At 36.5% G+C, this 72,089-nt stretch overlaps 1 long non-coding RNA gene and 1 other non-coding gene across 2 annotated transcripts; one reads left to right on the forward strand and one right to left on the reverse strand.

Moving 5' to 3' along the window:
• Positions 1–34,661: 34,661 nt before the first annotated feature.
• On the forward strand, positions 34,662–56,499 carry LOC131383041 (uncharacterized). The gene is made up of 3 exons (XR_009212747.1): positions 34,662–34,724; positions 56,143–56,238; positions 56,448–56,499. It is a non-coding gene; the product is annotated as an uncharacterized LOC131383041 (long non-coding RNA).
• Positions 38,356–38,457, reverse strand: LOC116809838 (U6 spliceosomal RNA). The gene has a single exon (XR_004370017.1). It is a non-coding gene; the product is annotated as a U6 spliceosomal RNA (small nuclear RNA).
• Positions 56,500–72,089: the final 15,590 nt, after the last annotated feature.

The raw sequence follows: 72,089 nt of genomic DNA on the forward strand, positions 1-72,089 counted from the left end.
CTTGTCTGATATTGATGTTCTGTGAAACCCTTTGTATTCAACAGGAGAACTAAGTCTTGGCCAATGGTACTAGGCCAGCTCATAGCAACACATCAGGGCCCAGATGTTAATATCAGGCCATCAGTTCCTGATGTCAGAGGCTGCCTTCTCCTTTCTGTTCTATGCCTTTTTATCTTGACTCTACTGCTGATCATAGCAGGTAACTGCCCAGAAGAAAAAGTGAGAAAAATCTTATTTCTTTGTTTCTACTACTCTTTCTAGGACAACTTATCACATCTATGGACACCTCTTACTTGTGTAATGGAAATTTCAAAATCTATAATATAGTTTTGATTCCTATCTTCAAATCTAGACCTTTATTTGTGGGGGTGGGGAGGTGGGGGTGCTGCCTAATTCTTATTACTCACTTAAACATACATTGTCTAAAATGAATCTCCACGTTACCTTCTTAGATCTGCTCCTCCACAGAGCCATCCTGGACATCCATCTCTCTTCTTTGTCCCATCACCAGGACTTATTGATTCTTCTCCTAAAACTCTGAAATCTATACTTAAGAACTAGCTCAAAAGTTATTGTCTTTCATTCTCTAAAACTAATTGCTACTTTCTCTACAGTCTGTATTCCTTTGCAAGGGTGATTATTACATTACTTATGTTTCTAGATGTGTTTGGTCTTCTTGCCTATGTCTTATTCATTTTTTCCTCTTCAGCCTCTTACACAAGAGGAAATATAGCACAGAAGTTAAGACCATAGGCTTCAGAGTCATGCTGCCTACGTTCTTATCTTGGCTCGGTCAGTTCCTAGCTGTGACATCATAGCCACATCATTTAGCCTTTGTGGGCTTCAATCGCATCATCTGTAAAATGGGGTTGTTAATAATGGATCTATCTTAGAGTTGTTCAGAAAATTAAATGAGACATACATGTTCTTGAAACAATGCCCCAAACACAATAAGCCCTCAGTAAGTTTATTATCTATTATTACCACTTGCCTGCCTCATAGACAAGGCTCAAAAAATCTTTGTTGAATTGGATCAACATTGAATTCCCAATCATTATATAGGAAAGGGGCAGTCAGTTAGGATATGAGGACAATATTTCATCTTCACATCAGTTGAGTTATGCTAGTGAGTTTCCAGGTGGGCTGAAGTCTGACCCTGGTACTCCACTGAAAAGCAAGAAGTCAGCAGATGAAGAGGTTTTGTAACCACAAAGGGCTGGGTTTGTATCTGGGCTCAGCTTTGAGTACACTCCTTCACTTTGCTGAACTTCCTCTGTAAAGTAAAAATATTACCTAATTCACAGGTTATTTTGAAAATTAAATGGGCTAATAATGCATGTGAACTAATGCGCTAAGTAACAACCAGTTTATTTCATATATATATTTGTTAATTATTAATATTTTATCTTAACTTATCCTCCCACTGTGCAAGGACATACCCACCCACATACAGCTTTCCAAATAGTATGGTAAGGAGCCAGCTAGATAGGGCTACAGTGCAATTCTCTGATGAATGTCTTTGGAATTTCCCATGAGACATGTCACTTGTTTAAGTGAGGCCTTGATCAGTAATGAAATCCATCAAGCTAGAAGTAATATGGCTTTCGATGGAAACACAGCATGTAAATTGAGGTTGGATTACCTAGTCAGAATAATTAAGAGATAATGAAGTCTGCATCAGGCACTAGTTAAGAGAACTGCGCAGGATCCAGGCCCAGGTGGAGGGAAGGTTTTTTTTTTTTTTTTTTTTTTCAGGGTACTTGTATGGTTTTATTTATTTATTTATTTTTATTATACTTTAGGTTTTAGGGTACATGTGCACAATGTGCAGGTTTGTTACATATGTATCCATGTGCCATGTTGATTTCCTGCACCCATTAACTCGTCATTTAGCATTAGGTATATCTCCCAATGCTGTCTCTCCCCCCTCCCCCAACCCCGCAACAGTCCCCGGAGTGTGATGTTCCCCTTCCTGTATCCATGAGTTCTCATTGTTCAATTCCCACCTATGAGTGAGAACATGCGGTGTTTGGTTTTTTGTCCTTGCGATAGTTTACTGAGAATGATGTTTTCCAGTTTCATCCATGTCCCTACAAAGGACATGAACTCATCATTTTTTATGGCTGCATAGTATTCCATGGTGTATATGTGCCACATTTTCTTAATCCAGTCTATCGTTGTTGGACATTTGGGTTGGTTCCAACTCTTTGCTATTGTGAATAGTGCCGCAATAAACATACGTGTGCATGTGTCTTTATAGCAGCATGATTTATAGTCCTTTGGGTGTATACCCAGTAATGGGATGGCTGGGTCAAATGGTATTTCTAGTTCGAGATCCCTGAGGAATCGCCACACTGACTTCCACAATGGTTGAACTAGTTTACAGTCCCACCAACAGTGTAAAAGTGTTCCTATTTCTCCACATCCTCTCCAGCACCTGTTGTTTCCTGATTTTTTAATGATGGCCATTCTAACTGGTGTGAGATGGTATCTCACTGTAGTTTTGATTTGCATTTCTCTGATGGCCAGTGATGGTGAGCATTTCTTCATGTGTTTTTTGGCTGCATAAATGTCTTCTTTTGAGAAGTGTCTGTTCATGTCCTTTGCCCACTTTTTGATGGGGTTGTTTGTTTTTTTCTTGTAAATTTGTTTGAGTTCATTGTAGATCCTGGATATTAGCCCTTTGTCAGATGAGTAGGTTGCAAAAATTTTCTCCCATTCTGTAGGTTGCCTGTTCACTCTGATGGTAGTTTCTTTTGCTGTGAAGAAGCTCTTTAGTTTAATGAGATCCCATTTGTCAATTTTGGCTTTTGTTGCCATTGCTTTTGGTGTTTTAGACATGAAGTCCTTGCCCATGCCTCTGTCCTGAATGGTATTGCCTAGGTGTTCTTGTAGGATTTTAATGGTTTTAGGTCTAACATTTAAGTCTTTAATCCATCTTGAATTAACTTTTGTATAAGGTGTAAGGAAGGGATCCAGTTTCAGCTTTCTACATATGGCTAGCCAGTTTTCCCAGCACCATTTATTAAATAGGGAATCCTTTCCCCATTTCTTGTTTTTGTCAGGTTTGTCAAAGATCAGATAGTTGTAGATATGCGGCATCATTTCTCAGGGCTCTGTTCTGTTCCATTGATCTATGTCTCTGTTGTGGTACCAGTACCATGCTGTTTTGGTTACTGTAGCCTTGTAGTATAGTTTGAAGTCAGGTAGCGTGATGCCTCCAGCTTTGTTCTTTTGGCTTAGGATTGACTTGGCAATGCGGGCTCTTTTTTGGTTCCATATGAACTTTAAAGTAGTTTTTTCCAATTCTGTGAAGAAAGTCATTGGTAGCTTGATGGGGATGGCATTGAATCTATAAATTACCTTGGGCAGTATGGCCATTTTCACGATATTGATTCTTCCAACCCATGAGCATGGAATGTTCTTCCATTTGTTTGTATCCTCTTTTATTTCATTGAGCAGTGGTTTGTAGTTCTCCTTGAAGAGGTCCTTCACATCCCTTGTAAGTTGGATTCCTAGATATTTTATTCTCTTTGAAGCAATTGTGAATGGGAGTTCACTCATGATTTGGCTCTCTGTTTGTCTGTGATTGGTGTACAAGAATGCTTGTGATTTTTGTACATTGATTTTGTATCCTGAGACTGCTGAAGTTGCTAATCAGCTTAAGGAGATTTTGGGCTGAGACAACGAGGTTTTCTAGACATACAATCATGTCATCTGCAAACAGGGACAATTTGACTTCCTCTTTTCCTAATTGAATACCCTTTATTTCCTTCTCCTGCCTGATTGCTCTGGCCAGAACTTCCAGCACTATGTTGAATAGGAGTGGTGAGAGAGGGCATCCCTGTCTTGTGCCAGTTTTCAAAGGGAATGCTTCCAGTTTTTGCCCATTCAGTATGATATTGGCTGTGGGTTTGTCATAGATAGCTCTTATTATTTTGAGATACATCCCATCAGTACCTAATTTATTGAGAGTTTTTAGCATGAAGGGTTGTTGAATTTTGTCAAAGGCCTTTTCTGCATCTGTTGAGATAATCATGTGGTTTTTGTCTTTGGTTCTGTTTATATGCTGGATTACATTTATTGATTTGCGTATGTTGAACCAGCCTTGCATCCCAGGGATGAAGCTCACTTGATCATGGTGGATAAGCTGTTTGATGTGCTGCAGGATTCAGTTTGCCAGTATTTTATTGAGGATTTTTGCATCAATGTTCATCAAGGATATTGGTCTGAAATTCTCTTTTTTGGTTATGTCTCTGCCAGGCTTTGGTATCAGGACGATGCTGGCTTCATAAAATGTGTTAGGGAGGATTCCCTCTTTTTCTATCGATTGCAATAGTTTCAGAAGGAATGGTACCAGTTCCTCCTTGTACCTCTGGTAGAATTCAGCTGTGAATCCATCAGGTCCTGGACTCTTTTTGGTTGGTAAGCTATTGATTATTGCCACAATTTCAGAACCTGTTATTGGTCTATTCAGAGATTCCACTTCTTCCTGATTTAGTCTTGGGAGGGTGTATTTGTCGAGGAATTTATCCATTTCTTCTAGATTTTCTAGTTTCTTTGCATAGAGGTGTTTGTAGTATTCTCTGATGATAGATTGTATTTCTGTGGGATCGGTGGTGGTATCCCCTTTTTCATTTTTTATTGCATCTATTTGATTCTTCTCTCTTTTCTTCTTTATTAGTCTTGCTAGCGGTCTATCAATTTTGTTGATCTTTTCAAAAAACCAGCTCCTGGATTCATTAATTTTTTGAAGGGTTTTTTGTGTCTCTATTTCCTTCAGTTCTGCTCTGATTTTAGTTATTTCTAGCCTTCTGCTAGCTTTTGAATGTGTTTGCTCTTGTTTTTCTAGTTCTTTTAATTGTGATGTTAGGGTGTCAATTTTGGATCTTTCCTGCTTTCTCTTGTGGGCATTTAGTGCTATATTTCCCTCTACACACGGCTTTGAACGTGTCCCAGAGATTCTGGTATGTTGTGTCTTTGTTCTCGTTGGTTTCAAAGAACATCTTTATTTCTGCCTTCATTTCATTGTGTACCCAATAGTCATTCAGGAGCAGGTTGTTCAGTTTCCATGTAGTTGAGCGGTTTTGAGTGAGTTTCTTAATCCTGAGTTCTAGTTTGATTGCACTGTGGTCTGAAAGACAGTTTGTTATAATTTCTGTTCTTTTCCATTTGCTGAGGAGAGCTTTACTTCCAACTATGTGGTCAATTTTGGAATAGGTGTGGTGTGGTGCTGAAGAAAATGTATATTCTGTTGATTTGGGGTGGAGAGTTCTGTAGATGTCTATTAGGTCCACTTTGTGTAGAGCTGAGTTCAATTCCTGGATATCCTTGTTAACTTTCTGTCTCGTTGATCTGTCTAATGTTGACAGTGGGGTGTTAAAATCTCCCATTATTATTGTGTGGGAGTTTAAGTCCCTTTGTAGGTCACTCAGGACTTGCTTTATGAATCTGGGTGCTCCTGTGTTGGGTGCATGTATATTTAGGATAGTTAGCTCTTCTTGTTGAATTGATCCCTTTACCATTATGTAATGGCCTTCTTTGTCTCTTTTGATCTTTGTTGGTTTAAAGTCTATTTTATCAGAGACTAGGATTGCAACCCCTGCCTTTTTTTGTTTTCCATTTGCTTGATAGATCTTCCTCCCTCCCTTTATTTTGAGTCTATGTGTGTCTCTGCACGTGAGATGGGTTTCCTGAATACAGCACACTGATGGGTCCTGACTCCTTATCCAGTTTGCCAGTCTGTGTCTTTTAATTGGAGCATTTAGCCCATTTACATTTAAGGTTAATATTGTTATGTGTGAATCTGATCCCGTCATTATGATGTTGGTTGGTTATTTTGCTTGTTAGTTGATGCAGTTTCTTCCTAGCCTCGATGGTCTTTACAATTTGGCATGTTTTTGCAGTGGCTGGTACCGGTTGTTCCTTTCCATGTTTAGTGCTTCCTTCAGGAGCTCTTTTAGGGCAGGCCTGGTGGTGACAAAATCACTCAGCGTTTGCTTGTCTGTAAAGTATTTTATTTCTCCTTCACTTATGAAGCTTAATTTGGCTGGATATGAAATTCTGGGTTGAAAATTCTTTTCTTTAAGAATGTTGAATATCGGCCACCACTCTCTTCTGGCTTGTAGAGTTTCTGCCCAGAGATCAGCTGTTAGTCTGATGGGCTTCCCTTTGTGGGTAACCCGACCTTTCTCTCTGGCTGCCCTTAACATTTTTTCCTTCATTTCAACTTTGGTGAATCTGACATTTATGTGTCTTGGAGTTGCTCTTCTTGTGGAGTATCTTTGTGGCGTTCTCTGTGTTTCCTGAATCTGAATGTTGGCCTGCCTTGCTAGATTGGGGAAGTTCTCCTGGATAATATCTTGCAGAGTGTTTTCCAACTTGGTTCCATTCTCCCCGTCATTTTCAGGTACACCAATCAGATGTAGGTTTGGTCTTTTCACATAGTCCCAAATTTCTTGGAGGCTTTGTTCATTTCTTTTTATTCTTTTTTCTCTAAACTTCACTTCTTGCTTCATTTCATTCATTTCATCTTCCATCAGTGATACCCTTTCTTCCAGTTGATCGCATCTGCTACCGAGGCTTCTGCAATCTTCGCGTAGTTCTCGAAACTTGGCTTTCAGCTCCATCACCTCCTTTAAGCCCTTCTCTCCATTGGTTATTCTGGTTATCCATTCTTCTAATTTTTTTTCAAAGTTTTTAACTTCTTTGCTATTGTTTTGAATTTCCTCCCGTAGCTCAGAGTAGTTTGATCGTCTGAAGCCTTCTTCTCTAAACTTGTCAAAGTCATCCTCCATCCAGCTTTGTTCCGTTGCTGGTGAGGAACTGCATTCCTTTGGAGGAGGAGAGGTGCTCTGCTTTTTAGAGTTTCCAGTTTTTCTGCTCTGTTTTTTCCCCATCTTCATGGTTTTATCTACTTTTGGTCTTTGATGATGGTGATGTATAGATGGGTTTTTGGTGTGGATGTCCTTTCTGTTTGTTAGTTTTCCTTCTACCAGACAGGACCCTCAGCTGCAGGTCTGTTGGAATTTACTAGAGGTCCACTCCAGACCCTGTTTGGCTGGGTGTCAGCAGCAGTGGCTGCAGAACAGCGGATTTTCGTGAGACCACAAATTCAGCTGTCTGATAGTTCCTCTGGAAGTTTTGTCTCAGAGGAGTACCCGGCCAAGTGAGGTGTCAGTCTGTCCCTACTGGGGGGGTGCCTCCCAGTTAGGCTGCTCAGGGGTGAGGGACCCACTTTAGGAGGCAGTCTGTCCATTCTCAGATCTCCAGCTGTGTGCTGGGAGAACCACTACTCTCTTCAAATCTGTCAGTCAGACAGGGACATTTAAGTCTGTGGAGGTTCCTGCTGACTTTTTGTTTGTCTGTGCCCTGCCCCCAGAGGTGGAGCCTACAGAGGCAGGCAGGCCTCCTTGAGCTGTGGTGGGCTCCACCCAGTTCGAGCTTCCTGGCTGCTTTGTTTACCTAAGCAAGCCTGGGCAATGGCAGGCGCCCCTCCCCCAGCCTCGCTGCCACCTTGCAGCTTGATCTTAGACTGCTGTGCTAGCAATCAGCAAGACTCCGTGGGCATAGGACCCTCCGAGCCAGGTGCGAGACACAACCCCCTAGTGTGCTGTTTTCCAGGCCCATTGGAAAAGCGCAGTATTAGGGTGGGACTGACCCGATATTCCAGGTGCCGTCTGTTACCCCTTTCTTTGACTAGGAAAGGGAACTCCCTGACCCCTTGCGCTTCCCAAGTGAGGCAATGCCTCGCCCTGCTTCGGCTCGTGCACAGTGCCCTTCACCGACTGTCCTGCACCCACTGTTTGGCACTCCCTAGTGAGATGAAACCGGTACCTCAAACAGAAATGCAGAAATCACCCGTCTTCTGTGTCGCTCCCAGCTCCCAACCCCTGAGGGCTGGGAGCTGGAGACCGGAGCTGTTCCTATTCGGCCATCTTCGGAGGGAAGGTTTTAAGGCAAACAGGTCAGCGTAAGTTACAGCATTTAACCAGGGCTGGCACCACCCAGTGGTAGACCCTATGGGATTTGTAAGGTTAAGAGAGCAAGAGAAGGTCAAGCAGTCTGTCTTTGTCAGGAAAACATAACAATGAAAATTTCAAGTAGACAATTGTTTAAACTGGTCTTGGAGGGCAGGAAAGGTAGCAGGAAGATACAAAAGTTAACGCAGAGATAGTAACAGGAGGGGGCACATACTTCCCTAGGGATTAGGGGTAGCGGGCAGAGGGAAGAGCTGGGGGCACCAACAGCACTCCAGGTGGGTTGATGTACTGCCAGCCCTCAGATCTATACTCTCAGGTTCCCAGTGCTGATTAGCTCGAAACCTACTCTTCTATATTGTGCTTTGTGATATTGGGACTAAGACCATGCAAATTTCACCTCTCATTTCCAAGCTGTTTCTCTGCTAAGTTCTGCTAATAGGGGACGCTAACGTGATACTATAAAACTGGGGGGCGGAGAAGGAACTTGCTCTGACATGTTTTACATGACTTCCTATGACCAGCACCCTAGCAATGACCCTTCACCTTGAGTATTGGAAACTGGCTAGAGTTTCTAGCTTTACCCCTGTATTCCTAGAACCAGCATTGTTACTTTCACTTAGAATCATCAGCACTACGTGGAGAGCACTTCTTTCTCAGAGGGGACCCAGCTTTATACAATTCACCCTCCAAACTTCTAAATCTGGTTCCCTCAACTTCTTCTCTGTTTCCCCATCCATAGGGAGTTAGCTTCTCCCTGAAGTTACTATGTCTGTGTTACCTCCATGTATTTTTGCTAAAAGTCCAGTTCTCCAGTGCCCAGGTAACCAATTCCCTATCAAAATGCTGTTTCTGTTTTTCTGACCTGACTCTGACTGACATATACTCCCATGCCCTTAGGACATCTTTGAATTTCCACACAAAAATTAGATGGTGCGAGCTCTCTTTCATGGAAACCAGACATCTAGAGAGTGAGAGAATGTAAGAGAGAGTTTGGGAGTGTTATGTTTATAGTAGTATCTCAGATGAAAAGCTTCCTGAGCTTCTCATTCCTAACACCCACCATTACTCTTGTTCCTTGTGCACTGCCAATCTTTTTTTGTATGCTGTACACTCCGGGAGATATAGTTCCCATGGCAGCATCTAGACTGGCACTTATTAAATGTCCACTGATAAATCAAGTAATTAAATAGGGCATGAAAATGTCTTTGTATATTTATGTGAAAATGATGACAATTACCTATATCTAATATCCAATAATATAATCATTAATAGAACTCTGTGCCTGCAATGCAGTACTCTTCCATGACTCATTAAAAAAGTCACACAATAGTTTTATTTTTTGACTAGAAAGATATTTAAATGACAAATATGACATGATACATATCTTGTGGCATTTCCTAGGTATTAAGGAAAATAAATGGACCTTGCGAACTTTCTATAGCCAGATTAACAATGACAAATTTGGAAGCAAGTATATAACCCATTCCTTATATTTTCTGTTAACTTCAAATGTATTCAATAGAAAATTCACATATAGATGGAAAATCATTACCTATTTTACAAAGAATGCAATCCACATCAAGCACATTTTGAAAAATTTAGAATAATATTATTTAAAAACAATCATTTAGGAAGTGAGTTTTACTGGCAACTTTTTAAGTTTGCAGTTCATGACTAGAGGAATTTGTTAAAATTTTAGCAGCATATTTTGAAGATAAGTATGTCATTATAATAGAGGCAAGAGACAGCCAAATGCCTAGGCAAATAGGGAAGGGTCGTCAGGGAACCTCTGACCTGCCCAGGTCATTGTGCACAGAGGGCTTGCCTAAACATGCCCACAGTGAACAATTCCATCCCTTAACACATGCACAGTAAGCTGAAATAAATCAATGTGGGGTGGCTCAGACTAAGGGCTGCATGTGCACTGGGAGAATGTCATGGAGCCACCAGGAATTTGTGCCTTATGGAGAGGAGGAGCCTGGCCCCTTCAGCTCGTGTGTGGTGGCCTGGTATTCAATTTGTGAGGGGGAAACCTGCATGCAGGACCCCTCTTTTAGTTGAGAGCTTTCCTTTTGCTTTCAGTGTGTCCACATGCCTAATTTTTCCTGGTTGTGAGACAAAAACTGGATTTAGCTGAGCTATGGAGCAAAAAATCCTGCCTCAACTATGTGGATATATGAATTATATTTTGCATATAATGAATGCAAAAGACTTATTCTCTAGTAACTAAAGGAATTAGTGTGTTTTCAAATAGACCTAAAAATATCTACTAAGAAATTATGGAAAAGTGACTTAGCACTTAAACATTTATGGATAATGAGGGTCAGGTAGTTTTGAGTGTTATATACTTATATAGTTCTTTGTAGTTTTCAAAGGATTTTCACACATGTATTTCATTGAATTTAATTACAGCATTTTGAAGTAAATAAATGTACATAGAGGAAACTTCTGGGAATCCCTCTTGTACATGGCTTTCCCTGACTTAATGCACCATATAACAAAACTCCCTTTAAATAGCCACTAGATTAATTACTATCTTAAGCTTATGGGCTTAAAATTGTTATGATCATAGAACCATTGACTTGGATACGGACTGTATGTTTGGTTAGGATGGAGCAGAGAGGTGGCATAGACTGTGGACATTTCTGATGAAGACTGATAAGACCCATTCAGTCAGTCTTTTAAAGGAGAAATAAAGCACAATGTCTGATGTGGCAGCCTGACATAACACAACTTGGTTCTGGCATGCTGATATTATTGTTTGTGCTAGGAACTGTTGCTGGAAGTTCTCTTTCTTCCCTGACCGAAAATAGATGACTTGTTATTATGGAAGACTCACTGGCTCCTGAGCTTCTATTTCTCATTCATCTTTATTTTGTTATATCAATGAGCTTGGGCCCTCCCTAAGTGTCTAGAAGAGTGCCTAGGGTATATTTGCAGGAATAAAATAATTGGACAAATCCAAGAGGAAAAAAATGTACTAGATTTTTAAGCAAGTGTTTAATGCAAGCTATGGCTCCTGGCTCACATCCATTAGTCATGGATGAAGAGGCTGAATGTCAGAGAGGATAAATGACTGGTCCCATTTATGTCCTCTAACTCTTAGTTCCAGGTTCTTTTGCAATGGTGTGCACCCATTGGAGAAGAAAATTGGTAGGAATCCACCCTTACTAGCACTTACACAGATAATGGGAGAGCTTAAGTAGGTGTGTATATGCACACACATACACACATATTGTATGTTTTTAAATCTTATTATGTCATTAAATAATGTGACAAGATGATAAAGGTTGTCCAAGACTTGAGGAGAAAATACTCTGAGGCTGAATTTTAAGACATGATTCTCGAATGAGGGACATTGTGGAAGATCGATAAACTAGGGAGATGTAATCCCTCTCAAATAGGTAATTAGGATATTTATAGGGCTTGAATAAAAAATATAAAAGAAGAAAGGCATCATTGGTTTGGTTGAGATGACCTAATAATTTCTTCCAGTCATGCTGTAGATTTTTGGATGGAGAGAAACATACACAGTTAAGGCATACACACAACATTGAACTTGTTTTCCTGGTTAACCCCTGGGTAGAGTGTGTGGACTATGGAATGCTTTAACATTAGAACCTGGTTATAGAAAACAGGAAATGGTTGAAGGACTAAAGATGCTGCCAGATTAAGTCGTTCTCCCTACCAGATAGATTAAAAAGATAATTTTACATTGAAAAATTTATGAATATTAAATAAATAGTAATCATTCATGAGACTATTATAAATGATAGTTATTTCACCTTCAAAATAAGTGTGTTTGTATAGTAATGTGGTAGATTATTATAAAATTCTATATTTGCAGTACATGAATTGAGAACACTTACTCGGTTCTATAATTTGTGGAGGCAAATGAAGCCTTTTCAGATTTCTAGAGCAAAGAATTATTGAGATTTTCTACATGATGTGGGAAATATATATAAACCTTTTTCCCTTGCTAATATGTGTGGGTAGATGCACTCTGTGAATGCCTCCTGAATTTCTAGCGTCCACCACTGTAATGGCCACTTGTGTTAGCTTAGTCTGCTATAACAGAATACCTACCATAGATTGGGTGGCTTAAACAACAAACATATACTTCTGGAAGCTGAGTGTTTGAGATCAGGGTGCTAGCATAGTTCGGTTCTTGGTGAAGGCCCTCTTCCTGGTTTATAGATGGCTGTCTTCTTGTATCCTCACATTGCAGAGAGAAAGATAATCTCTTTTGCATCTCTTCTCAGAAAGGCACTAATCCCATTCATGAGGGCACCACCTTCATGCTAATTACTTTTCAAAGGCCCCACCTTCTAACCATCACACCGGGAGAAATAATTTCAGCATATGAATTTTGGGGGTACACAAGCATTCAGTCCATTAACACCACTAAACCATTTTGAAGAAACAAAATAACCTGTTTTGGCACTGTCTTAATCGTCTCTAAGGAAAACATGTACTACCAGTTGTGGCTTGGTCATTTTCTGTAGGGATAGATTATTATAAGCTATACCCTTAGAACCATAGACTGTCAAAGTTGGAAGGGGTATTTAAAGTATTCGATCTAACCAAAATCCCAATGTCTTCCACCTTGCTTTAAGCTGATCATTCAGTTTATTTTTAGATATCTGCAGTGACAGAACTTTATCTTTGGAGGTAGTTTAGACAGAAACCATGATTTTTTGTGACCAGTTTGACCTCAGGAGGCTAGAATGAAGCTAATTCTATCTATATGAAGAGAGTGTTATACCACTTTGGAGTAAGTATTTCCATGAAAAGTATCCATTTTTTTTATCAATTGTTTCTCCTTTGACAGTTTCAAGTTCGTTTTGCATTTTGGCCAATTGTTTTAGAGGAAGAGATAGCCTTTCCAATTACCTACTCCTCTACCTGCCTCCCATATCTAAATACGCACTCAGCAGTCCCATTGCAGTTACTTAGTTCGGTGTTTCCTAAATTAGGTTCTGGGGAACATTATTCTCATAAGCATATTCTGTGAAAAAAGTTTCAAAGGACAAATGCATTCTGGAAGTTTTGCAAATCTATATGCTTTTCGTGGGGATTCACAGTGAATATTATCATACTAAAAACTCTAAGAAGCCCTTGAGAAAAGAAACCTGTTTAACTTTCTATAGTTTAGTATTTCCCAAACTTATCTGATCTCAGAACTCTTTTTCAAGTAACATCTGCTAGCATTTCTTTGAACCAACTGTTCTTTAGAAATGCATGTTGAGAAATGCTGGCCATAAATTTACTGAGATGTCAGATCACAGGAGGAGGGTGGAACAAATATTTGGTCGAGTAAGCTTTTACTAATGGGAGGTATCATGTAATGAGAAGAAAAGGCAACATAATCACTATAATACAGGTTTTTGCCTTTGCTCTTCCCTGTTTTGACCAAGCTCCACTCTGTGCCCTACTGTTTTGCTTCTGTTTGTTTTGACCAATGCATGAGCACCATAGCCTCATATAGAACTGTAAGTCAGTGAACATTTGTAAGAGCTCTATGGAGCCTTAAAACATCATAAATAAGATCACAACTGTTCTTTTTTAAAGAAGGGCAATGGATTAGGAAGAATTAGCCACAGGGAGTATTACAAGCATTCATCTTCTTTCATTATACTTTAGAGACACATGGTTATATGGCATGCAATTCCTTGCCAGACAAAAATAAAATGGCTAAAACCCTCTATGAATATTTAATAATTAAAGATTATTTATTATCAAGCAGAATCGACCAAAGTGGTTTCCAGAAACAGTCCCTTTCATTTGGATAGCAAGTTATAGGAGAAATGTAAAATCTTAATAAGCCAAACCAAGAAAAAAATAAAAAAGAGGCCTATTATTTAAACCATATTTTACAGGTAAATGCTAGGAATTGTGGCTTTCAGATGATATTTCCTTGTTATGATTTGGTAATATTTGCGACAAGGGTTTAATACTTTTGACCTGTATTTTATTACTTACCAGTAATTTTATAGCTAACAACCAAACTGAAGCAAAATCAGAGAATGGACACAATTACAGTAGAATTTACAGAGCACACAGTTCATCTACCTCTGACAAGCCAATATAAAATTTCTCCATTAACATAAAGGGTCACCCTCAAATCAGGGTTCTCTAGATTGTTTGATTAGATAATATTTTAAAAATTAAGAGAAAATATTGTTATAATAATAGGGTAGTTTTATTGACTAGAAAATAAGGATTCCTTTTTAAAATCTCCTTTTTGTAGAACATTAACCAATACTCTTCATCACGATAATTATTGTATTTCTAAATTGAGGAAACTGTTAGAAAATAAAGCCTTTTTTGTTGACAGTCAATAAATGTTAAAAAAATAAAATAAAAAATGAAAACTGCAACAACCCTGAAAACAGAAGCAGGATCCCGGTAGAACTGAGAAAATGAGATTGACCGAGATGTTAACCAACAATAATAATTGATAAAGTGTGATGTTGTTTCATATCTGTTACACATACACACACACACACACACACACACACACCAGCTCCAAGAATGTATATGAAAATATGATAGAAGAAAAAAAGGAATAGGGGCCTCCTTTATTTTGTGGTTTTAAAAATAGGAATTTATAAGAAAGGAGTTCACATAAAATATTAAGAAAAGCAGAAGAGAATATCTCCACCTTTATTTCAATGCTTTGACAATGACACTAGCAAGTATTGATTAAGAGTTATTATCATACTGATAGATAGTCAATATATCCTGTGGACTGAGTTAGTATTTTTAGATCATCGAATACTTACACAAATTTTTTCTAAACGTAATACAATTTCATTAGGGATACTACTTTCCCCCCACAGCTTTTGAGAAGCGGATACCCTCAGTGATTAAACTGTGTGGGATTTTGAATCCTAGTTCTAACACTTGTTGGCTGTATGATGGAAAGTAAGCTCTTTACATCTTTGAGCCTCAATTACTGGTTATTTGTATGTAAAATGTGTACCAATGCCATCCTCACTGCGTTATGGTCACAATTTATACAAGACACCATTGTGTCTTTCCTTTACTAAGTGTGCAGTAAACCTTATATCTCTTTCGTTGCTCTCTTTCTCTTTCTCCTTTTCATCTTTCCTGTCTTCTTTCTACTTTTAATTTCCCTCCTCTGTATTCCTATTATTACTACTACATTCCCTGCTTCTGACATCTCATTTAGAATCACTGTGTGATTTCTGGTCCCTTTTGAATCAAAATTCACTAGATTAAAGACAAATGTGGCACCACAGCAGTAGCTAAAAATAGTCACCTTAATGGATTAATGAAAAAGAAATGTAGGGAAGAGAATAATGGTATCTCAGTTTCTCAGACTTTCTCCTTCCATTGACTCCACCTTTAAAATAGGCCCAGTGATGCAGTGAAATGACTCTGAAGGAGCCTGTCAGAGGACCTGGCTTGAGGATTGCACTGGGTGGTGTGTGTCAGTCTGAACAGCCTTGCTACCAGCAGAACTATATACATGGTACCTCTTCTAACTTCTTTTCTGCCCCAGTATACTCACAGGCTGGGGGCAGCGTGGGGGTGGGGTGAGGAGTTAAGAATTGAGTGGCAAAAGTTGAAGAAATTATGAGGATTCTGACATTTAAGAATTTCTTTTTGCTGTGCCTTATAATTTTTAAATGTCAGAGACAATTGGAATGGCTATTAAGTCTGAAGATCTTAGCACAGAGTTAGGTCAGTTTTATTTTACTAAAATTGGCTTGTTTATTTCTAGCAAGTAAGCATTGTACTCCAATACGACCATTTCTTTTCTTCCTATGTAAGTGTTCCATCATTGGTTGTAAGACAAAGGGCCACAATTTCAAAGACAAGGCAATAAAAACAAAAGCAGATTTGTTTTACTGAGTATAGAGACTTTTGTCTATTGAGGCAATAAAACAGGAAAGAAGCTAAAATGTTTGATGTGTCTCACGTTCAAATAGTTTTATTATTGAGAGTCTTATCAATAAGGCATAAGTGCACCTATTCAGAGACCCTGGGGTCAACTTTAAAGTAATATTGATATTTAGATTTTCTATACTAATCAATTAGGCTGTAAAATAGTGTTCTTTGAAAAGTGAGCCCAAAGAGAAAACCCAGTAAACTACATTTTCACTAGATTTACTAAAAATAAAAGACAAATTTCTGAAGCCTGTAATAAATATCAACTTACTTAGGCTTTGATTTGCCAGTAGGAGGGAGAAATTCTGGGTGTAAGAACTTCTGCTCTTGATTTTTTTTTGTTATCTTGTACACAAAGAATTTTGATATGATTTGTTCTCCATCCTTAAGACTTGGTTCAAAGGCCATATTCTTGATGAAACCTTCCATGTGTGAGCTCCCCCATATGGGAGCATTTTATCCCTACTCTGAATGTCCAAAACACTTCACACTTCTTGTTCACTACTCATACATATTATTTTCTACCTTGTGTTGTTGTTATTTCTATACGATTTGTGTATTACCTATTAAATGTTAGTCTAGGGAAGCAAGAGGTTCGTCTTACTTTTATATTCACCACCGTGACTTACACAAAATAAACCATCAAATTACTAAATATATGAATGAATGAATGACTCCCCACTTGAGGTCCATCACTTTGAGGCTAAATGTCAAGGGGAGATACAACACACACACGCATACACACACATACACACCACATGAAACAGTCTGAAATATGTGACATAAACAGAGATTGAGATTTTAGAGTCTCGAGAAAACCCAGAGATCTTCTCTTTAACTATTGGCCCGCATTTTACTCAATAAGATGCTGAAGCTCAGGGAAATTAAATACAAATAGTAAGATGAGCAGTATGCCTGAGAACATAAAACAACATAATATAATATATAATAATATAATATTTATGTGTAAGTTGATATTATTATATTATTCACTTATATTGTTCACTTATTCAAGTGTTCTTGAACTGTAAGAAAAGTTGAGATTATGTTGTTTTATGCTTTTATTATTTTCTGAACCATTTATATGTGAATATATGTATATATGTAACTATGTGTCTATGTGCATATGTGTGTATTTACTATTTTTAGTGAAAGAGGTCCTAAGAGGCAAGTGAATAGTAAAGGCCATATCAGGAATTCCTGGCAGAGCCCACACTAGAATCCTGTCTCCTAGCCATGGGTGTTTTACATCCTGGAAATATTACTGGTTCTCTATTGCCTGGACCCAATAGTTACTCCTCTATTTGGCTCAACTAAACCACCCAGCTCACAGATGTTATATGGGAACTGGAGTTGAATGAGGATTCCCATTATAGATAAGTGTAGGAGACAGGTAGGATAACACAGATTTCCAAGACTGCAAAAACAATTTAAACCTCATGGGCTACCATTTATCTTTATATTAGTATATCACTTTACTCTTCTTAGAAAAGATCTTTCTAGATGTTGTTGCAGCTATAAGGAAGATATGAATTCTCACAAATCTCCTCTCACATGTGATGAGGAAAGAGACACAGAGATGTTTTTAGGGTTATATACTGAATTGCAGATAGAACCAGGATTTGAAACTAAATATTTAAAGTCATGGCCTTGTGTCCTTTCATCTTCTCTTGATGCCTCCAAATATGTCTGAATAAGGAGCATATGAAATGAAGAATGATTACATTTATTTAGAAATGTAAGCAATTGTCCTAATAGAGTACCTTTCTATTGAGGAAATCAAAACATTTTATGAACATGCAGCATGAAGATGCCAGCAGCTATATTTTATAGGTCATGAAAGTTAGAAAAGGCACTTTCATGTTGTATTCTTTATCCAAAGAGAGATTCAAGCATAAACATTCAACTTGTATTTATTAACAGATTCCATTGGCTTTTGTTTACCAAGTATTGGAAATATCTTAATGGATTTTTTCTGTAAACAACAAAAACAACAATAAAATCAAACAAATAAATTTAGTAGGTGTTATTTTTCTGAATTAGTCCATTCTTGCTTTGCCATAAAGAAATATCTGAGATCGGATAATATATTTAAAAAGAAGCTTAATTGGCTCACAGTACTGCAGGCTGAACAGAAAGCATGATGCTGGCATTTGCTGGGTTTCGGGGGAGGCCTCAGGTAACTTAGAATCATGGTGAAAGCTGAAGGGGAAGCAGTCACATCACATGACCAGAATGGGAGCAAGGGAGAGAGCAATAGGGGTGGGTGGACTATACACTTTAAAACAACCAGATTTCACAAGAACTCACTCACTATCATGAGGACAGTACCAAGAGGGATGGTGCTAAACCATTCATGAGAAATCTGCCTCCATAATCCAGTCACCTTTCACCAGGCTCCACCTCCAACACTGAGATTACATTTCAATGGGTGGGGACACAGATACAAACTATATCATTCTGTCGTGGCCCCTACTGAATCTCATGTCCTTCTCAAATTTCAAAATACAATCATGCCTTCCCAATAATCCCCAAAGTTTTAACTCATTCCAGCACTAACTCAAAAGTCCAAAGTCCAAAGTCTCATTTGAAATAAGGTTAGTCCCTTTTGCCTATGAGCTTGCAAAATCAAAAAAGAGATACTTCAAGAAGCAATGGGGGTATACACATTGTGTAAATACTATCATTGCAAAAGGGAGGAATTGGCCAAAAAATGAAGGGCTATAGACCCCACTCAGGTTCAAAACCCAGCAGGGAAGTCATTAAATCTTAAACCTCCAAGATAATCTCCTTTGACTCCATGTCCCAAATCCAGGGCACACTGTTGTAAGAGGTGGGCTCTCAAGGCTTTTGGCAGTTCTATCCCTGTGGCTTTGCGGGGTTCAGCCCCTGGAGCTGCTCTCATAGGCTGGCATTTAGAGCCTGTGGCTTTTCTAGGTGCACAGTGCAAGCTGTTGGTGAATCTACCATTCTGGGGTCTGGAGGATGGTGGCCTACTTCTCACAGCTCCACTAGGCAGTGCCCCAGTGGGGATGCTGTGTAGGGGCTCCAGCCCCACATTTCCCCTCCACACTGTCCTAGTAGCAGTTTTCTGTGAGAGCTCTCCCCCTGCAGCAAGCTTCTGCCTGGATACCCAGCCCTTTCCATACCGCCGTTGAAATCTAGGTGGAGGCTCTCAAGGCTCAACTCTTGCACTCAGTGCACCTGCAGGCTTAACACCACATGGAAGCCACCAAGGTTTACTGCTTGCACTGTCTAAAGGAGTGGCCTGAGCTGTACCCCTCTGAGCCATGACTGGGGAAGCCAGGATGCAGGGAGCAGTGACCCAAGGTTGTGTAAGGTAGCAGGGCCTGGCCCTGGCCCATGCAACCATTCTTCCCTCCTAGGCCTCTGGGCCTGTGATGGGAGGGGACCCTGTGAAGGTCTCTGAAATGCCTTTGAGGCCTTTTTCCCATTGTTTCAGATATTAGCACTTAGGTTCCTATTAATTATGCAGATTTCTCTAGCAAGTAGTAGCTCCACAGCCTGCTTGAATTTCTCTCCAGAAAAAGGTTTTTATTTATTTATTTATTTATTTATTTATTTATTTATTTATTTTTATTTTTTATTTTTTGGTTGTTTGTTCATTTGTTTTCTGTGCCACAAGGCCAGAATGCAAACTTTTCAAAGTTATATGCTTCATTTCCCTTTTAAATATAAGTTCCAACTTCATGTAATTTCTTTGCTACTGCATATGAGCATAGGTTGTTAGAAGCATCTAGATCACATCTTGAATGCTTTGATGCTTAGAAATTTCTTCTGCCAGATGCCCTAGGTCATTACTCTCAATTTCAAACTATCACAGAGCCCTAACGCAGGGGCACAATGCAGCCACGTTCTTTGCTAAAGCATAACAAAGGTGATCTTTGCTCCATTTCCCAATAAGTTAGTCCTTTCCATCTGAGACTTCAGCAGCCTGGACTTAATTGTCCATATTACTATCAGCACTTTGGTCACAGCCATTTAACCGGTCTCTAAGAAGTTCTGAATCTTCCCTCATCTTCCTGTCTTCTTCTGAGCCCTTCATAATCTTCCAGCCTTTACCTGGTAACAAATTCCAAAGCTGCTTCCACATTTTCAGGTATCTTTATAGCAATGGCTCACTTCTGATACCAATTTTCTGTATTAGGCCATTCTTGAATTGCTATAAAGAAATAACTGAGACTGGGTAATTTATAAAGAAAAGAGGTTTAATTAGCTCACAGTTCTGCAGGCTGTGCAGGAAGTATGGCAGCATCTGCTTCTGGGGAGGCCTTAGGGAGCTTTTATTCATGGTGGAAGGCAAAGCAGGAGCGGGCACATCACGTGGTGAAAGCAGGACCAAGAGAGAAAGGAGGGAGGTGCCACATACTTTAAACAACCAGATCTCACAAGAACTCACTATCTGGAAGACAGCATGTGGTAGTCTGTTCTCACCCTGCTAATAAAGACATACTCAAGACTGGGTAACTTATAAAGGAAAGAGGTTTAATGGACTCACAGTTCCACATGGGTGGAAAGGCCTCACAATCATGGTGGAAGATGAAGGAAGAGCAAAGGGACGTCTTACATGGTGGCAGGCAAGAGAGAATGAGAACGAAGTGAAAGGGGGAAACCCCTTATAAAACCATCAGATCTCATGAGACTTATTCACTACCATGAGAATAGTATAGGGGAAAACGTCCTCATAGTTCAATCAATGATCTCCCACCAGTTCCCTCCCACAACACATGGGAATTATGGGAGGTACAGTTCAAGGTGAGATTTAGGTGAGGACACAGCCAAACCATATTACAGCACCAAAGGCATGGTGCTGAATTATTCATGAGAAATCTGCCCCCATGATCCAATCACCTCTCACGAGGCCCCGCCTCTGTCATTGGGGATTACATCTCAACATCAGATTTGGGTGTGGGCACATATACAAACTGTATGAGTAGGTGAATACTTGGATAAACACTGTTGAGCGTTTTAAGTATCCTTCCAAACCTTTTTATGAATATATAAACATAAATCTAAACATAGGATATTTAAAATTTTAGTCAAATGTATACTATTCTATAACTGGCTTATTAACTTCATGATTTGATGTCTATAATGTATTTAATCACTCTCCTATTGCCGGATATTTAGCTTGTATTTTTTTTCTTTTATATACTAATTTGTGGAGGCACATTCTGCCTCTTACACCTTTATACACTTAGCACTTATTTCCTTATGATAAAGTCTTAGATATAGAATAGCTGGTTATTTCAGATTGGGTTTCCCAATAGCATACTTGGAGGTGAAGATGATTTAGGAGTTGTATTTAGAAGTGCTGGTAAAGTCAACACCTGTGGGATATAAGGGAAGGGAGGAAGCAGGATTAGTGACGTATTGATTGCCTTACAGTCTCTCAAGGAAAGCGGAAATCTCTGCTTTTCCCCCAGGGAAATTTTAAGCTGGAATGGCCTCTTAGAGTCACCTCAAGTTGGAATGAGTAGATTGGCCCTGAATTGATTTGTCACTGGCTGCAGTCTGCCCAAGGAAGGGCTGTTCTGCCTTTGAGCAGGTGGCTCCCTCCATCCAGAGAGATTCCTGAACACAATTGACAGCTGAGGGCTATCTGGTAGAAGCACTCCCAGGAGCTGGGGGAATGAGTTCCACATTGTTGAAGGGGGCCGGGCTGGGCAGTGCATCACTGCACTGGGTCTAAGGCAATACATGTGACATAATTGATAAATTGTGCCAGATTACCATCCAAAAAGTTGCTAAATTATACTCATTTCTTTAGCAATGTGTGAGAGTTTTTGTTGTCCCATACTCTTAACATTGCTGAGAAATATCAATCTTTACATTAGCCAACATGGTAGACAAAAATCTTGATTGCTGTTTTAATTTGCATTCATTTATTAATGAGATTAATATCTTTTCACATATTGAAAGGCCATGCATATTTCTTCTTTAGTGACTTGACTATTTATGCCTTTTTTGCCATTTTCAATTATTGTGCTAATCTTTGTGCAGTAAGGATATTAACCATTTACTTGTTATATATGTTACAAGTATTTTTTTCAAGTTTATAATTTGTTTTTTAATATTCTTTATCCATCACTGTAGTCTTTTATATAATCAAATCTATCTTTTTCTGATTTCTACCCTTTATGGTAAGAAGATACTTTTTTTACTCAAGATTATAAAAAAGTCTTCATATATACACTTTCAATACTTCATGGTATGTTGAATGCATTTTGAATTTACTTTCATGAATATATATAATGTGATACTAAAATTTAAGTTGGTGTTCAGACACCAAGATATAAAAAATCTCATTTCTGAAGTATCTAGAGGGCCAGACATATGTAGCCATACAGTTTTATATTGTGATGGTTGCAGGACTTTGACCTCTCAACCACATCAGGAATACATGAGGGTCAGGAGCCGCTGACTAAAGGAGAGTCTGGTCTTTGGATAAAGCTCTTACTGTACTAGTGAGACTAAAGCTCTTACTGTACTGGTGAGACTACGAGTCTCACTATCATTCTGGGAGAGGAATGGTATAGATGGATCTCCCTTTGCTTTAAGGAGACCACTTAGCAAGTACAATGAGTGCCCTCTGAAATTTCAGGATGTGGTGGATCAGTGTCTGATGCATGATGGAGAACGTAACTTCAAGAGCATGTTTAGCTCACTAACTTCTTTGATATTAGAATGAGGATGGGTTGCTGCTGAATTGTTGATTTGCATTCTCGGAATTTCTCAAAACAGAGGTCCCTTAGTGTTTCTCATGCATTAGATGCAGATACTTGCTCCTCCATTATACCCCACAACACAAAAGCACACAACATGGGACCATTTGGGTCTTGTCTCGAAGGGCCTCCAACAAGGGTAAACAGATATTATCAGACATCAGAGTATATTTAAAGGAGAAAAGATAAAGTTTATAATTTAAAGGAGAAAAGATAAAGGTTTATAATTGCAACCTACGAGTTCTGCTTCTTCAAAAGAATAGTTACAGTGGTATGAGACAAGGCTGTAACTGTTTTTTCCCCTCCAAAGTAGCCAATTCTTTCAATATTATTTATATAGGGATATACCATTTCACCAATGGATTTGAAATGCCACCATATTTATATATTAAATTTAAATATCTATGTACTTGTTCCTGTATTCTATACTGTTCCAAGCATATAATCATTATTCTGCATTATAAATCCCATTAATATAATTAGTTTATAAAATATTTTAATTACTGGTCATAGAAATTCATTATTATTTTTCTCCAAATATTTTTGTCTATTTTTTTTGCAAATCTTTTATCCAAATGAAAAACATAAACTTTAATCAATCCTCCAAAATCATAGATTTTTTTTTGGAATTACATTAAACTTACAAAATTATTTTTGGGGAGATTTGACTTTTTTATAAAATTTAGAATTGCAGTCAAATACCTGGTATGTCCTTCTGTCCTTCAGTAACTTTTTATGACTTTCTTCATATATATTTGCACAATTTTCATTATATTTATTCCTAGATATCTTATATTTTAATTACTATAGCTAGATTATCCATTTTCATATTTACAAACTTTATAGGAAATTTTATATATATTTATATGTAACAGAGATATGCACACAGTGGCATACTGATAAATGCTTAACTGCTGACTTTCTGGAGGAAATTTTTTTTAAAAACTCTGATTTTTAGAGTTTGCTGATTTTTCACTGTGTAAATATTTTTTCAATGGCTAATTTCAAGATGTCAGCATTGATGCTACTGAGTGTGGAATTAGGAAAGTATGCCTAATTTATCATTAATATTAAATAACAATTTATTAATCATTTAAATGTAATATTTATTAATAATAATTTATTAATAAGTTTATTCTTGTGAGCTATGATAAACCAATTTCAGTATATCACTGTCACACATTTTCTAGTTAAATAATCCTTAAAATAATTACAATTGACTACTTGCAAAGTTCAAAATGAGCTTTAGAAATGAGAGTTTAGAACCTAAGACTTAGAATCTAAAAATTAAAATTAGAAAGCATTAAGATACATTGTCCTTAAATATTTTTTTCTTTACTACTCACTACTATTTTGATGTAAATTAATTAAAAGAACATTTATGGTCATTGTTTATCATGGACTCCCTCTTAAGAGCTCTGATTCTGTGGTTTTTCCTTTTCCTGTTCGTGCTTAGTCTACAGTTGGACGTGTAGATGAATAGAGTGTGTCGCATCAGATGCTGAATTCTACTGTACTCAACACACTCAGTCTCCACTCCACTATGCAATCTCCCTGTACCAAGAAAACATTGAGAGAAATCACTTAAGGCATAGGGTTCTCACACAATTCTCAAAGCTTTTCAATCTGCTGGGCATGCTCCCCAAAGTTTCCTCCAGCATCTGCTGGTTGGATTTTAGTGGTGTCTGTATCAAGTCAGAGAGGAAACTTGTAGCCAGACAACCACGAATGCTATGGAAATTCAGGGAGTTCTGAATCTTTTTTGTTGTTTGTTTTAACTCATTTTTGTTGTGGTAACCCAAAGCCACCTATTAAGGTCCTGGGATCATGTTCTTTTATCCTTGACTCTCATATTAGGAGCCATCATATTTACATTAAATGAAATCTGAGGACAAATGCTGCATTCATTTGCTTGGGGCTCAGGTAAATCTGACTCCATCACCTTTTCCTGCTACCTTTTAGCTCCTTCCAAGTTAGGGTTATAGGGCATCTTCCCAGCCACTATTATGCTTCAGAGTTTTTAGAGCTTTGTTGGGGAAACACTTCCACTTAGTTTGGAGGTAGGTCAATCCTTTGACAGGTGAATTAGTTTTCTAGGGCTGCCATAATAAATTACCACAGATGGGATATATTACACAACAGGAATTTATTTCTTCAGAGTCTGGAGGCTAGGAGTCCAAGATCAAGGTTTCAGATTGGTTTCTCCTGAGGTTCTCTCTTTGGCGTGTAGCTGTCTTCTCCTGCGTCTTCTCCTGGTCTTTCCTCTGTATGTGTCTGTGTCTAATTTCTCCTTCTTATAAAGACACCAGTCATACTGGATTAGGGCTCACACTAATGAGCTAATTACCTCTGTTGAGACCTTATCTCCAAATATAGTCACATTCTGAGATGCTGAGTTTTAGGACTTCAATACATGAATTTTCACAATTCAACCCATAACATCAGGGTTAAAATTCAGATTATTGTCCATTAATTGACAATTTACTTAATCAGCTTCAATGATGATATCTAATCTGGTTTGCTATCTTTAATTCTTTCTCATTTATATATTTCCCTAGAATTTCAATAGGATTTAGAGTGAAGGAAAAGATAAACACATGGACTCAAAGTACTACCATCAGAAATCTTCTGATATTTTCTAATGCCTGTGGGAAAAACAAAGGGAAGAGAGAGCACACCATCAGTGATCACAAAAGTGTACTACTCTGCCCTAACCACAAAGGAGATGAGCTGTGTGCATGTACATGAATCTTCAGAGAAGAATAAAGCTGAAATTCTATCACATTTAGTGCTCATTGTTTGAATTGCTCCAAAATATTTATAACCCACATTTTAATGTTGTTGATTAATATATAATTAAGTATTAACACAATCTTTAAAGTTAAAGAATGAAATACAATGGAATATTTGTGAATTTTCTGGGATCATGGCCAGAATGTCACAGTAACATTTATTTTCTTGGAGTAATTACTGTACATACACAGTAATTTACAGCATTTCTTTCTGTCTACTTGTGTCCAATTTGCAATTTTACTTTTTAGTCATATCCAGACATGAGTCTTTATAAACTACACATGCACTGTTAACAAGGATGGTTAAAAATGGCTCTTAAACTTTCATATTGTAAGAACATTTTCTGTGAATGTATTCTATTCTTTCCTCTTTGATGCCTCAGCTCACACAAGTAATACAACTGCTCCCTTTAATTAAAATGGGAAAATATATTACTTATAAAGCTTAGTCTTAAGCAGAGCCAGGTGCAAAATCTATAGTTCCCATAATAGGAGACGTACCATAAAATGGAATAAAATGATAAATTGATAAATACAGCATATAATTATTCGTTTTCTGTTGTTATCCTTTTTTTATTAGTGGCAAGAACGTACAAAAGAATTACAAAGTCTCTGTTTAATATAATAAAAAACTATGAATTATATAACTTAGGGGATCTACAGTTAACAAAAAAAGGCTTTGAACTTAAAATTCTCTCTATAGCTTTTCACCCTTGATCTGTGTTTTCTCTTCTCTTTGTAAGAATTAATACAATCCTTTTAGATAATTTCTCCTATTATTTATCTCATAAGAGGCAATTTATTTAAGGGAAATGTAGTTTCAACGACATGTACTTTATTTTGTATCTGCAATAGATGCTTTGGCCATACATTGGAAAAAGGAGAACAAATGCAGTAATATTATGAAATAAACTTTAAACACCAAGTAAGTATTCCCTGGAGGAGAAGAAACAGAAATATAAGCTGCTTATTCTGGGAGTTGTTCAAATTCTCTAATCTGTTTGAGATTATTTTGATGCTGTGATTTAAGGTGAGAGTTGGTTGTTGCCTGCATGCCTCACTCTGCATTCCACACCCTTGCTGTTTTTCAGTGGTTAGGATTCTGGAGTCAGGATTTCCCTTCATTCTGCTATTGGGTGTTTCTGTACAGTTGGATGTTTCTACTATTACATTTTGACTCTAATGAAATTTTCACATTTCTGCCCATAAAATACATATTTCCTGAGAGGAAAGAGAAAGAAATGTGGAGAGTGGGGGAAACAACCCAAATAGGCTATTATGGTCACATATCTCTGATCATACAGATTGATGAAAATATACTTCTATAGCTTTTTCTACTGTAAGTTTCATTACAATGAAAAGAAACAGTAATGCAGAGGTATATTTAGAAATATACTCAGATAATTTTGAAGATGTTTCTACCACAATATAAAAATAAAATAATTGCACCATTGTTTTATTTTGTTTATCCATAGGCTAGTGGGTAGGGATAGAAAACTTAAAGGCTGCTTCTTAGGGAAATAGGGTACATAATATATAATTCATTTTCACTCTGTTTAAAATAAAATGTCAAGATGCTACACAGCTGTGGAGGACTCTTGACTTAAGCCCCACTTTGTAAGGCAGTTGCTGAAACTCCACAGTCTCCAGCGGCTCCTGGAGAATAATACAGAGACTAGGTTGAATCTATCATTACCCTCCAGTAATGAGAAACAGAATAATCAAAATAGCATTTACTGAATTCCTACAAAATCTCAGACACATTTTCCCATTTTTTATAACCCTCAATTACTCTGTTAAAGTAGGTTATTTTAGCTACTTTCAGAGAGGAAAAAAATGGACACAGAGCATAATGGTGGTATGAAGATTTGAACATAGGACTGTTTTATTCAAGGGCTACAATGATTCCAACTCAAGTAGTTGTCTCTGAAATGCTACTCAAGAGCCTGTACTGATTCTATGGCTTGAAGTTACCACAAAACCTATGGAATCACAAGAATAGGGGTGAAGCATAGCTGAGGTGTGTCACAATTCCAGAGTTTCTACCCAAAAGTTTCAGCCTAGCAGTCATAATGAAATAAATGAGTGAAAACATCTCTATATAAATGCTATTACTTATTGCTCAGTGAGTTCTCATCATCCACAGCAGACCTTCCCAACTACAGTGCCTGGCAATTCCTCAGATGAAACAGATCTGGTGAGATGAACAGGATTTTAATATCTGACTTCTTGAGATGGTGTGGCTGGTCCCCGGCCCAAGCTGCTTGTCTGCCCTCCTCTCAAACACCACAACATGGTTGTAAGCATAGGAATCCTTTACATATCACGAACATTTTTCACATAACTTGTTCACTCCTGTCTTCTGCCATTCTTGGCACAATATTAAGCTACTGGCATTTCTAGAACCTACTGTGTTCTTTTAAATCTGTGTCCCTGATCAAGCTGTGATGTTAACACCACACCCACCTTCTTACAAACACAGCTTGCTATGTCAGGTCTCAGATCAAAGACAATTGTCTCTGATTTCTTCAATAAACCCCTAGATAAACCAGAACAATCCTTGTAGGGTCCCATATACTTTGTTTATGTCATTATAAAAGTAATAATTACTCAAATTAAAATTATTCAATTTTATATTTCATTAGCATCTTCATATCATACTCAACTCATTCTGGACAGAAACAATATCTTCCCTACCTAAACTGGTGACTAGATCAGACTAGAAACTCAATAAAATTTGTTTAATTAGTTACTTAATAACTGATATAAAAATAAGGCCACAGGTTCTCTTTCTTTTCAGATTTTTTTTGGCAACGAAACCCCATTATATATGCCATCTACCTAATAAGTAATCATACCTTAATAAGAATGATAACATACCTTCCCAGGAATATGCACTGCTATGTAAACAAAGTGTTCACCGTAGTTTCAAGATCCCATTTGATAAGAAAATTAAAGAAACAAACTTATTAAGGAATCAAACATTCTTTTAAAAATGTTTGAAATGAGAAAAAATCGTATACTCTTTAAAAAATTATATTGATTATTCTTCTTTTCATGATATTTTGTTTCAGTGTTTTATAATTTAAACACTTAGAGTTAAGTGACAACATGAATATAAGGTAAAAGAACAGAAGTTTTTCTACTTTATGTTTAACAGTAGAACCTTCCAAAAGGAAATACCAAGCACTAAACCATTTTCAATTAATTGCCTCAAAGAGGCTTTTGTATGCTCCTTTCAGTTAGGGTTTTCAAATTCATATTCAGGAAATTCTTATACTGCTTTATTTTAAAGCAACTTAAACTTGAATTATTTTGAAAAACATACTCACAAGGAAACATTAAGAATATGCCTAAAATTATTGCCATTCAGGGAATATCTTAGATACTTGTATATCTAACGTAAATATTTTCTTAAAATATCTTGGAAAATAGCACTTTAGAAATTATTTTTCTATGGCTAATTGTACAGCACTTATTTACATTGCATGTAAACTTTTTCTTCTATCACTTCTCAAAGATACCCAAGAGTCTAGCAATATAAAATGAATCCCATAAAATTCAGAGAGGAACTTTTATACTGAAGGCTTATAAAAATCTAGACATGTTGTTTAGTGAAAATGATTTGTGTGGAATTAGAGAATAAGCACTGGGAGCCACGCAGGGGTCACCAGAAAAACTTGATCAAAGTTACCTCATTTTGCTTTGCCTTGAACAGTGATAGGATAAATATCCTTGTAATAATATTCGTTTCTTGCTCATAATTACTTTCTTTTGAAAAATATTTAGAATTTTGGGTGAAAACACATACACAATTCAAAGGTTTTGATCTATGTTCCCAAATTATTCTTCAGAAACTTTTCATGTATTTTGTATATCCTCAATGCTATATGGCCATTTGTTTTATGAATTCTCATAAAAAGTATGTGTTATTTTTAAAGAATATTTACCTCTTGATCACTGAAAAATAGATCTTATTTAATTCACATTTTTGATTTGTGAAGCTTATTATGTTCACCAGCTATTTGTAGCTATGCAAGGGTACATAAGTGATTATCTGAAAATTTTCTCAATCTGGAAAAACTGAATGTTTACCTCTCTCGTGAATTTCAAAGGCTTTGTATATAGTGCATGTGTTAACTTTTGCCTTTAATATATTTTTCAAATTCATTTTTTCACCTTGTTACTTGATTTTCAATCTTATTTATATTGATTTTTGACATGCAAAATTTAAAAATTTTAATGTAATCAAAAATCAACATTATCTTCTTACATAGTTTCTGGGTTTCATTTCCTGCTTAGAAAGATTTTTCACACAGTGAGATAATGTTATTGTTCACCTATATTTTCCTAGAGGGTGTTTGGCTCATTCTGATGTGGATAATGGTGTGTGTGATTATATTCTTATATAGATGCATGCCTTAGTATTGAGCATAAACAAGCCTATGCTACTGCTTTCCAATTACATGAGGTTTTTTTTTTTTTTTTTTTTTGAGACAGAGTCTCGCTTTGTTGCCCAGGCTGGAGTGCAGTGGCGCAATCTCGGCTCACTGCAAGCTCCGCCTCCCGGGTTCACGCCATTCTTCTGCCTCAGCCTCCCGAATAGCTGGGACTACAGGCGCCCGCCACCATGTCTGGCTAATTTTTTTTTGTATTTTTAGTAGACATGGGGTTTCACTGTGTTAGCCAGGATGGTCTCGATCTCCTGACCTCGTGATCCACCTGCCTCAGCCTCCCAAAGTGCTGGGATTACAGGCGTGAGCCACCGTGCCCGGCCTACATGACGTTTTATGCCTATGGATGTTTAAAGTTACTTTCAGTCGAGACATGCATGGTCTTAATGTTTGTATCACCTCCAAATTCATATGTTGAAATCCTAACCCCCTATGTGATGCCATTAGGATATGGGGCCTTTTGGAGGTGATCAGGTCGTTAGGGTAGAGCCCTCATAAATGGGATTAGTTATAAAAAGAGGCCCCAGAGAGATCCCTCATCCCTTCTGCCATGTGAGGACACAACTAGAAGATAGCTATCTTCAAACCAGGGAGTGAGCTCTCACCAGACACTGAGTCTGCCAGTGATTGATCTTCAACTTCCCAGTCTCCAAAGTAGTGAGAAATAAATTTCTGTTGTTTATATGACCCAGTCTATGGTATTTTGTTATAGCAGACTGAACAGACTAAGACAAAACATTTTCTAATTTTATGATTCTGCATAGTAACATTATTGCTATCAGCATAAACCTTCATAAATTACTAAGGGCGTTGGATGTTAGTTCTGACCAGATTTGGGGTTTTGTAGAAGTTCCTTTCTCTGGCTATCTCTTCCACGATGAGGGTGTAATAACTTAAAGGCATACAGTGCTTCTGTTACAGATTAGGAAAAATAAAATAAAATCATGGGAATTTTGACAGAAAGGCAAGTGAGTTTCTTGCCATTGCTCCTGTAGACGAAAGCAGCCAAAACTGCCACCAGAATGCTGCTTAGAAAGCTTTTAGTCTCAGAAATAATTGTTTTCTTCTGTGCTACCACGTCAGTTCTGGTAGTCCTATCTTACTTTGTCTCATGTTTTTTCCCCTTTGATGCTCACCTTACCTCTATTTGCTCTCATGATTATTTTACTTGAATCATGGACACAGGGACTATGGGGAAAATGACAGGTCATTGTATTCAGACCTCTGTACTTAGTGCATGTTATTGCCAGACACTTATATTATTCCCTTTAGAATTATATTTAATCTCTTTCTGAATGTCTTATTGATGTTTTCTCAATGACCTCTTCGGGTGGCTATTCCATTGTTAAATTACTCTTGCCTTTAGGACACTTTCTCTTATAAGTAATTTAAACATGCCCTTCTTATTTCTTGTAAAACATTCTAAGTCAACCACAAATAATTCTTCACTTTACTGTATATTATTTCTTTCTTCTACAGTAAAATACCACATGTCATGGGAGGCAAGCTCTACATTCAACATGTAGGCCATTCAGAAGAAACCTAACAGATTTATGCCATTTCCACATCTATAAAAGGAACATTTAAATGCCCTTTAAAATTCCTCTCAGCACTAATATTTTGTGATCATATGATTTCTACGTTTGGTTGTAAAATGATTTCTAAATCTGTCTGTGTTCCAATTTGTTATGCCTGTGAAACTTTTAAGTATTGTGTACTTAAATCTATTATTTTTAACTTCCAATAATCAAAAACTGTAAATTATATCATGTAGAATTATAAGTGCCTAATTTTATTGAGTACTTATTATGTACTAGTTTGTTATTGGATATTCATATATTTTAGATTTATCCTCTAATGATATTTTATAGTATTTTGTTAGAGTTAAATATACATACACACATGTGTGTATATACATGTTATATATACATATTTATGTATTTTAATTTATTCTATTGGAAACATTACATTCAGTACATTCTTGTTGTATCTTTTATTCTCTTAAGCCATCATATCTTTTTTGTTTCCTTTTTATGGAGAATTTATTTATTTTTTATTATACTTTAGGTTTTAGGGTACTTGTGCACAATGTGCAGGTTTGTTACATATGTATCCATGTGCCACGTTGATTTCCTGCACCCATTAACTCGTCATTTAGCATTAGGTATATCTCCTAATGCTGTCCCTCCCCCCTCCCCCAACCCCACAACAGTCCCCGGAGTGTGATGTTCCCCTTCCTGTGTCCATGAGTTCTCATTGTTCAATTCCCACCTATGAGTGAGAACATGTGGTGTTTGGTTTTTTGTCCTTGCGATAGTTTACTGAGAATGATGTTTTCCAGTTTCATCCATGTCCCTACAAAGGATATGAACTCATCCTTTTTTATGGCTGCATAGTATTCCATGGTGTATATGTGCCACATTTTCTTAATCCAGTCTATCGTTGTTGGACATTTGGGTTGGTTCCAACTCTTTGCTATTGTGAATAGTGCCGCAATAAACATACGTGTGCATGTGTCTTTATAGCAGCATGATTTATAGTCCTTTGGGTATATACCCAGTAATGGGATGGCTGGGTCAAATGGTATTTCTAGTTCTAGATCCCTGAGGAATCGCCACACTGACTTCCACAATGGTTGAACTAGTTTACAGTCCCACCAACAGTGTAAAAGTGTTCCTATTTCTCCACATCCTCTCCAGCACCTGTTGTTTCCTGATTTTTTAATGATGGCCATTCTAACTGGTGTGAGATGGTATCTCACTGTGGTTTTGATTTGCATTTCTCTGATGGCCAGTGATGATGAGCATTTCTTCATGTGTTTTTTGGCTGCATAAATGTCTTCTTTTGAGAAGTGTCTGTTCATGTCCTTTGCCCACTTTTTGATGGGGTTGTTTGTTTTTTTCTTGTAAATTTGTTTGAGTTCATTGTAGATCCTGGATATTAGCCCTTTGTCAGATGAGTAGGTTGCAAAAATTTTCTCCCATTCTGTAGGTTGCCTGTTCACTCTGATGGTAGTTTCTTTTGCTGTGAAGAAGCTCTTTAGTTTAATTAGATCCCATTTGTCAATTTTGGCTTTTGTTGCCATTGCTTTTGGTGTTTTAGACATGAAGTCCTTGCCCACGCCTAAGTCCTGAATGGTATTGCCTAGGTGTTCTTGTAGGATTTTAATGGTTTTAGGTCTAACATTTAAGTCTTTAATCCATCTTGAATTAATTTTTGTATAAGGTGTAAGGAAGGGATCCAGTTTCAGCTTTCTACGTATGGCTAGCCAGTTTTCCCAGCACCATTTATTAAATAGGGAATCTTTCCCCATTTCTTGTTTTTGTCAGGTTTGTCAAAGATCAGATAGTGGTAGATATGCGGCATCATTTCTGAGGGCTCTGTTCTGTTCCATTGATCTATGTCTCTGTTGTTGTACCAGTTAAGGAGAATTTCTGAGGACAGTTGTCCCATGAAGACACTTTACAGAACTCTTATTCTATTTCCTACTACACTATTTTCCAATACTTTTCCCTTTATTTATGGCTACTAAGAATATTTGTTGACACAGGTTGATGGAAGAGAATAGAGAAATCAGAAATAAAGCCATGTATCTAGAGCCAACTGATCTATGACAAAGTTGACAAAGACATACACTAGGGAAAGAACACCTAAAAATGTGCTCTCCCTTTTTTTATCATAGTCAGCTCACCGACTGGCGACATCAGCTATGCCAGTCTTCTTCAGAGTGGGATGCACAGCCCACAGGGGAGCATCTAAAGTGGAGGGAGAAAATATTAAAACATCAAGAATGAAATCAAGCTTTTCAGATAGTTAAAACTTGGATTGACACTGGCTTCTGCACTGAGCCATGAGAGAATGAGACAGCCTCTAAGAAGAACAGGAATCCACAGCAAGTCGTTGATCATGACGCCTTCACTCTTGCATTTGCTTTCAACATTTTGTGACACACTGCAGCTTTCCTGTGCCTGATTAAGCTGGTCTGGCTTATACACCAAATGGACAATTTGTCAAAAAAGGTTTCTTCAACTACACCATAGTATAAGACATAATTTAACTCTGTAACTTCAAAAGCTTACCTACAACATCCATTGTATCTCTAAGTTCAGCAAACTCCAATGTCTTCACTCAGTCTTTCTGCCCACACTTTAGTTGAAACTCTCCTTATTTGTAATCTGGATGGTTAGTAGATACTGTCCTAAATGATCTTCCACCTTCAGTTTTACTCCTTTTGCAATCTACTAGCTACCCTAAGCACACTCTTCATTTAATACACATCATGTGACACACATGCCACTCTCTTGTTTGACATCATTTGTCTTAGTAGGTGCAAGTTACTGTAACAAAATACTACGGACTAGATGGCTTAAACAACGGAAATTGATTTTCTTACAGTTCTTGTATCTGGAAGTCTGAGGTTAGGGCGTCAGCATGGTTGGGTTCTGGTGAGGACTCTCTTCCTGGCTTTCAGATCCAACTTCTCACTGTGTCCTCACAGGGCCTTTGCTTGGCACATGCACTTGGAGAGAGAGAGAGATCTCTCTCATCCCCTTCTTATAAAGCCACCAATCCTATCAGATTAGAACTCCACCATTATGACCTCATTTAATCTTAATTACCTTCTAAAAGCCCTGTCTCTAAATAGTGACACTGGATGTGAGGACTCACCCCATGGGACTGGGGGAGCAGGTATAATTCAGCCCACAGCATCATTCATTAGTTCTCTATCTTCCCTCTTGTTAGATGCTGGGATCCTGGTCATGGTGTCTAAGGCTCTCCAGGATCCCATGCCAGCCTGTCTCTCTTGACTCAGCTGAAATTGTGCCTGATCCGGTATGTTGTGTTCAAGCCCTACTTAGCAGTTCCCCAGGGTATACCATGTTTTCTCTGGATTCTCTGCCTTGTTTGTCATCTTATGCCCATTTTGAATATTTTCTATTCATCCTTGTGAACAGGAAGTAGGCACATTTTCCTCCAAGAATCCTGCACTGGTAATAATTTCCTTTTACTCTATTCCTTATCCCTCTACCTTAAGTCTGTGTTAGAGGCCCTTCTTCTCTGCTCTCTGTGTAGGTTAATATCATACTACATTATAATAATTTGTTTACTTGCCTGCCTCCCATTAGATTATAAACTCTTTGAGGGCAGTGCCCATGTTTTGTTATTCTTACTATTATTTCTATTCTCAGTGGTTAATATTGTATGGTTAGATGTTAAACAAATTCTTCTTACTGAAAAATGTTTTAGTATCACCTGTAACTGTATAAAATGATAAGCATGAATATCAATATGGCTGTTACAAACTACAAAGTCTCTTACTTTCAATAAGTGTGTTGGGTAATGTCACTGCTCTTTATTGGACATGGGTATAGAGTGACTGGAAGGCAGACAGTAAGACACTGCTTAACTGTGTAGAAACAATGCCGAGGGCTGCGGGTCGGGGACAGGACAGGGAGAAGAAACATAAGTGAATCTGTTATTATTGAACAAAGCAGAGTAACATATTTAGGAAGTTTTACCTAAACCACAGTTGAGTATCAACCACTAGGAGGCCTGGATTCCCTACAGTTGAATTTCTGTCCTTTGGTGGATAAGTGCCTAATCACTGCCTAATCACTTACAACCTACCAACACTTTCCCCTCTGTAGCCCATGCAATCCGAGGCTATCCTGGCTTGCTTTGCACCGACCTTCCTGCAGAGTGGGTGTATATTAGTCTGTTCTCACACTACTAAAAATAGACGTACCCGAGACAGGGTAATTTACAAAGGAAAGAAGTTTAATTGACTCATAGTTCCACATGGCTAGAGAGTCCTCAGGAAACTTACAATCATAGCAGAAGGGGAAGCAAACACGTCCTTCTTCACATGGTGATAGAGAGGAGAAGAAATGAGAACCTAGTGAAGAGGGAAGGCCCTTATAAAACCATCAGATCTCATGAGAACTCACTCACTATCATGAGAACAGGATGGGGGAAACAGCCCCCATGATTCAATTCTCTCCACCTGGTCCTTCCCACCACATATGGTGATTATGGGAACTACAATTGACAATGACATTTGGGTGTGGGGACACAGCCAAAACATAACAGGGTGTAACACTGCTTCTCTAGATTGATTTGAATCCCATCACTCTAGGAAGGCTGTTAAAATATTCCACTTACAATGCCTCAACTGAGATGGTTGAAGAAACCATAGCAGTTCTATATGTATAGGGTAAAGGATAAAGTACTCTTGCTAGCCCAGGATAGGGCACGTGGCCAAGGCCTTCCCTTGCCAAATTTGCTGCTGTGTATGCTTTCTTGATTTTACTCTCAGGTCGGAGGAGGTGGATAGATACTCCAGTGAAGCCTTAACAATTTTTGCTTGGCTTTGAATTCTCTCTTCCTGGGACTGGAGTTTGGGGAAAAGCCTGAATGAAGCAATCGCCTGCAACATACACACACCTGCTAACCCCACTCCCTTGCCCCATAGCTAAGAAAGACTGTATTTACCCATAGAATTACCCTGGCTCCTTCTTCTTAACTGATTGTATTATACAAGAACAACTCTTTCAAGGGTAGGTCAAAGGCCATCATTCACTCCCTTCCAGTTCTCTAGATGACAGTGTCATTTTCACTTTCCTCCTACATCAGATATTTTTTGACAACTATCAACCTTCCCTAAAAAAAAATTGAAGCTATTGAGACAAATGTTTAGTTATTAGAAGTTATTTCCACAAAGAATCAGTTTCCTTACAGGTAGTCAATCATCTTTAGTGTTGTTAGGAAGATGAATATCAGGGTATGGCCAACGAATTACAAAAATGGTCAAGTTAAGAATAACTCCTTCGTAATCGTTGGTGAAGTGTTTTCAGAGTTCAGTAATTTCCAGAATTTGTACCTAGTAGTGGATAAGGGAAGATACAACACAGTAGTTGGATAATTCACTTACAAGATTTTTTTTACAGTATCTGCAAAATGCAGCCATGGGTTCTTTCTTTAGGTAACATATGTTTCTGTGTTTTAGAAGTGATGACCTGTTTTGCGCTTCTCACATACCAGTAAGACAAAATTCCCTTAGAATCGAAGAAATTTTAAACATGTCAAATAATGTATGAAGTTGAGAATTCTCTAAGGCAGAGGAATTCAGTTTTTAAGAGGGTAGAGAAATAAGCAAAATGACCCAGACATAAAACTTACCCTAAGAAAGAAAATAGCTGGGAGTGGAAAAACGATTCTTCAGAGGACAAAGATAGGAAGATAATTGGTTCAGAAGAAACACTTCCACCTGAAGTAGAGAAAAAGCAGGTTGATAACCCTTGTGGAACTATGAAGGAAGAGAACCAGTGCTGTCTTCATAATCATGGGGGCTGGGATGGCCCCCACTATTAGAGACTCTATTGTGGGCATTAAAAAGGTAGAAGAAAAAGAAGTCATTGTTCACTTGGAAAGGAACTAAAATGTTTTCAGGCCAAAGACAATTCAATACTCGGATTGAAACTATGAAGGAAAAAAAAGATAATTGATAGAGTTAAAAACAACAAAAATTAAAACCTTTTAGAGAAATTATTGAAAGAATAATATGTATTTCCCCAAATTATTGAATTTATTTACATTTCTATTTCTATTAAACCTGTGTATCATTTCAAAATAAGTGAAGTAAGTGATAGTCTTTCCCCTTTCTACGTACCAGTCTATAGGTATGTATTGAATACTTACATATATCACATGTGATGCCTGCAGAGACCACTCAATGCTATTTAAAATGGTTCAACAGATAAGCTCTGGAGCAATTAGAGTTGGAGTGAGAGATGTCCATGTGTTTACATGTATTATACTGGGAATGGAATGGTATCTATGTAATTCTGTGAACAGTTTATATTTGGACTACATCTGGATTTTTTGTCTTTCTTTCCAAAAGCAAGAAGAATAAAACTCCAGTACAGCAAATTATGGACTTGGAGAAACAAACAGAAATAACAGCATTAAAATAAAAAGGCAATTCTTGGATAAATTAGATGTCATTAAATGCCATTTTAAAAGATTATGTAATTAAAATTGAAGAGTGACAGTTTTACACTAGTTTAATAGCGTTATGCAAAGAAGAAACCATCCTAAGATGCCCCCCAAAAATGCTTTGGACAGAGAACATGGATATTTGGAAGAGAATCATTAGAAGCTGAAGGTTTCGGGAGAAAAGTACAGATCAGTCTCTCAAGTAACATATTCCCTAGCCCTATCTGTGTGAAGACTTTCTTCTCTTTTTCTAATTTTTAATATTTGTGGGTACATAATAGTATATATATTTATGAGGTACATGAAATGTTTTGATACAGATATGCTATATTAATAATCACATCATGAAAGATAGGGTATTCACCCTCAAGCATTTATTCTTTGTGTTACAAACAATCCAATCAGACTTTTTAAGTTATTTTAAACTGTACAATTAAATTATTATTGACTATAGTCACCCTGTAAAAATATGTATATATAATGCTTCACAAATTTGCATGTCATCCTTGCACAGGGCTATGCTAATATTCTAGTTACTGTTCCAATTTTAGTATATATGCTGCCAAAGCAGTGCTGTATAAAGACTTTCTTAAAAAGAATCAATTCCTTGTGAGGACAAATTTAAAGCAAAATAAAATACTGTCATGCCATTCAGGAGACGATGAGAGTTTCTCTGACCTTCAGAAATCTATTGAACTTGTCTTGAAATTCATGTCAATTTCAGAGCCAATGGATGTCCAAAGTCCACAGACAGAGGAGACGATGTTGGTAACCTGCCCATATTCCCTAACCCAAATTTCAGCTTCAAGCACTTGCATATATTTACCTTATTTGTTGGGGTCAGAGGTGCCAAGGAATCTCCTCTGTGTATAGCCCTCAAACAATGACCCACAAGAATTATATATACATACCCAGTTCCTCAGAAAATACTTCTGAGGGGTGTGTTTTACACGAACTCCTCTTGCCTAACATGATGAAGTCCACATCCACAGTGGTAAATGGCTTAATAATGAACTTCTCTGACTACCTTTTCTTCCTTGTCCCAGTTCCTCCCTGGCCTAGTGGTGGTTTTTTCCTCCTTCCAAATAAACAATTTGCACTATAGGCTGGGTGAGGTGGCTCACGCCTATAGTCCCAGCACTTTGGGAGGCCGAGCTGGGTGGATTACCTGAGGTCAGAAGTTCGAGACCAGCCTGGCCAACATGGCGAAATCCCAGCTTTACTAAAAAAGCAAAACTTAGCTGGGCGTGGTGATGCATGCCAGTAATCTCAGCTACTCCAGAGGCTGAGGCAGGAGAATCACTTGAACCCAGGATATGGAGGTTGCTGTGAGCCGAGATCGTGCCACTGCATTCCAGCCTGGGCAACAGAGCAAGACTGTCTCAAACAACAACAATAACAACAACAAACAATTTGCACTGGAGTTCTTGTCCCAGTGTCTGCTTCTGGGGACACACAAACTATGGCACCCTCCCTGAGATTTGTATGTATTCCCTGTGTGATTACATTTTTATAGGCCATGCATCCTCATAGGCTAACTCAGTTCCTCATCAGAGGAACTCAACTGCTTCTTCAGATTCCAAAAATAAATATTCACTTCCACAACTTTTATGAATTCTAAAGTCTTTATTGAAAATTTGGAGAGTCCAGGCCTGGTGGCTTACACCTGTAATCCCAGCACTTTGGGAGGGCTAGGTGGGAGGATCACTGGAGCCCAGGAGTTTGAGATCAGCCTGGGCAACATGGTGGAATCCCATCCTTACAAAAAATATTAAAAAGTAATTAGCTGGATGTGGTGGCCCACATCTGTCGTCCCTGCTAGTCTACACGATTAGGTGTGAGGATCACTTGAGCCCAGGAGATTGAGGCTTCAGTGAGCTGAGATCACTCCAGAAAGAAAATTTGGAAGGCTCTCTGGAAGTAGTCACTTTGTACAATATGCAGCTACTCTTCTTCTTCCCTTCCTCTTCCTCAATCTCTCTTTTGCAGACTACTTGGGGGAATTCCCATTCTTTTTATGTCTAGAGAGCAATTTCTTTCTTTCGTAGTTTAGGGCCAGCCAACCAGGGTGTGGAAGTCCCACATACTGCTCCAAAAATTTTATGCTATTTTCTCAAAGATAGCTGTATCCCTTAGAGGAATTCTGGAGTCATCAGTTGAAATAATAACATTTTATACACTTCATTATGGTCAAAACTTCCCTGTATGATCATCCATTCCTCTTTTTTTTTTTTTTTCCTGAGACAGGGTCTTGCTTAGTCACCCAGACTGGAGTACAGTAGTGCGATCATTGCTTACTACAGCCTCTAACTCAAGAGCTTAAGCAATCTGATTCGTCTATTTTAAATCTATTATTAATTATTATAGAATAAGAATAAAACAGTTACTCTCAAAGTTTTGTATACAGTAAACTGAATAGATTCTTTTTTCTCAGTATTTAATCATTCTCAACTCTTCTTTTTGTCATCTTGGTAAACTGAGCTAAATAAATTATCCTAGTATAGTTATGAATAATTATCTGGAATGGGTCCACCAAACTTGACCAAAGGTGGAACTAAGTTTTACTGGGCTCAGAGTTATACAATTTGGGGTGTGCTCTTAGGAAATAAAATATAAAAAAATGTAGATGAGCCTTGGAAAGTCCAGAACCCTGAAATTCAACTCTAATTAGCTTCATAATAAATCTGCTTTAGTACCTGGCTCTCTGACAAGAATACAGCATGTTTTTAAATCATCCCTTCTAAAGCAAGAAGGGGTATGTAGGACATTACAGGAATATAGCAAGTCTTAAAACCACTCCTTCTAAAACAACTAGAATATTGAGTACTTACAGTCTTCCAGGCATTGTAAGTAAGCAGTTTGCTAAGATTAATTTTTTTAATTTATTTTAATCCAAAATATACAGATGAGGATATTGTAGGACAAAGAAGTTAAAAAACTTGATTAAGTCTGCACAAGCTATAGTTTGGACAGTGGTAGTGGCTCTAAAGCCAGTACACATAACCTATACAGGTGTACCTTGTTTTATTGCACTTTGCCTTATTGCGCTTTATAGATAATGCTTTTTTGTTGTTGTTCTTAACAAATCGAAGGTTTTGTGGAAGCCTTCAGAAATTGTATTGGCATCATTTTTCCAAAATCATATGTTCACTTAATGTCTCTGTCACATTTCGGTAATCCTCACAATATTTTAAAATTTCTAATTATCATTGTATCTATTATGGTGATCCATGATCAGTGATATTTGATGTTAAATTGTCATTGTTTTGGGGCACCAAAAATGGTGCTCATATAAGTTGACAAACTTAATTAGGAAATGTTGTATGTGTTCTGACTGCTCCACTGGCTGGCCGTTCTCCAGTCTCTTTCCGTCTTCTCAGGCCACCCTATTTCCTAAGACATGACAACATTGAAATCAGGTCAATTAATAACCCTACAAAAGCCTCTAAGTATTCAAGTGAAGGAAGAGTTTCATGTTTTTCACTTTAATTCAAAAGCTAACAATGATTAAGGCTGGGTGTGATGGCTCAGGCCTGTAATCTTGGGACTTTGAGAGGCTGAGGCAGGCAGATCCCTTGAGATAAGGAGTTCGAGACTAGCCTGGCCAACATGGCAAAACCCTGTCTCTACTAAAAGTACAAAAATTAGCTGGATGTGGTGACTCACGCCTGCAGTCCCAGCTACTTGGGAGGCTGAGGCATGAGAATCACTGGAACCAGGGAGGCAGAGGTTGCCATGAGCCGAGATTGCACCACTGCACTCCAGCCTGGGCAACTGAGTGAGACTTTGTCTCCAAAAATAAAAATATAATAATAAAATAATGATTAAGATTAGTGAGGAAGGTATGTAGAAATCTGAGAGAGGTAAAAAGCTAGGCCTCTTGTGCCAAACAGCTGAGTCATTAATGCAGAGAAAAAGTTCTTGGAAAAAAAAAAAGTACTGTTCTCTTCCAGTGAATACACAAATAAGAAAACAAACATCCTTATTGCTGATATAAAGAAAGTTTGAGTGGTCTAGGTAGAAGACTAAACCAGCCATAACATTCCCTTAAGTCAAAGCCTAATCCAGAGAAAGGCCCCAACTCTACAATTATATGATGGCTAAGAGAGGTAAAGAAGCTGCAGAAGAACAATTTGAAGCCAGCAGAAGTTTGTTCATGAGGTTTATGGAAAGAAGCCATCTTCATAACATAAAAGTGCAAGATGAAGCAGCAAATGTGAAGTAGAAGTTGCACCAAGTTATCCAGAAGATCTAGCTAAGATTATTGATGAAGCAGGCTATCCTAAACAACAGATTTTCAATGTCAACAAAACAGCTTTCTACTGGAAGAAGATGCCATCTGGGACTTTCATAGCTAGAGAGGAGAAGTCAATGTCTGAGCTTCAAATCTTCAAAAGACAGGCTGATTCTCTTGTTAGGGGCTAATGCAGCTGATGACGTTAAGCTGAAATGAATGCTCATTTATTACTCCAAAATCCTAGAGCTCTTATGATATGGTTTGGCTGTGTCCCCACCCAAATCTCATCTTGAATTCCCACATGTTGTAGGAGGGACCCAGTGGGAGGTAAATGAATCATGGGGGCAGGTCTTTCCCATGCTGTTCTCGTGATGGTGAATAAGTCTCACGAGAGGTGATGGTTTTAAAAAGAGGAGTTTCCCTGCACAAGCTCTCTTCTCTTGTCTGCCACCATGTGAGACATGCCTTTCACCTTCCACCATGATTGTGAGGCCTCCTCAGTCATGTGGAACTATAAGTCCATTAAACCTCTTTCTTTTGTAAATTTCCCAGTCTTGAGTATGTCTTTATCAGCAGCATGAGAACAGACTAATACACCTTAGGAAGTATGCTAAATCGACTCTGCCTATGCTCCATAAGTGAAACAAAAAGCCTGGATGACAGCATATCTGTTGTAAGCATGGTTTATTGAATATTTTAAGCCCATTGTTGAGAACTATCACTCAGAAAAAAATTCCTTTCAAATATTACTGCTCATTGACAATGCACCTAGTCACCCAAGAGCTCTAATGGTGGTGTACAAGATTAATGTTGTTTTCATGCCTGTCAACACAACATCTATTCTGTATCCCATGGATCAAGGAGTCATTTTGACTTCCAAGTTTTATTATTTAAGAAATACATTTTGCAAGGCTATAGCTGCCATAGATAGTGATTCCTATGATGGACCTGGGGAAGGTAAGTTAAAAACCTTCTAAAGTATTCACTGTTCTAGGTAATAATATTTATGATTCATGAGAGATTGTCAGGATGTCAACATTAGCAGCAGTTTGGAAGAGGTTGATTCCAACACTCATTGGATGAGTTTGAGGTGTTCAAGACTTCAGTGGGAAAAGTAGCTGCAGATGTGGTGGAAATAGGAAGAGAACTGGAATCGGAAGCGGAACACATCTTCAGAGATGTGACCAAATTGCTGCAATCTCATGATAAAACTGATGAATGAGGAGTTGCTTCTTAAGAATGAGCATAAAAAGTGATTTCCTCAAATGGAATATAATCCTAGTGAAAATGCTATGAACATTGCTGAAATGACAACAAAGGATGTAAAATTTTATATAAACGTAGTTGATATAGCAGGGGCAATGTTTGAGAGCATTGACTAATTTTGAAAAATGTTCTAGTGCCAGTACAATGCTATCAAACAACACTGCATGCTACAGAGAATTCTTCCATGAAAGGAAGAGTCCATCAATGTGGTACACTGCATTATCTTATTTTAAGAAATTGCCACAGCCTCCCTAATATTCATCAACCAATGCCCTGCAGCCATCAATCAAGGCAAGACCTTCTACAAGCAAAAAGACTCCAACTTGCTGAGGGCTCAGAAAACTGATAGCATTTTTTTAGCAATAAAGTAATTCTTAATTAAGATATGTAACTTTTTTAGACATAATGTGATTGCACAGTTAATAGACTACAGTATAGTATAAACATAGCCTTTATATGCACTGGGGAACTACAAACTGTGCATGACTTGCTTTGTTGCAATATTTATTGTATTGCAGTGGTCCAGAACTGAGCCAACAAATAGTCAAGGTATGCTTGTATACACTATACTGCCTCTGAAAACTTTATCTTCTCAGTTCCTAAATAGTTCACTATCTCTAAAAGGGATATAAATCAAATATAAATCCATCATAAACAATAAAGCTCTGCTTTCTACCTTAGTGCTCAACCCATATTACTGTGGAGGTAATCAGATCAGCCATATGCCCACACAGAGGGGCGTCAAAGGCCCAGTGATCTCGAGAGGTTTTTTTTCTGATTCTCTCCAAAATAAAATTAAAATGTATGTATGTCCTATTAAGCTGAGATAATTTCTATTAGCTCAGGCCAGTTTTTCTGTGCAATGGAGTAATAGTACAATTACTACAGAGAAGTAGGTTCAAATAGAGAGTCTCTGAGGCAACTCAGATTCCTGTGTTAGTGAATTGGCTGAGGGCAGTGAAGTATAAACGTCTACTAGGATTGTAATAAATACCCTGTGGGGTATTTTTCCAGTTTACAAATATCCATATCCCATTGTCCTTTGTCTGTTATGCTTGACCATAATCATCTTTCAATTCTAGTTGATTGAACCAAAATAGATTACTTTGCCTAACCTGAGCCAAGCAGATATTTCCAGGGAATTCGTAATTGATACTAATCTATTTTTGTTCAGCTGGGAGCAATGGTCAACTTAGAAGTGTAGGGTAACTCTCTACCATCTACTACATGAGAGTCAGAGAAAGCCAATTCACAGAGAAATAATCTGTCAAAGAAATTTTCTATTCATGGAGTGTAGCTGTATGTTTTCTACTTTGGGATTTATAATATATCTCTCTAACATTTATAATGTTTGGGATTTTTCTGTTTATGTCTTAATCTAGCTTTAGTTCATTTCTGTTCATTGCAACCCACAGAGTCCTGATTAATACAGAGATATAACCCAAAATTTACAATTATTTTAAAAAACTTTTTATTAAGTTTACTCGTTCAGAATTGTAACTAAAAACTGTTATGACACTTTTAGAATATAATAAACAAGAGCCAGAGTGTTCAGAGTCATCTGTGACTAGGGATATATCTCAGTGTGATGTGGCCAAGACTGGTAATTTCTGAAGGTGATGGTTACTTCAAAGTGTGTAGCATTAAATATGTCTTTACCACATACTTTCATAATTCCATGTTATCTTTTTAAAAGCTGAGGTCATCTTATTTTTAGTTTCTTCAAATCGTTAATGTATTCCTGTTTTTCCTCTTCATGGAAACTTTTGATAATGAATCCCTGCTTTATTAAAGCTTGAGGCTTTTTAAAAGTTCAATTTCACATGAAGTCAAGGTCTTAAAATTCCTTATGGGTAAGTGCTTTTTGCTTTATTTTCATCTCATTTACTAGATTAGTTATAGCCTTAATATCAAACTTTCATTTGATATTTCATGTGTTTGTGTGTGGATGCATGCATATCTGTATGCATGTATAATAGTAACTATCTAAAATAAATTATGATACTAAAAGCAAGTGACAGGTGAATATCATCCCTATTAACTGATTAAATAAAAGTAATTTCACTAGTTAATCAGATGTAATCCATATATGTATATAGTTATTTGGGGGTCTAGGGTAATTTGAGTATTTTCCAAAGTACAGGATGTTTCTTTTACTAATAATGTCTATTTTGATTGTCTACCTGAGTCTGTTAAATTTTTCTACTCATGAGAAATATGTAATTTTAGAAAAAGTTGATAAAAATATTTTAAAAGGAAAATGTCACTCATTTTTTAAGCAAATAGTGATATATTTTAGTTACAAAAATTGGAAAATGGGTTTATATTTCCTTCAAATTATTATGTCTCATGAGTAGTTTAAAAGTTTTGGATTCTCATCCTTATACCTTCAAAAAAGACAAGAAAATAAAATTACACAAAACAAAACACAGATTTGATTCTTCCAGGAAGAGCTAACGGCATTTCCATATCATTACAGTCCCCATTGTTATTTCTGAAACAGCAGATATTTAAATTTGGAGCTATATTTACTATTAAAAGTCCCATAATGTAATAGAAACAGTAGGAATCATCAAGCCACATCTCTTTACATCTCTAATACATAAGTAGTGTGTCCTCACGTGACATTACTAAGATAAAACAGGGAAAATGAAATTTTATGATAACTGATTGCAATTTTCTTGTAGCAACCTGAGCTGGGAGAATCTTATGTAGAAATTAGAACTACAGTTAAAACTTAAAAAGGATACAGCAACCATTATGCACTAAATACCTTAGTTCTGGGGCATGACTTTTTACTGATTTTAATTTTTTTTGTGAAACAGATTGTGTTAGTCCATTCTCACGCTGCTGTAAGGAAATACCTGAGACTGAGTAATTTATAAAGGAAAGAGGTTTAACTGACTCAACTCTGAATGGTTGGGGAGGTCTCAGAAAACTTACAATTGTGATGGAAGAGTAAGCAAACACATCCTTCTTCACATGGCAGTGGGAGAAAGAAGGTCCAAGCAAAGGAAGAAAAGCCCCTTATAAAAGCATCAGATCTCACGAGAACTCACTCACTATCATGAGAACAGCATGAGGTTAAATGCATCCATGAGACTTCTACTGGGTCCCTCCCACGGCACGTGGGGACTATGGGAACTACAACTCAAGATGAGATTTGGGTGGGGACATAGCCAAACCGTATTGCAGACCATATATAAAAAGTACATAAAACATGTAGGTACAATTTGCTTGTCTTTATAGTTTTGTCACATATATATTCGCCCTGGAATAATATGAGTTTACCTTTTATTATTTTTGAACTTTATAGACATGAAAAGTACTGTCTGTATCTTTTGATGAATTACTGTTTTTCACTGAACATTATGACTTTTTTTTAGAAATGTACTTTAAGTTCTAGGGTACATGTGCACAACGTGCAGGTTTGTTACATATGTATACATGTGTCATGTTGGTGTGCTGCACCCATTAACTCATCATTTACATTAAGTATATCTCCCTATGCTATCCCTCCCCCAACCCCATGACAGGCCCCGGGGTGTGATGTTCCCCTTCCTGTGTTCAAGTGTTCTCATTGTTCAATTCCCACCTATGACTGAGAACATGCGGTGTGTGGTTTTTTGTCCTTGTGATAGTTTGCTGAGAATGATGGTTTCCAGCTTCACCCATGTCCCTACAAAGGACATTAACTCATCCTTTTTTATGGCTGCATAGTATTCCATGGTGTATATGTGCCACATTTTCTTAATCCAATCTCTCTTTGATGGACATTTGGGTTGGTTCCAAGTCTTTGCTATTGTGAATAGCGCTGCAGTGAACGTACGTGTGCATGTGTCTTTATAGCAGCATGATTTATAATCCTTTGGGTATATACCCAGTAATGGGATGGCTGGGTCAAATGGCATTTCTAGTCCTAGATCCTTGAGGAATTGCCTCACTGTCTTCCACAATGGTTGAACTAGTTTACAGTCCCACCAACAGTGTGAAAGTGTTCCTATTTCTCCACATCCTCTCCATCACCTGTTGTTTCCTGACTTTTTAATGATCGCCATTCTAACTGGCATGGGATGGTATCTCATTGTGGTTTTGATTTGCATTTTTCTGATGGCCAGTGATGATGAGCATTTTTTCATGTGTCTGCTGGCTGCATAAATATCTTCTTTTGAGAAGTGTCTGTTCATATCCTTCACCCACTTTTTGATGGGGTTGTTTGTTTTTTTCTTGTAAGTTTGTTTGAGTTCTTTGTGGATTCTGGATATTAGCCCTTTGTCAGATGAGTAGATTGCAAAATTTTTCTCCCATTCTGTAGGTTGCCTGCTCACTCTGATGGCAGCTTCTTTTGCTGTGCAGAAGCTCTTTAGTTTAATTAGATACCATTTGTCAATTTTGGCTTTTGTTGCCATTGCTTTTGATGTTTTAGACATGAAGTCATTGCCCATGCCTATGTCCTGAATGGTATTGCCTAGGTTTTCTTCTAGGGTTTTTCTGGTTTTAGGTCTAACATTTAAGTCTTTAATCCATCTTGAATTAATTTTTGTATGAGGTGTAAGGAAGGGATCCACTTTCAGCTTTCTACATATGGCTAGCCAGTTTTTCCAGCACCATTTATTAAATAGGGAATCCTTTCCCCATTTTTTGTTTCTGGCAGGTTTGTCAAAGAGCAGATAGTTGTAGATGTGTGGTATTATTTCTGAGGGCTCTGTTCTGTTCCATTGGTCTATATCTCTGTTTTGGTACCAGTACCATGCTGTTTTGGTTACTGTAGCCTTGTAGTATAGTTTGAAGTCAGGTAGCGTGATGCCTCCAGCTTTGTTCTTTTGGCTTAGGATTGTCTTGTCAATGTAGGCTCTTTTTTGGTTCCATATGAACTTTAAAGTATTTTTTTCCAATTCTGTGAAGAAAGTCATTGGTAGCTTGATGGGGATGGCATTGAATCTATAAATTACCTTGGGCAGTATGGCCATTTTCATGATATTAATTCTTCCTATCCATGAGCATCGAATGTTCCTCCATTTGTTTGTGTCCTCTTTTATTTCATTGAGCAGTGATTTGTAGTTCTCCTTGAAGAGGTCCTTCACATCCCTTGTAAGTCAGGTTCCTAGGTATTTTATTATCTTTGAAGGAATTGTGAATGGGAGTTCACTCATGATTTGGCTCTCTGTTTGTCTGTTACTGGTGGAATGCTTGTGATTTTTGCACATTGATTTTGTATCCTGAGACTTTGCTGGAGTTCCTTCCCAGCTTGAGGAGATTTTGGACTGAGATGATGGGGATTTCTAAATATACAATCATGTCATCTGCAAGCAGGGACAGTTTGACTTCCTCTTTTCCTAATTTAATACGCTTTATTTCTTTCTACTGCCTGATTGTCCTGGCCAGAACTTCCAACACTATGTTGAATAGGAGTGGTGAGAGAGGGCATCTCTGTCTTGTGCCAGTTTTCAAAGGGAATGCTTCCAGTTTTTGCCCATTCAGTATGATATTGGCTGTGAGTTTGTCATAGATAGCTCTTACTATGTTGAGATGTGTCCCATCAATACCTAATTTATTGAGAGTTTTTAGCATGAAGGGCTGTTGAATTTTGTCAAAGGCCTTTTCTGCATCTATTGAGATAATCATGTGGTTTTTGCTTTTGGTTCTGTTTATGTGCTGGATTACATTTATTGATTTGCATATGTTGAACCAACCTTGCATCCCAGGGATGATGCCTGCTTGATCATGGTGGATAAGCTTTTTGATGTGCTGCTGGATTCAGTTTGCCAGTATTTTATTGAGGATTTTTGCATCGATGTTCATCAGGGATATTGGTCTAAAATTCTCTTTTTTTGTTTTGTCTCTGCCAGGCTTTGGTATCAGGATGATGCTGGCCTCATAAAATGAGTTAGGGAGGATTCCCTCTTTTTTTATTGACTGGAATAGTTTCAGAAGGAATGGTACCACTCCTCCTTGTACCTCTGGTATAATTCGGCTGTGAATCCGCCTGGTACTGGACATTTTTTGGTTGGTAGGGTATTAATTATTGCCTCAATTTCAGAACCTGTTTTTGGTCTATTCCGGGATTCAACTTCTTCCTGGTTTAGTCTTCGGAGGGTGTATGTGTCGAGGAATTTATCCATTTCTTCTAGATTTTCTAGTTTATTTGCACAGAGATATTTATAGTATTCTCTGATGGTAGTTTGTACTTCTGTGGGATCAATGGTGATATCCCCTTTATCATTTTTTATTGCATCTATTTGAGTCTTCTCTCTTTTCTTCTTTATTAGTCTTGCTAGTGGTCTATGAATTTTGTTGATCTTTTCAAAAACCAGCTCCTGGATTCATTGATTTTTTGAAGAGTTTTTTGTGTCTCTATTTCCTTCAGTTCTGCTGTGATCTTAGTTATTTCTTGCCTACTGCTAGCTTTTGAATGTGTTGGCTCTTGCTTTTCTAGTTCTTCTAATTGTGATGTTAGGGTGTCAATTTTAGATCTCTCCTGCTTTCTCTTGTGGGCATTTAGTGCTATAAATTTGCCTCTACACACTGCTTTAAATGTGTCCCAGAGATTCTGATATGTTGTGTCTTTGTTCTCACTGGTTTCAAAGAACATCTTTGTTTATGCTTTCATTTTGTTATGTACCCAGTAGTCATTCAGGTGTAGCTTGTTCAGCTTCCAAGTAGTTGAGTGGTTTTGAGTGAGTTTCTTAATCCTGAGTTCTAGTTTGATTGCACTGTGGTCTGTGAGACAGTTTGTTATAATTTCTGTTCTTTTACATTTGCTGAGGAGTGCTTTACTTCCAACTATGTGGTCAATTTTGGAATAAGTGCGATGTGGTGCTGAGATATTACTTTATTTTTAAAAAGATTTATCCATTTGTAAATCCTCATGTCATTCATTTTCACTTCAAATAATAATCTAATTTTAACAGATATTTTTAATCCATTATACTCCTGGTAAATATCTAGATTGTTTCCAGGTTTAAAAATGTGTTTGTTTTTGGTATGACTATATTGTTGTGAACATTCTTACATTTGTTTGTCTCTCTCTCTCACTCTCTCTTTCTGTGTGTGTGTGTGTTTATGTATAAAATATGTTGCTCTAAGCTATATATTTAGAATTAAAATTGCTGAGTCAAAGGATATGTGCACATTTGAATTTACTAGATAATTAACGCCAATTGTTTTACATTTTATGCTGTTTAGTAGTTCCAGCCTTATGTGAGAGATTCCCTACTCTAAATAAGTCAACATTAAGATTTACTGAGGTTTATTATTATTATTATTATACTTTATTAGGGTACATGTGCACAATGTGCAAGTTTGTTACGTATATATCCATGTGCCATGTTGGTGTGCTGCACCCATTAACTCGTCATTTTGCATTACGTGTATCTCCTAATGCTGTCCCATTACTGAGCTTTCAATTGTTATCAACCTAATGAGTGAGTGAATGATATATAGCACATAGTTATGGGTTTAATTTGCCTTTCTCTGATTACTAAGGAGGTTTAATAATTTTTTAATACATTGGCATGCTATTTGATTATCTTTTTAAAAATGTTTGTTTACAACTTTTTGCTCAATTTTCCTGAGTTTATTATTGACTTGTAGGAATTCTTTATATATTACAAATGTTAATTCTGTGTCACTTAAGTGTTTTGCAATTACTTTCTTCCAGGACTACTTATAGTTTGCATTTTTCTTCTTATAGTGTCATTTAATGAATATAAAATATAAGTTTTAGTAAGGTTAATTTTATATTTCCTTTATGTTTTGAGCTTTAGTGTTTTATTTAAAAAATACTTTCTAGCCAGATAATAGTTTTCTCTAAAATACAAAAAATTTTGTTTTGATAATGTATGTTTCTAATTCTTCTGTAATTGATTTTTTGTGTAGGTTTAAAGTAGCATTTTTTTGTTTTTATTTATTTCTGTGTAGATAACCAATTATAACTATACCAATCATGGGACAGTCTATTTATTCCAACCTATCTGTATATCCTGGTCTCTCATTGCTTAAGTCTCCATGTACTCACGAGGCTCTTTTGGTGCTTACTTCCAGTATTGCATTGGCCTACCTATTCATGCACCAATATAACACTGATTTAAACATGTTAACTTTATTCTTAACCTTGATATTTAATAGGAAAGTCCTCTGTCTTGCACTTCTTAGTAGTATATTGGATACTCTTTCTCTTTAATCTTCCATATACATAATAGAAATAGTTAATTAGCCCCCATTAGAAAAAAAAGCCTACAATTTGGTTGAAAGCCTTCAATCTACAGACCAACTTGGGAAAAATTCCTGTTTTTACAAATTGATTCTATCTATGTACATGGTGTACTTCTGCATTTGCTTAAGTCTTTAATGTCTTTCAATAATATTTTCTAATTTTCTACATAATGTTCTTACATATCTTTTTCAAGATTTACATATAGTACCTTTTTTAAAATGCGTTTGTAATTTACTTTTATATTAATGACACTTTCTGAGTAATTCTGTTACATAAATTTGAACTTTCATACATTTGTATATTGAACTTTCTAATATTTTTCACCTAAGAAAATTCTTTCTTAAATTCCAATAGTTTGTCTATAATAGGTCATGTCTGTTCTTTGTAGAAAATTATATCAGTTGAAATTATAGCAGTTTAGTTCCTTCTTTGTTGAATCACTCAGGATAAACTAGATTATGCTGAAGTAAGTAATGACCTCAAGATAACAGCAACTTGGCCGGGCATGGTGGCTCACGCCTGTAATCCCAGCACTTTGGAAGGCTAAGGCCAGTGGCCTGAGGTCAGGAGTTTGAGACCAGTCTGACCAACATGGAGAAACCCCGTCTCTACTGAAAATACAAAATTAGCCAGGGGGTGGTGGCACATGCCTGTAATCCCAGCTACTTGGGAGGCCAAGGCAGGAGAATCACTTGAACCCGGGAGGCAGAGGTTGCAGTGAGCCGAGATGGCGCCTTTGCACTCCAGCCTGAGCAACAAGAGCAAAACTCCAACTCAAAATAAAATGAAAATAAAAATAAAAAGAGTAAAAATGTTGATTAAGATTAACATCCACAAAATAGAAACAAATAGAAAACATGAAGAAAAGAAGATTCTCTCCGTCAAAAACATTTGGATTGGTTAATAGTTGTTATTTGCTCTTACACTTTTCTTGATCAACTGGGAAGTTATACATTAAAATTTTACTAATTTAGCATATTTAATCATGTGTGTTAAATGTAACAAAATCTAAAGTTAATAAAATCTTCATCATTCTCTCGAATAATGCTAGAATTTAAATGTTTTAAATCTGATCACCTGCTTTTTAATATGCTATTGTTGTATGGGATTTTTATTATTTCTTGATTTTATACCAACACCACAAAGTAGTTATTTTCATTATAGTTTTATAGAGTAAATATATCTAGTTTAACATTTTCCTCCCCCAACCCCCACTGCTTTTTTTTTTTTTCAGACATTTCTTCTTGAAGGAAGTACATCTTTGAGAATTTTTTTTTTTAAATTTTTTTTTTTTTTTTTTTTTTTTTTTAAGAGAGAGGATCTTACTCTGTCACTTAGGCTAGAGTACAGTGGCATAATCATAGATTACTGCAGCCTAGAACTCCTGGGCTCAAGTGGTCCTACAGCCTCAGCCTCCTGAGCAGCTGGGACTACAGGTGAGTGCCACAATGCCTGCCTAGTTTTTTTAAGAAATATTTTTTAGAATCGGGGTTCTCACTTTGTTACCCAGGCTGGTCTCTAAATCCTGGCTTCCAGCAATTCTCCTGCCTTAGCCTTCCAAAGGATTTTGTTTCATGAGAGGCTTTTACCTTTGCACGATCAATTTTCCTAATTAAAAAAATCTTTATTTTCTCTTCTTTGAATATTCTTTCTGCTAAATATGTAATTCATTATTTCCAGTTATTTAGCTGATTGACAATATTTGAGCTTCTTTCTCTTTGTTGCTCTTTTTGAAAAACCAGTTATCTCTGTAATTATTGTTTCTTTTTACCTAGTCTGTCTTATATTTGGCCACTTTTAGAATCCTTCAATTTAAAGATTTTCTCTTTAGCTTTGTCTAAATGTTCTTTTTAGTTATCTCATGATATTCTTAATACAATAATTACATCTTATTTTTCCAGAAATTCTATTTGATGTCTTTCCAAATCTGCCCAATGTCCATTTCTTCATCACATGAATGACCCTATGTTTTATTTTTAAAAATATGTGAAATATTCTAATTTAATATTCTATATCTGTTAGTTCATATACCTTCGGTCTTTGTAAGTATGATTGTGAAGTTTTTTTGTTTCTGCTTTCACTCTTTCTTGGTGGCTTCTTACCATATGTTTTAGGAACAGTTTCAGTTATGAAACTGTGTTTTTAAGTCTTGAAATCTTATCCGTAGTAATTCTTTGAGAACTGGATTTAAAGATAGATTTTCCATAGAAGATTTGTATATGCCTATACTAGGAACCTGGAGAAATAATTAACTGAGGTATATTTTAAACTAAACATTTGCCTTGAGATTTTCAGGGGCCAAATAGGAATCTGAATTCCCAAACCCTATGAGTATAGAGTCACAATTAGGAATTTTTTTTGGAAACTTTTCTCCTCATTTTTTGCTAAATTAACCCAGAAGCAAAGCTAAAAAGGCAAGTGTTCTTTAAAGTGGTAGGTTGTTTTTTAGGTCACTGACAGAAGGCTTTATACTTCTGGGGGTCCCATCTTTTTGAGGAGATTATCTTACCTCTAACTAGTTCTGGTCCTAGCTTTGCCCTGCCCTGTTTTCTCATAATGGCACCTTTGACCGTGACAGGTCAGCAAATGCCTTCAGGACAAAAAGCTTCAAGGCTTCCTTGCTACTGCAGATTGACTTTCTTGTGATTCCTTGCCTCTGAGGAAATCTCTTATTTTCCCCACTATCTCATTCTTTTTTATCCAAAATTTTTTAGTGTTTTCTATTGGGAAAAGTTTCTTTACACATTTAGAATTCTCTTTTTTGAGAAATTAAATTATCTCTACAAAATTTAGGGTATTTGGGTGCATCAGAGATTATAGTTCTGAACACAAGAATGGCCCCTGGCACTATTACCTTTTGGTTCAAAGTTGTGCTTTGGGCATTTATTAGCGGTATAATCTTGGGAAAGTTACTTAACCACATCTGCTTCAGTTTCTTTATGGGATTAATATTAATAATTGTGCCTAACTTACAGAGTTGTTAAAGTTATTAAGTGAATTTAATAGTTAAAATGGTAACATACACATTGAACATACTCAGTAAGTGCTAGTAGTAGTAGTATTCTCAATGATAAAGTTGGGAAAAAACTGAATGTTGTTTCTTGTTAGGTCAGTTTGCATAGGCAGGAATTATTGAGTTGGGAAAGTCAAACTTTGTAAAATGTGTACTTGTAGGTTGAGTTAATGATGACGGGATCTTACGAGTAAGAAAAGCTATATCTTGCCTTTTTTACTGTCTCAAATTGGAGGTTGTACACTTTGACTTTAAACTTGCTTCCCATAAAGGTCAAATCATTGATCTTGATGGCATTAAGCTCACGTTGCCAATTTTGCCAAAGCTTTTTTGATAAAGATCACCTGGATCCTTGAATAAAATGCTTTTTCTCAGAATCCTTCCCTGAAGATTCTGATTCAAAAGGCCTATGTTGGGTCCTGGAAAACTTATTTTAATAAGTGATGCAGGGGAATCTGGGAGCTACAAACATGTGGCATCAAGTAACAGAATAAATGCAGCATGTATTCTGGTTTCACCTAAGATAGAAATGTCTCAGAAAAGTCATTTGCTTTTCATTGAATTTTATTTAACTGTAAAATGGAGATAATTCTTGTGGACCTTTGTCATCAGCCAGTTAAGAAAAGATGGGTATGAAACAGCTTTGTGCATTTTTGAGAAGCAATAACAACTTCAATTGCAGCCAAATGATTTTCTAAGTTATAGTTTTGGCCCTCCTTTTGGAGTTTGCATTTTAGTTATATCCTATGAATGTATCCAGCTGAACCAATAACATTTTCTTGAATTCTCTTATACTATAGTACAAGTTCCTCTTCCATAGTTTCCCTCACATTGTCTGAAACCTTCTTCTATCACTCCAGAGATGCTTTTAAAATAAACATCATTAGGAATTTTACTTAAAGTGTATTTGTCATAAGAAGACTGAGTTCACAAATAGCGTGCCGTCAGATCAGCTCAAATCTCATATATTGTGGGTTGGTTGAATCCAATATGACTAACAAGGGTTGTCTTACTTATTTTGTTTTGTAAGGGCAGTTTTGTGAAAATATAGGTTGATATTACTAGGTTTCTACAGTCATAAAGCAGAAATATGCATGCGTATTAGAAAAAGTGTTTTAGCTACTAACATAAAGATATAACTTTCTGCTTTCTATCATATATTCCTGATCGTACTTCACCAAGTTCTTATGAGTTGTTTGCACCATGGCTCCCTCACTTTATTTAAAATTTTAGGACCACGAGGTACCAGATATCTACATACTAAAGTATATATTTATTCAAAAATGTTTCCAAACCGTAAGAAAGTTTGCCATTTAGATATTTTCAGCCCATTTAGTGAATGTTACGCATGTTACATTGAAAAAATGGATAAGATGATGTGGCTGCTGCTCTTGTACTAATGCAATTTTGCTCCCACAACTCCACTCCCCACCAATCTCACTAGAATAAAAAAGTATGAATGACTTTTAATAACAAGATTCTTCTTTCTTCCATATATTGAATCGGTTCTGATTATGGAGTGTAGCCCTATGATTCATTTGTACCCAACATTGTAAGTTCTGAGGAAGGAGCAATTAGACTCTAACAATGGGATTTCAGAACATAATGGACAATATGCCAGGTATTTAGTTTCAGGATCTTCATTTCTATTCACATCTCTATGTACTGTGCTATTTTTCCTTAATTTAATTTTAGCGCCATTATTGTATCTTGTTTAATTTTTTATAGCTTGCTATAATTAAGCCTTTATTTGGAAGTCATTTTAAAATCACTGCATTGTTGTCATGGAATTGTTGGTAATATGTGATTACATTATGTTGTCTTTTGCAGGGACACTCTTGTAAATGAAGCATTATCCTCAGAGATTTTCTTGGCTGAAAATGTAAGTAATTAAAAATGTAAACAAATATTATCTGTTACATATGCTGTAATAACAAATACTTCAGTATAACACAAGTTACTGTCTCTTTTAGGATACAGTTTAATCCTTCTACAATATGTTTTATAAATGGGCAAATAAGTAATCAATATCTTATGTACAATGGCCTACAGATGCCCAGGGCTTTCATATGCTCTGTCTTTGAGTACTGTACATTTCTTAACTGACATTATCAATAATCTTTTAGCATTATTTGTCATTTTAACAAATGCCAGCTAAGGAGATGTAAAAAAATAGAATCAACTATCAAAAATTCCCAAATGATACACAATAGAACTATTAGTCCAGGAAAATGGGAATTATTTGTCTATGGCTGGTAGGGTGAAAATTAATATATCCTGTTTGGAAGGCACTTTGGCAATACGTATCAAAGGCCTAAAAATGTGCATAACCTTTTACTCATTAATTTATTTATTAAATATTATCCTAAAAGTCATTGAGATATACACAAAGAAGTGTGTACATAATATTTATCATTATATTATTTCTAATGTCAAAATATCATAAATAACCTAAGCATATGCCTGCAGAGAATTGGTTAAATAGAATGTGGTAAATCCAAAAAGAGTATACTATACAGTTATTAAAAATCAAAATGTAGGGGAAAGTAAATAATATTATAGCATAAACAGTTTATATTACATGGATAAGCAACAACAAATAGAAATGGGGTAAACAAAGGACACTTTTCTAATGATTATTTAGCTATGTGTAAAATAATTCATGATGGGAACATCAGCAAGATAGTGGAGTAGGTGATACCAGCTTTCATTCCACCACACAAAAACCAGAAATTAGACAGCTATCAAAAAATGACAATAGCCTTAGGAGGGCTCAAGAGTCCAGTTAAGAACCTGCAGCAATACAATGGAGCAAAAAGCAATAAATAACCACACAGATATGATTGCTGGGGAAATTGGCATAGTGGAGACATCTAGAGATGGCTAGGAACAAAGTAGCAGATTGAGAATTCTCAGTATCAGCCATATGGTGGGTGCCACTATTGTGCCCAGTGACTTGCTTTGCAGAGGACTCCAACAGCCTTTGCTGCTAAGTACCTCAACATCACTTGTGGCAGCTTTGAACTCCCTGCAGAGTGCCCTTAGTGTTCATCAGTGCAGACCTCAGTGGCCTGCTCCACAGAGGATATCATCAGCTTTTACCAGTGAAGTAATTAACAGCCATTACTGCTGCAGACACCCTGGAAAGAGAAACACTACTCTGCCCTTTAGCTCCAGGAAGGAGTCGGAATTGCTATTACACTGCTGAGACAATTCCACACCCTGCACTCTTTGCATACTCCCCAGACCCTGGAACTGTGACCTTCCATGTGCATCTGTGCCTCAAACACTGAAGCTACTACCACTTTGTGCTAGCATGTGCCCTAGATACTAGAGATATGATCACTCTGTGTATATGTATGCTCCGGATGCTGGCTTCACAGTTACTCTGCCCCACACATGGCAGGCAAAAGAGCTACCAATGCATCAGGCCATCTGCATTACAGACTCTGGAACTGTGGTTGTTCCACACATACCCCCTTTCTGGACCCCAACTCTGTGGCCACTACATGACAGCCCATGCCTAGGACAGAAAAGCCACTGCTAGGCCGGGTGCAGTGGCTTACGCCTGTAATCCTAACACTTTGGGAGGTGGAGGCAGGCAGATATCAAGGTCAGGAGTTTGAGACCAGCCTGGCCAATATGGTGAAACCCTGCCTCTACTAAAAATACAAAAATTAGCTGGGCGTGGTGGTGGGCACCTGTAGTCCCAGCTACTCGGGAGGCTGAGGCAGGAGAATCACTTCAACCCAGAAGGCAGAGGTTGCAGTGAGCTGAGATCGCACCACTGCATCCAGCCTGGACAACAGAGTGAGACTCCGTCTCAAAAAAGAAAAGAAAAGAAAAGAAAAGGAAAGGAAAGGAAAGGAAAGAAAAGCCACTGCCACTGTGAAAGCTCCCATGTCTGGATTCTGGACCTATGTCTCTTTGTTTGCCTGCACTCTGTACCCCACCCCCAAACTGCTTCATAAGCATCCATGTCTTGCACACTGTTACTAACATTGCAGTGGGGGTGCTTGCATGCTGGGTAGTGGCATCACTGCTGCTCTGGACCCTGGAGCTTCAATCCTTCCACATGAGCCTGCACTCAAGACCCTGGCTCAATGGCCGCTCCACAGTTGTCACACATTAGGCACCAGTGACGCTGCCAATGTGAGCATGTGTGGAAGCTACAACTGGTGCCAAGAAGAATCTTCTTGGCCATGACATCTTCCATAAACCAAAAAGAGAGAGAGAGAGAGAGACTGGGAGGATCCTAGCAGTCTTTGCCACCAGAAACCCCAAAGTCCTCACTGCTGCTGTAGAAACCCACAGCCTTGGCCACTGAGGATCCCTGACATCTTTGCCAATATTAACCTCAGGTAATGAAGCTACATAGAGACTATGCTCTTCCCTCACCAGAGTCAGAACCACCACATTACACTGAGCCAGTACTCTCACACCCACTCATACTGAAGTTTTTTTTTCCCCCACAAAACCAGTCTATAAAGACTTCAAGACATGTAAGCAAGGCTACAAGAAACAAACAATTAAGAAAACATGACACCACGAAAGAACACAATATTCCAGTAACAGATTTTAAAGAAATGGAGATCATAAACTGCCAAAAAAAGAATTATTTAAGGAAACTCAACAAGCTACAAGAGAACACAAATAGGTAACTTGAAAAAATTAGAAAGGTAATTCATGAACAAAAGGATGAAGTCCACAAAGAGATAAAAATAAGAAAGAATAAAACAGAAATTCTGGAGCTGAATAATACAATGAATGAAGTAAAAATATAATAGAGAGTATCAATAGGAAAATTGTCAAGCAGAAGAAAAAAATAGTAAACACAAATACAGGTCATTTGAAATTATCCAGTGAGGAGAAAAAACAAGAAGGAAAGGGAGCAGTGTTGAAAGAAGAAGGTGAATAGGAGACAGGGCTAATGTGTAGCTCCCATCTGGATGGATAGAATTGTCTGTGGAGATTCACTCCATGATCTTCTGCTCTGAGAACCATGCCAGGAATGTACTAGGAAAACCAAAAGAATTCACAGATCCTTTTAAAGAAGTGGCATGCCACTGCAAATTCTGTGAAACAGATGAAAAACTATGAGTTCCCAAAGTGTGAAAGGTGGAAAAACCTACCTCTGAGCACACATCCCCACGGAAAATTTGAAAATCCAGATCATGGGGAAGAATTTAACCCTACCTAGAGATAAAATGGGTTTAGGGAGTCATAAGAAATATAAAAGTACAAGTAGCAGTGGGAATTGTCTTAATGGACACTGAGATGACACAGATATTAGAATGACCTGATAATGAGTTTTCAGCAGCTAACAAAAAAATTCCAACTAGCAAGTATGGACATGCTTGTAACAAATAAAAAATAAAAAGTCTCATCAAAGATATAAAAGTCTTTGAGAAAAGAAATAGAAGAGGAAAGAAAGACTAAATGAACATCTTAGAACTAAAAAATATAGTAACTGAGATAGGAACTCAATGAATGAGCTGAACATCAGAATAAGAAGAAGAGAAGAAAGGATCAGTGAGCTTGAGGATAGAGCAATAAAAATTACTCGATCCAAACAACAGAGAAAATGAGAAAATAGATGGAAAAAAATGAATAAGATCTTTAAAAAACGTGGGATAATAACAAAATATCTAACATTTGTGTCATCACAGTCTCAGAGACAGGAGAAAAAGAGTGTGGCCAAAAAAGTATTCAAAGAAACAATAGCTAAAAAAACTCCCAAATTTCCAGGAAGTATATATCTATAGTTTCAAGAGCTGAGCAAACCACAAACAGGATAAATTCAATGAAATCTATACCAAGACATCTCCATGTCAAATTTCCGAAAAAAAAAAAAAGAAGAAAAAAATGTTGAAATTAATCAGAGAGAAATCGTGCAATTTCTACAGGAAAGAAACAAATAAAATGACAACAGTTTTTTTTTTAACAACAAACCATGACAACCAGAGGAAGTTAGCACAATAGTTTTCAGATGCTAAAAGGAAAAAAATGCTGTGAAATTATCATTCAGAAATGAAGATATCAAACAGTTTCAGGTTCTAAGACAACCTATCCTAAATTAATGACTAAAGAGAATTCTCTAAACGGAAAGGAAATGATAAAAGGATACACTGTCAACATCAGGAAGAAAGAAGAAAACAACAGACAGAACAAAAATATGCATAAATATGACATATTCTTTTACTCTTCTTAAATGTTCTGAATTCTGTTAGATGATGTAAGCAAAATTTATAAAACCATCGAATGTAATTACATTAAGTGTAAATTGTGAAAATAATTGAGACTCTATCTAAAATAATATTCTTTCCAATATAATGGTATAAATAGCTTAAAAGTAAAAAAAAAAGACACATCATGTAAAGATTAATCCAAAGAAAATAGGAGTAGCTATATTACTGTAAGATATAGTAGATTTCAAAACAAGGCAAATTATCTGGGATAGGTAAATATTTGATAATGACAAAGGGTCAATTTATTAAGAAAACAGAGTTTTCTAGGCACACAAGACAGTGTGGTGATTCCTCAAGGATATAGAACCAGAAATACCATTTGACCCAACAATTCCATTAATGGGTGTATACCCAAAGTACTATAAATCATTCTACTATAAAGACACATGCACACATATGTTTATTGCAGCAATATTTACAATAGCAAAGACTTGGAACCAACCCAAATGCCCATTAATGATAGACTGGATAAAGAAAATGTGGCACAAATACACCATGGAATACTATTCAGCCATAAAAAAGAATGAGATTAAGCCCTTTGCAGAGACATGGATAAAGCTGGAAGCCATCATTATCAGCAAACTAACACAGGAACAGAAAACCAAACACCACATGTTCTCACTGGTAAGTGGGAGTTGAACAATGAGAACTCAGGCACAGGGAGGGGAACATCACACACTGGGGCCTGTCAGGGGGTAGGATGTAAAGGGAGGGAGAGGATTAGGACAAACACTTAATGCATACGGAGCTTAAAACCCAGATGATGGGTTGATAGGTGCAGCAAACCACCATGCACATATATACCTATGTGTCTATATTTGAACCTGCATGTTCAAGCACATGTATCCCAGAACTTAAAGTAAAATTGAAAAGAAAACAAAAGTTAAAATAAAGAAAACATAGTATTCCTTAATGTGAATGCACCAAACAACAGAGGAGTATGTGTGAAGCAAAGAGATAAAACTGAAAGGGGAAAAAGCCACATTCACAATAATAGCTCAAGATTTCAACACTCTTCTCTTAACAAATAATAGAAAAATGACAGATAAAAATCAGTAATGATATAGAATTCAATAATACCATCAACCAATGGGATCTAATTGCCATTTATAGAAAATGCCCATTTAAAAATAGCAGAATATACATTCTTTTCAAGTATCTGTAGAACAGGTACAAAATATACAATATCCTCATATATAAACCGAAACAATAAATAAATAAATAAATAAACCTCAGTAATGATAAATATTGAAATTACACAGAGTTTTTTGACTGAAGTGGTAGAAAACAACAGAAGGTTAAAATGCAGTTTGGGTCAGTGGAGAATGGTACCCATTTAAACATTTGATGCTGGAGCAATTGAAACTCCATAGCAAAAATCTCCCAATTTTTGTTCTAAACTTTATAACTTTTACAACAGTTAGCCCCAAATATCTCATAGACTCTCAGATTTAAAACTATAAAACCTTTAGGAAAATAAAGCAGAAAATTTTCAGGACCTAGGGCAAGGTAATGAGTTCTTAGCCTTGACATCAAAACTACTATTCATTTAAAAAAGTAGACTGATGAGTTGGATTTCATCAAAATTAAAAGCTTGCTTTCTGAAAGATTCTGTTAACAGGTTTAGAAAACAACTGCAGACTGGAAGAAAATATTCACAAAGCATTTTGGATAACAGTTTGGCAATTTCTTTCTTTTTGTTTTTTTGTTTGTTTGTTTTGTTGTCGTTTTGTTTTTTTTTTTTTTTTTGAGACGGGGTCTCGCTCTGTCGCCCATCCAGGCTGGAATGCAGTGGCGCGATCTAGGCTCATTGCAAGCTCTGCCTCCGGGGTTCACACCATTCTCCTGGGCAATTTCTTTAAACATAAAATTACTGAACTGAAAAATGCTGTCTTGGCGTTTTTCTTGGAAAAATAAAAATCTATGTTTATACAAGCACCTGTATATGAATGTTCTTAGCAGTCTTATTCATGTAAGCCCCAAACTGAAAACAACCCATATTTCTTTCAAAGAGTGAATAAACAGACTGAGGTACATATCTATCATGGAATACTACTCAGATAAAAAGGAATGAACTACAGCAATATGGATGAATTTTGGAAATTTATGCTGAGTAAAAAAGGCAATTACAAAAGATTGCGTAATTTATTCGTTCCATTCATGTAACACTTTGAAAAGTTAAAATTTCAGAAATAGAGAACAGAGTATGAGTTGCCAAGGGTTAGGGCATAAGGGGAGGAAGGAGGAGATTGAATGTGATTATAAAAGGGTAACTCAAGGGACCCTTGTGATTAAACTCTTCTGCATCTTGACCGTGATGCTTGATATACAAACTTACGTGTGTTGAAATTATATAGAACTGAACATCTACACATGCAAACACACACATAAATAAAAACAACTAAAATTGGGGAAATCTGAATAAGATAAGTGGATTGTATCAATGCCAATATTCTAGTTGTGATACTGTAATTTACTTTTGTAAGATGTTACCATTGGTGGAATTACACAAAGGGTACAAGAAACCTCTTTGTGTTATTTTTTCCAACTGCATGTGAACTTAGAGTTATCTCAAAATAAAAGAAGTCTAAATATATATACACACATATCCAAAACAAGTGAGGTTTATTCCATGATGCAAAGCTAGTCAATATTAAAAATCTATTCAATGTAATTCCCCATATTAGCAGACTAAAAACGTAATAACACATGATCAAATAAACTGAGGGAGAAAAGCACTTAACAAACCATCAGCTATGTATATAAAACTGCTCAACAAACTAGTAACAGATGGGAACTTTATAAAATGATAAATAGCATCTAAAAAACCCTACAGCTACCATTATTCTGAATGGTACAAGACAAAATGCTTTCCTTCTACAAGTGCAAACAAATCCAGGACGTCCACTTTTTCACCACTTCTATTTAACATTGTACTGGAGGTTCTAGCTAGTGCAATAAGATGAGAAAAATATGAAATAAATTAAAACATATAAAGTTTAAAGGAAACAGTAAAACTGGCTTTATTTGCAGATGTTATCTGCTATGCAGAAAATCCTAAAGAATCCACACAAATTTGTTGCATTTATATATATATATATATATATATATTCAATGTAATTCCCCATTAGAGACTTATATATTAGAAACTATAAAACATTGCTGAGAAATATTAAAGGAGACTGGTATAACTGGAGAGATTTCCACATGTTCATTGATTGAGTCTCAATACTGTGAAGATGACGATTCTCTCCCAATTGATCTCGAAACTTTTTGTAATTCCTATTACATGCCAGCAAACTCTTTTGATAGAAATCGTCAAGCTGATCCTAAAATTTGTATGAAAAATCAAAGTGCTGGTGTAGTTAAAAACTTTTTAAAAATTGAGGTCTCTCTTTATCACCCACGATGGCGTGTAGTGGTATGATTTATTTATTTAGAGACGGAGTCTCACTCTGTTGCCTAGGCTGGAGTGCGGTGGCGTGATCTCAGCTCACTGCAAGCTGTGCCTCTCAGGTTCATGCCATTCTCCTGCCTCAGCCTCCAGAGTAGCTGGGACTACGGGCGCCCACCACCACACCTGGCTAATTTGTGTTTTTTGTATTTTTAGTAGAGACGGGGTTTCACCGTGTTAGCCAGGATGGTCTCGATCTCCTGACCTCATGATCTACCAGCCTCAGCCTCCCCAAGTGCTGGGATTACAGGTATGAACCACCTTGCCCGGCCAATGGTATGATTTATTATAACTCACTGCAGACTTAAACTCCTGAGCTGAAGTGATCCTCTCACCTTAGACCCTTGAGTAGCTGGCACTCAGGTGTGTGCCACCATGGCTGGCTAATTTTTAAAATCTTTTTTGTAAACACAGAGTCTTGATTTGTTGCCCAGGCTGGTCTTGAACTCCTGGCCTCAAGTGATCCTCCTGCCTCAGCCTCTCAAAGCTCTGGAGTTACAGGTGTGAACCACCATTCCCTGCCTCAAAATAACCTTTAAAAAGAACAAAGTTAGAAAACAACAATACCTGGTTTAAAAACTTATTAAAACCATGTAAGACAGTGTAGTACTGGCACAAGGAAAGGAAGATAAACAATGCAACAGAATTTAGAGTTTACAAATAAAGAGAACTCAATAAAGATGAGAAAAAACGTCAATGGGAAAAGGATAGCCTTTTAAAAAAGTAGTGCTGGGACAACTGGATATCCAAGTGTGTTAATTAATAACTTAAAAAAACTTTGACTCACCACCACAATTAATTAAAAATAGACTACAGACCTAAATATGAGTGAAAACTATAAAACCTCTAAAAAAACATAGAAAAAATGTAGAACAAACACCCTCATAATTTTGGGTTATACACCCTTAGATATGACAAAAAGTGTGATCCACAATAAAATAAAATAATGATATATTGAAACCACCAAAGTTAAAAACTGTGTTTCAAAAAACATCATTAAGAAAATAAAAAGACAAGTCACAGACTGGGAGATAATTTGGCAAGTCATGTGCCTGATAAAGTAATTGTATCTAGAATATGTAAAGGACTCTTACAACTCAATTAAAGGAAGACATACAACACAATTTTTAAAAAGGCAAAATATATTAATAGAAATTACACCAAAGAAAACATGTGAATAGCATATGTTACACCAAAAGATGCTCAACATCTTTAGTCATAAGAAAAACGCAAAGTAAAACCACAATGAGAGATTATGACACATCCACTCAAATGGCTGTAATCCAACAGACACACAATATCAAGTGGTGGCAAAGATGCGAAGAAACTGGAATTCTCGCATATTGCTGATAGGAATGTAAAATGTCCCAGGCACTTCAGAAAACCTTTTGGCAGTTTTTTAGAAAGTAAACATTAATTTAGCATATGAAACAGAAATACATTTCCTAGGAATCTATCCAAGAGAAATGAAAATGTACTCTCACACAAAGATATGTACACAAGTGTTCATGACAGCATTATTCTTTGTTACTAAAGTGTAGAAACAATCCAAATGTCCACTAACTAATAAATGGAGAAAATGTGGTGTATGTGTACAATGCAATCTTATTTAGCAATTAAAAGGAATCAGCTACTGATACATGAACATCAAAACCATTATGCTCAGTAAAAAAAGCCAAATGCAAAAGACTGCGTATTATATGATCCCAGTTATTTAAAATGTCTAGAAAAGGCATATTTATACAAAAGTACATCATTGGTTGCCTAGGACTTGGGCACGAGAGTAAGGATTAACTGCAAAGGGGGCACAAGGGAACTTTTTGGGCAGTAGAAATGTTCTAAAACTGGATTTTGGTGATGTTTGTATATCTGCATAAATATACCAATATCATTAAATTGTACATTTATATAGGTGACTATTATGGTATGTAAATTACTTATCTCAATAAATCCATTAGAAATGAACACTGATATTATTACCTATGGCACTTATTTAAACCAATATATGCTACACAGGTTTTGCAATAACGTCGTTTAGTTCACCATTATTTCATTGTAACGTTGATGAGAAAAAGATGGATTCCCTGTGGGCCACAGTCTGTGTGGAGTTTTGGCTTCTCCCCATGTCTGTCTGTGTCTTTTCTTGGGATGCAAACATTTATTCCTTGATTCAGCTCACTACCACTATTACTATCGTCACTCACTGATTCATCATAAATTGGATAATTGTCTTACTTGTTTTTATTAATCTTTCTTAAATATATATGTAGCTCACATTTATTTCAGTGTTCAATCTTGGCAGTGTTTTGGGTCTTTAGAAGTTCAGTGATGTTTTTGTGACCAGAAATATGCTGTAGGTGCTGAACTCTCATTTATATCATTTAGGCTATGGTAAAATTGGTTTCATTATAATCATTTTGCCTAAAGTAGCAGTTTCCAACAACCTATCAAAGACATTAAATGAGATCTTACCTTATACTAGGGAAAAAACCTAAGTCCTTCATTCTACAATTTTATGATCCATAATTTTGATGACTACTGACTTACTTTGTTTTGTTTTCTATATTGTATGATGCTTATTGTTTATGTAATCATTTTCACCTGAACAGATTCATTTGATAAATGAATAATATGTGCTGTAAAAGAAATCCAAAAACTTAAATTTTATATATTTTTTTCAGCTTACATTTTTGTATAACTCATTGATTCTATCATTTTTTAGAAACATGGTTCATATTGTAGTTTTTCCTGATACTTCTGTAGTTCTTTGAGCAGGTGGACATGCAGATATGTAGCTTTGTCAAGAAACATTTGTTTAATGTCTCCCTGTGCATACTTATATTAAATATTCAATTTATTAATTTTGTTTTTTGCATCATTGTAGGGTAAAACTTGCTATAACAGTATTTTCTCATGCAATATTCTAAAAGCACAAAGAGGCCTCGGTAATGCTGCAGTACTAGCAGATGCAGAGTGAGAGAATGACAATAAGCTAGAGGAAGCACTGAACCCAAAAAACTTTGCTCCTGAGGATGACTACAATTAAATCCTGTTTTCTGGTCTTTAATATCCAGCTCTATTTTACTAATTTTACTCATTTTCTCTTTACTCATTATTTTACTCATTTTCTCTTTAGGTTAATACACACACTTTTAATTTTAGTATCAGATCATCACCTAAAAGCCCTTTTTATGCATTTTACCTACACCTAATGGCATGCAGAACTGGTTAAACATACGTGGTCTTTAACCTCTAAAAGCATATAGTTTAAGACAAGTAGCACATATATGAAAGGCATCTGAACAATTAAACACATATTATTCTAATATTAGGTTTTAGTTCTTAAATTATGCTTTAAATATATACTTTTCATTAATATTTTATGAAACTATTAGTGGGCATTCACACAGACATTAAGTCATTTCGTTTCACATTAATTTTTATTCATTTTTATAGCTCCATATAAGAGTTTCTCAGTGAGGTATGAAGAAATGTAAGGGATGGCACAAAGATTTTAGATAGATAGTTTAAAAATTAGACATAATTTTTTGTTGCTGTTACTTTGATTTGTTTTGAGGATGTGTCTTGTTTTTGGAGGGGTTTTTTTAGTCTTAGAGAAAAGGGCCAGCCCGTTTTAACAGCCCTGCCAAATTCCCAGGTGTCTCCAGTAATGTTGGAAGTCTTGTTTCTTTGCTCAGTGTGTGGGAGTTCACTGGCCAAGCAGTGAATCACGTATGGGAAGAGGAGGAAAAAGAAAGCCTAGTGGGATGGAGGAATAAGTACTCATTCTGTAATCATCTTCTCCACTGCAGAAAAAGATTGGCAAATGCTGTCATGAATTAAATCCCTCATATGAAGGCAAAATATCTTCAAGTAAAGCCCAATGGAAGTAAAGAATTTTGATGAAAGGAATATATGTTAAACATACAGATAGTGCTATCTCCAATTCTCCAGTGGTGAAACCAACTGATGCTTTTAAAGAGTTATAGGAATCTCAGTGGGGACCCATGATTGCTGTTCCAAAGCATAAAAAAGGAAAGAAGAGTATTAGTGATCAGGAAAAAATTAAATTAACTTTACATGAAGGGGAATGGAGAAATGAGCCAGTGGAATGCAGTAAGATATTTATATTGTGTTTATTGAATACCACAAATGCATAATAAAAGTGCTTCATATTTGTATGCCACTTCTTGATAACGGTTGGAAGTTTGATAAAAAATAATGACCTATTTTTTACATCAACAGGAAGAATATCTGGAGTAGGTAGACTTTTAGTCCTTATTAATTCAAAATTGCTACACTTTTTTTTTTTCAGGCTCAGACCACATATCAGACGTTAGCCCTCCTATACTCTTATTTCCTTTTTCCCCTTCCTCTTTGCTCTGTGGATGATAAGCTATTGATGAAATCAATAGCTGTGTAGAAGAAGAAGATATAACATTCCCAGAGACACTGGAGACAGGAAATAGAAGCAACAATTCATTTTTCTGTCTCAGTTTAGATTGTGTTTATACCACCTGCTATGCCTGTGGGAATGGAATCTATAGTAGCGTCTTTAGACACAAACTTTCTCTTACTGACTTTCCTCTTTTTATTCAGTGTGATGGGATTTTTTTTTCTAAGAGAAGTAGCCTATGGCACTTGGCTAAGAGATGAGACTTCAATGAGATATAGGAGACAAAGAGTGACAAATTAAAATGACAAGTCTGTCTTATAAGATTGTGATCTAGTGAAATGAAGTATTTCTGGCCCAGTCAATGTAGACAGCATTATGCTATGTGGTAATAGATTGCAAGACCTGGGCAGCCTGTATATGTCTTTCAGATAACTGAGTTTGTCACTATCAACACTCTTTCAAATTGTGTCTTTCCTGGCTTTTGAGAATATGAGTTTAGACAAAGGTTTTCATATACATCAAGTATTTAGGGATATTAAAAGTCTGTTTATCAAAAAAGAAATTTAATAATATATTAGTCATTGGCATAATATTAATCCAAGAAGAAGCCTTAAATTAGGTAACTAATAGCCTAAAAGTGATGGTGAACTTTGGCACTGTGTCTTATTGAATGTCTTGTTACATCTGCTTCCTCATAACTCTAAGAGGTGATTGACCACACACTCTGCTGAGCTTCAGTCCTGCCTGCTGGATATCTCCAGCTGGTATTAACACCATCATTCCAAATTTAATATACCTTAAAGAAAATATATAAATTTCTTCTTTAAAAATTAGTGGAAATGCCTTTGCACATTATCATGCAGAAGTTTAAATTGAGTTTAATCTGTATTTACCTGCCTAGTTCCAAATGGGGAAGAGAAAGAAAGTAGATTTAAGCACACTCTAATAGGAGAAAATTTGGAATCATCTCTCATATGTCCTTCTTTTTCATTCCCTGCATATGACTTTGTAAGTCACCTAGTCTTATACAAGTAATTGTTTTTCTGCAATGTTTCTTATAGTTTTCACCTTTCTAGTTCTACTGCCTCCCTCCTGATCCAAACCGTAATTTATTTCAGAAGTAAGAAATAGAATCCATATGAGTCCTCTAACAATAAAAATACTTTGGAACACTGAGCATGCATAAGAGTAATTTTTTTCCTTTTATTAAAGTTCCTCCTGATAATTGTGGCCAATTATATTAGTACATAGAAAAATGAGCCAATCATAATGCTATATTTGTTGTATATCTTAGAAATATTCTAAGATTTATTGACACTTTGAGCCAAGAGAAGGTGATTCTCATAAAGTAATGGATATCTCTAGTTGTAGATGGCCATGTTTATCTCCCTCTCAAGGATTATACATGTATCCTTTGGCTGGTTGCAAATATTTAGTTGTTTCCTAGTTTATTGATGCAATCACTGTGAAAACTAGAGAACACTGTGCTTCTTTCAGAGCTTTGTGACAGTTGTAGTAATGTCAAGAATATTATTATATTTGTGTCTTTACTTAAATGTCATGTTCATTTTCCCCAGTAAGACTATGCATTTCTTTTTTTTCATATACAGTATGAGGAGTATTTCAGATGATTTCTTTTCTCCAAAACTAAATACTAAAAGTTTAGATAGTAACAAAGTTGAATAAATTAATGTTGTCAAAATGAATTGTTGCAGAAATCTAAGACTTCCTAAAATTCAGGAATGTTAGGGCATCTCTTTCATACCTATCTCTAGGAGTGAGTTTGTAACAACAACACTGGATACAAATGGGTTTGAGCAAGGCAGTGTTTTGAAATTCAGAAAAAAAGGAAAAGTCAAGGTAGAGTTATCATTCTTGGTAATAACTGAGTTCCCTGTGCTGAATAAGAAAAGTTTCTATACATATTTCCATAATACAAGGAAATAGGAATTACTCCTGAAAGTCCCCATCTTTACCCCATTGTCTTATTTTTCAAAAATATTTATTGTTTTAATCAGTTCCCATTTTTTGATGTTTCCAATGTATTCAGTAGAAGAAAATAAAATGTAAATCATAAAATGTCAAAAAGAAATTTTAAACACTCATATAAAATACAAAATCCAATTGTGGATTACTTTTCAGAGCCAGGCAGATTAGAATGGTTACATGTAATCTATCTTTGGTAACATTAGTGTTTTTAAATTATATATTGTCCAACATTTTTTACTAGTACCAATGGGGGAAAAGATGAATTACAATGACATCAAAGATAATACTATATGAATGAGCTCAATTATGGTTATAGTAGGCTCAATTAGATTTAAGATGAATAAACAATTTTAATAAATTGAATTAATTAGATTGGGCTTAAGTGTGCAAGTATTCCATTTTCTGAAATAATGCACAATAACTTCTTCAAGAAGTGATGGTGTATAATTGCCTGAAGTCAGAGGATAAAAAACAGAAAAAGCTGAAAATCCATTATGTTTGTGTTAACAGTCTAACTAAACTAATTAACTGCTATCTGAATTTTCACACCTCTATTTCATGATCTTTCTTGCCCCAAACCTCCCAGCCTCAAAAGCAACAAACAAAAAAAGCATTTGAAAGAGAACAGTACTAAATATACCACAAAAAAAATCCCATTTGGAAAGTCATCTACTCTTATTTTATCCACCTTTATGTGTTTACATTACTTGACAACTTTTCATACATACTCTATATATAAAGTTATGTAGTAATCATTTATGTGCACACAGAGAAAATAATATTTTCTCTACAGCTATCAATTTACCCTGTCTGTGTTATGTGCATAACTTTTTTTAAACTTAGTACTGAGAAAATGCTCAGATATTCTTGAAAAGCTTGGAAAATCTGCAAATTCGAACTTTTAATAAAAATTTCACATGGAATACCAGTACTTAGTCCTCCACATTTGTTACAAAACATTGTAAATGTGTAAAATGATTTCTTTAGTTTCTATCCAGATTTTGATACATTAATCTCTCAATTATAGCTAGAATTAACTTTCATGCAGCTTCACTAACTGAGATACTTCTTTTATACTTGATTTTTAAAGAAAAAGATATATGAAAATAAACAAGTTTTGTATGTAAGAAGTTATATTTATTTAAATAGGAAAGTGACCAATAGCCAACAAAAATCAAAGCCAAAATTATTTCATTGAACCATATAAAATATCTAATATTTAACTATTTCTGTCTTACACAAATGCTTATTTAATATGACTTAACTTGATTTTATTCTGGTTTAAGAATTCCTCATTTCCTCTGTATTCCAGTTAATGGAGGCAGTATAATATAATGAAAGAACTCCCAAAAGCCTCACAATTTTTATTACCATTTTAATAAGTC

Source organism: Hylobates moloch, unplaced genomic scaffold, assembly GCF_009828535.3.
Source record: "Hylobates moloch isolate HMO894 unplaced genomic scaffold, HMol_V3 SCAFFOLD_1, whole genome shotgun sequence".
Taxonomy (NCBI): Eukaryota; Metazoa; Chordata; class Mammalia; order Primates; family Hylobatidae; genus Hylobates; species Hylobates moloch.